Raw genomic sequence first — 71180 nt, forward strand, 5'->3', positions numbered from 1 at the left:
TGTGAAAGGGCACGGCAAGTTACTGCTGATAATGATTATTAAAGGCTGTGAAGAGGTTACTTTTTTTCAGGCCTGGACTGCTGAGATAGCACAGAATTCCTCCCTCCCTGTGTTCTCATCCAAGACTCCCCGAGGCTCCAGAGAGCTCAGTCGTCATCTCCAGACAACAAGATTCCTCTCCGCAAACTTCAGCAAGTCCTTCCGTTCTTCATCAGGGTGCCTTGACCTTCTAGAACTGGTCCCCTTCGAAGCCCCATTGCTGCCTTGCACCTGTTGAAATCGCACTTCTCTGAGTGGCCGAGCAGCTCTGCCCCTAGCGGAAGTTGGAAGCATAAAACTTTCATTCAGGAAGTCGGTTAGAGCCACTTCCACCTGCTCTTGCTGCCTTCTCTCACCCTGTCCTCTGCCTCCAGCAGCATCTTAGCTGTCAGTCCTGGGTGAGACCTGGGCCCCACGGCTGTTCCTGGTAGAGCAGTGTGGATACTGTGACTTGGGGGCTTGGAGAGGAGGAGTGGGACTTCTCAGTGGGGTAAGCCTTTGAGACTGGTCCAGCCTTCATTTAAAGAAGAGGCGGTGTATAAACCTGTGTGTTCATTCTCTCTCTCTCTCTCTCTCTCTCTCTCTCTCTCTCTCTCTCTCTCTCTCTCTCTCTCTCTCTCTCTCTCTCTCTCTGTCTGTCTCTGTCTCTCTCTCTGTCTCTCTCTCTCTCTCTCTGTGAGGCAATGTCCCTTTGAAGGTCTGTCACTATGTGTGGGGTGGGCAGAGTGATAAGCTGCTGGAAGAACCCCAGGTATGTATGGAGATAGTGTGAGCACTTTTGTCATTGGATTTGTGATTCAAATTTGTGTATCAAATGTGTGTGTGTGTGTGTGTGCGTGTGTGCGTGCGTGTTTCTAAGTGGATGTGTGACACAGTGGATGAGGTGAATGTGCCTACCTCTGCATGGGACAGTGATCCAGTGTGTGTCTGTGTGTTTGTATCAGAGTGGTACAAACCGCGTGCTTTTGTGTGTGTGTGTGTGTGTGTGTGTGCGCGCGCGCGCGCGCGCGCGCGTGCGTGCACTTGCCGGTGTTCTACCATTTCTAAGTGAGTGGAGCAGAACCCACAGAGTGTGTGAGTGTGGGTGTCTGGTGATTCAGTGTGTATTTGTATCAGCCACTGTGCGTCTGCCACCACGTCTGCATGTGAGTGTGGTGGCGTACTGCTGTGAGTGGCAATGCCCAGTGTGTTCATGTGTGCGTTTGGTGTGAGCACCATGGTGCGTGCCAGAGCCAGTAAGGCTGCAGTGCTAGGCTGGGCGGGTGCATCAGACTGCTGTCAGTGTCTTAGCTTGGCAGTAGCGAGTAACGCATGTGACCCGCGGTGTGAACGTTGTCTAGCAGGCCAGGACAGATCACGCCCCCCGCCCCTTAGCCCCGCTATGAAGCCGAGACCCTTCTTGGAAGCCTAACAGCGGGCTTACGCCGGAGCCTCTAGGACCCGGCGGAGGCTGGCCGCTGTCCCCGGGCCGCGCGAGTGAGCATGTGCAGACTGGGCGCCCGTTCGCCCGCTCCGCGCCCGCCGCTCGCTCCACTCCGCGCCCGCGGCTCAGCTCGGCGCCCGCCGGCTCCGCCACTGCTCAGCGCGGAAGTCCGCAACCTGGGAGAACTGTGCGGCGTGGGCCTGGGCGTGTTGGTGTGCTCGCTACGGGTGCCGGGGACGTGAGGGCGTCTGGGCTCCGGGCACTGCGGGGCTGCGGGCTCGGCGCCCCGGAAGGCGGGCGCCCCAGCCGGCCACGATCGCGGGGTGAGTCAGTATCCGGGGTCCCCCACCCAGGACCCTGGCGCAGGCTGCGAGCTGGATCTACCCAGTCGCGGGCACACAAGTTTGTGTAGACACGTCTGGGAGCGCGTGGGGCTGCACCTGCCGGGGCGCGGGGCGCACTGGCGGGGCGCCTTCCCCGGGCCGGCGCTCGGCGCGCCAGGACCGTGGCGGATGCGTGGGGAGCGCCTTGCCACGTCTGGTCCTGGCTGGGGGTGCACAGGCAGTTGCAGCAGCCGCGTCTCCGCCAGGAGCCGGTGTACACCGGGTCTGAGTCCCCGGCGGGACTGAGAGCAGGATTTGAGGTGCGCACTGCTTCCCTCCTAGGTGGAGATATTCGCCAGAATCTGCTCCCCCTCTCTCGTTCCGTTCCCAAGCCAGGCTTCCGGTCAGCGCAGGGTTTTCTCCAGTCTCTCGGTGAACTTGAACACAGGCAGAGACAAAACCGAAACGTATGTATTTTGTTGGGAAAATTACCCAGTCTCGCTCTTTACATCTTCCTAAGGTATGGATGGGGACTCGTGGCTTGATACTGTGTGTGGCATTTTTCGTTGCTAGTCAAAAGCGGCCCTGGCTGGGTCAGCTGCTTCAGGGTAGCCCGTCTAACAGCTTTCCTGGTGTCTGTGCTCCGCGGGTGGTACTCAGTCCTGCCAGCTAGCCGATGGGAGGTCAGAGTGGGAAGAGGCCCTATGCCTCATCTCCTTACTAGCAAATGGGCAGTTTTCAGCCCTACAGTCTTACCCTGGGACGCGGCCCTCACTCTACATCGCAGGCTACTTTCCAGACAGAATGGACACACTCGGGACACCACTGTACTTTTGTCACCTCATCTCTCCTGTTACCGGTACAGCATACTTCTGTTTAGGGGGACCCTCGTCAGCCTGTGTGGGGACACATAGTTGGGATCAGGATTCCATCAGGCACAGGGAATGAGGGTAGTAGGGGGTGAAAGTAGAGGAGTCTCGAGCTAGGTGACCCCGTTCTGTCTACGGTATCCCCTCTTGGTGGCTAGCCCACTTAATGGATACAAGAACTGGGGAGAGCTCCCTGGTGTAGGGGACAGCTTTCGTTTCTCCCAAGCATGCTCTCCCTCCACACAGTCTTAGCTGAAATCCCATAAAATGTCTGTGGGGAGAGGCTGCCACGTCGACGGGTTTAGTTATGTAGTGGTTAAAGGCGACCTGGCCAGTTGCTGGACTGGGAGAAGTAGGGCGACTGTCCCTTTATCTCCTTGTCTCCCTGACCTCGTGTTCCCCTCCATCCCGAAATCGTTGTCCCATAGAGCTTTGGAAGAAACTTATCTTGGGGTGAAGGAATCCCTCTTTTCAGAGGGCACTGAAGTCCTGGTATAGACAGTTCTGCACTGTGTCCTGACCAGAAGTGGAGAAGAACTTGGATTTAGACCTAAGAGAGGACCCCTGTCCCTTTCTCCTTTGTGCCTTCCCCAGCAGAGGGCACCTTCTGGATCAGTGGCCTGTTGCTAAATGTGGGTCTCAGTTCAACCAGTTCAGCCTGGAAACTGCAGCACAAGTAAGTGTCATGGGTAGTTCTTGTAAAGTCACTGACTAGAACCTCGGAACCCACAGCCTCCAGGCCCAGATTGAGACATGTGTGCAGGGCCTAGTGGGACAGATCCACTTCTCTTTGCAGACACTCCCAGCTTGTACTCCCATCTGCCTCCATCCTGGCCAGTTTTCCTGAGACCAGCTCTCTGTGAAGTCAAGACCAAGGACTTGGAAGCAGCTCAGCATTTAAACCTTGGGGATCTGTATTTACATGGCATGAATGGTAGCCATACTCACAGAGTAGGGTCCCGATATCTGATCCCAAGCTGATCTGGAGGTCAGCTCTGCTTATTTGGGGAACATGACCTAATCTTCCTCTGAACTTACTAATCTTGCTGTCTCCCTCTCATCCCCAGTTTCTGTGCATCTTAACTCTAATAACCACGATGTTGAGCTGTATCTGAAACACTATTTGTGTATCTCTGTATCTGTGTGCCTCTTTGTGGCACAGTGCATAGAAGGGTTCCCATCTGATACTAGGTAGATGAAGGCTATGGGACAGGGCGAGGGATGCCACACACTTGGAATCAGAAAGCTGGGGTTCTGTCTAGTGTTAGTTGTTTATCTCTCTTTGAATTAATTGACCCCCAATGTTTCACATTCTGCCTCTATGTAACAGGGATAATGACTTGTAAAATAATGTCATGAGCCTGTGAGAAGATCACTCATTCATTTCTTTATCTGCTTATTCATGTCACACACTTGTAACTCCAATGTGACATGTACAACTTTACTGTTCGTATGAACTCCAGTCATAAGTTCACTGAAGGTAATATACCTCATTTGCATGGAGTGGAATTTGACCTTATTAAGACTGGTTTTAACTATTTGTGACTGACAAATCATAATTGTCTATTTTAATGGGATACCATGTGACATTGGACCTATGTGTATACTATGAACTAATTAAGCTAATAAGCTATTATATTTTATACTTGTAAAGAAACCGTGTATGTGGGTGTGGAGTCTGTGTGTGTGTACACATCTGTGTGTGCAAGCACCTGCAGAGGCTAGAAGTCAATGTCCAGTGGTTTTCTCTATTGTTCTCCACAGTATTATTGTTGTTTGGGTTTTGTTTGGTTTGGTTGTTTTTGTTTGAGACAGGGTCTTGCTATCTAACTCCAGCTAGCTGTAACTCATTTTGCAGACCAGGCTAACCTCTGCCTCTCAAATGTTGAGATTAAAGGCGTGTACCATCACGTCTGGCCTCCACATTATTTTATAAGCCAAAGTGTCTCACTGAACCTAGAGCTTGCTGCTTCCACCCTTCTGTCTGGTCAGCAAGTCCCTGGAATCTGCCTATCTCCACCTCACCAACACTGGGGTTAAGAAGCACAGCCATTGCCTGGCTTCTGGCTTCTGCCTGGATGCTGAGGATCTGAACTCAGGATCTCACTGAGCTATCTCCCCAAGCCCCTAGAAACATTCTTATTTGAATTCTTTCTCTGGAGTGCTGAAGTTCAAAGAGTTTTGCCTCTTCAAAGATGCAGTCTTTACCCCATTCCTGCAAGGGCCCAGCAGGTTTGTGTTTTGTGGGTGCCTTACCTCCCTTTGCAGCCTCAGACCAGGAGTTCAGGACCCTGGAATGAGGGGGGTATTCCCAGAAGTGGGCAGAGATATTGACTGTACCTGGGAGTGACTTGCAGGCTGGGAGGGGATGTAGGGATATTGACAAACGGCCGCACTCCAAGTAGACCCAGATTGCAGCCACAGCTCACTGTATGTCCAGCTCTCTGTCGGTGCTATAGAGCCACTCTGCTCCGGGGGTGAGGAGGTTTTATGGAGAAAGTGTTATTGGGCTGAGCCTTAAGGGCAGGAAAGTATTTCAGGCCTGTGAGTTGGGCAGAGCATCCCTGGCTGTCTGAAGAACATGCACCATAAGGAGGCTTGAAACAGCTGATGCTGGCCAGGAACACTGTTTGGGACACTGGGTTCTGTAAGGAATAGTCGGAGGGAGGGGGCTGGGAGTGAACCAAGACAGGACACTGAGTGGCAGTGGAGGAGTTTGGATCAGTTCCTCCAAGCTCCTTCTGAAAGCTCTAGTATCGCTGATGCTGTACACTGGTATAACTGCTTTCTGAGGATGCTGGGAGGACAGAATCTCTGGGAGAAGGACGGAGTTCAGTTGACAGGCATTGAATAGGGCAGCAGAGGGTGGAGAATGGAAAATTAGAGGTGGGAGGACACTGGGGCCCAGCCCCATTTACAGCTTCACTGAGGTTCCCAAAGCACAGAGCCACTAGCTTCTGGCTGATCAGTGACCCGAGGCTCTGAGCAGCTGGGGTCCTCATCTTGACTGGGGAACAGCCTGTAGAACCCTGTGCTTTGCTTTGTCTTTACGATGATGCCCTATGTGCACACAGCTCAGAATCGCCCTCTTTTGGTGGCCACGGTGGCTAAGAGCCATGTGGGGGGCATTTGTTCTCCACTAATGCTTCTTCTCTCTAGCCAGAAGATAGACAGGAGGTGGAGTCACATGACTGAATCCCAGGGGCCAGCCTTGGTGGTTCTCTCCTCTCTGGTCTGTTCCCCTCCTGTTTTTGCTGCCACTGCTAGGACTCCAACCCCAACCTGGCCCACAGGTAGGTGCTATCTACCCTCTTCCAGGAGCCCAGTTTTCTGAGTACCCCTTGCTCTAGGAGTCTGCTTTTCTTCCCTAAGACTCCTTGAAGCCTCTGGGTTCAATTATTCTCCTCTCATTCCTGGGGAACCTCAGCTGCTCCTTCCCTAAGCCCTAAAATAATTCCATAATTGCACGGATGTATAGAGCACTGAGCCTCAAGTGGGGGTCCCTCACCCTAAGTACTCTGTGGGCTCTAGATAAGGAAAAGCAGCAGTGAAGCAAGCCGCAGAGGAGATGTTGGGGACTTCCAGAAAAGGGGGAAGGGTTCAAAGGCAGCTTTCCAGCCTGCCCATGCCAGTGCCTGTTAGGTTTGGCTCTAGAAAGTCCAGAGCAGGAGGCGTTTCTGCCTGGCATAGTTTTAGCCCTGTGAAGGAGACACACTCCATGTTAAAGAATACATCTTGCCACGTGCAGAACCAGAACTGAAGTGAGGAAAGGGGCAGGGAGCTTATTGGCCACATGTTCCAGGAGCAGATGTCCGGGTGTGAATACTGACTCAGATCTAGGCAGGTACGGGGACAGTTCTCAACTGACGGGAAGCAGGCCTTCTGCCTCTCATGAGGATCTCGGGGCCCATGAGATACATAGGTCATCTAATCTATTTATTCACACTGCAGGAGCTTAATAAATGGTGTCACTGAAAATTAAGCAGTTGCCAACAGCAGTTAGATCAACTTCAAGCAAGAGGAAGTTGTTGGGCCCGTCCTGGGAGGAGGAGGCCAGGACAGAAGGAGACAGTTTCCCAGGAGCACTTGCTGTGGGCTTGTCGTCCAGCAGCTCCTGTGAACCACTTTGGTATTCAGAGCCAGTGTGTGCCACAGTCTAGGGAACTAGAGATGGATCGACAACCATACCCACTTTCCCATTCACAGACAAGGAGCCTGAGGCTCTGCCCTGGGATTGGGTTGGCTCTAATAAAGGTCGGCTGGCCTTGGGGTACAACAGGTCAAGTGGCCTACTAGGTCCAGTACAGATGAAAACTGACCAGATTCCTGCCAGGTCTCAGCTGGCTCTGCTGTCTTACACCTCTAAGCTTGTCTGTGAACTCTATGCATGCTGCAAGTCTCCCAGTCCCAGCTCGGCCACTCTTGAGCTAACAGGTTCTTGCTGTTGCTACTCAACCAGCTGTTTGCTGGCATCTGGGGCTATGGAGACAGGCTAAGTCGATCTGTGACCTGGAGAGGCCTTATCAGCCTGACAGATGAGCGGGGCTGCACGCTAGCAATTGCAGCGGTAGAGTGTGGTGGATGGATCAAGACAGGGCAAGTTCAGGGTGCTTTGATTGTGTAGTACACTGCCCACCCTCATTCAGGGTTCTGGCCTGGGAATCAGCTTTGCCATTTTAAGACTTGAGAGTGAATGCCTGTTTCTGGGATCCTGGGCTGTGGAACTCTGACCTGCATGTGACTGTTGACACTACCTGCATTAGAGAGACGGCTCCAGGGACTGGTCCAGGGGACTCTAGGAGGATTTGCCAGGTCTTGGAGAGCGGGAGTGAGTTTGAAGTCTGGTGGGTTCATGCTGAAATCTCTCCCCTACCCCCTTCCCTACCTGTCTCATGTATCACATCCTATCTGTAGCATAATTGTGATGTCCCAGCACACCTGGGGGTGCACGAGTGGGGGCATCACCCACCTGTCTGTTCCATCACACCAGAAACTTTCTTCCCACAGCAGATGTTCCACCTTACGCCTGTTATTGTGGTTTTCAGGAGTTCACGCCAGTAGGACCCTAACTTTCTGCATCCAGAACCCTTCTGCAAACATTACCTGGGAACCTTCTTATAGCACACTAAAGGTCCAACGTTTAGGTGTTTAGGTGTTCTTGATAATCCATGTGCATCTTACACCTCAACTCTGTGGTGCTGAGACCTCTGCTTGCCCATATGTTGGTCATTATCTCTCCAGTTCAGACTTCCTCCCAGCTATGGGTGAGTGGAGTTTGAAGTTTGGCTGCTGTCAAACCCCTCAGGAGCAGACTTTTCCTGTCCACTTAGCCATCCTTTTATTCATAAGGAAAAGCAAAACAAAACAAAGAACAGTCTTCACTGGCAAAGACTACTGAGGTGTCAGTTTGTGTCAGGCTTCATGCTGGGGGACAGTGACAAAATGAATAGGGGATGGCGTCCACTAGGGTTGATCAGAGTCCTTTGGGGTGGTTGAAAAGTGCGGAGATAATGCCAATTGCATCAAAGTGATGTGTGCTGGGAGGGCTCGGCACAGGCTGTTGGGGACCTGGGGTTTGGTCAGTCTGTTTGCCTATCTATCTATCTATCTATCTATCTATCTATCTATCTATCTATCTATCTCTGTGGGTGGATGTGATCAGGTAAATCTTGGAGGAAGTGACCTTTATGCTAAGTCTGGGGGTCATACACACTATGATTGCAGGAAACCCTGCTGCAATCATATTGTATGTATGAGCCTGCATGATGGAGACCCTGAGACACGGAGATTGGGTCTCAAAGGGCTGGATCACAGGGAGACCTTGTGTGCCATGCTAAGGAGCTTGCAGTTGATCCCCCAAGCTCTGGGGAGCTATTGAAAAGAGGTTTTTAAGCAGGGGAACACCAGCCATGATCAGATTCGCGTGTTAAGGAGGCTCACCCAGGCAGCCTGTGCACTGTGGATTGGAGAAGCCCAGGCTGGGGGCAGACAGATCAGTCCGGATTTCATGGGATTTTCTCTGTGGTTTTACAAATCTGAAGCTGACAGGGGTGGGTCTGGCAACACACCAGCTTAGACAGAAAGGAAAGACTAGGAGACCATCTGCAAAGGTTTGCCCCACTCAGCTGGATTCCACTGTCATTTGCTGATGAGGACCTGTGTTCCCATACCTCTGTCATCTTGGAGGCTCTCAGAACTTAATCCGGAAGGCTCAGGCTGGTCTGAGCCCCTTTGGATGGTCTCCTGGGTCCCCAGCCTCCTTGCAGCCTGGAATGCTGGGCCCCAGAGCCAAAACATTGTCTTTCTTCCCACACCCAGCAGGCCGTGTCTGTGCACAGAACAGTCATTGAAGCGCTGCCCTCACCATGTTAGTTACGGCCAGCGGCTTAGTCATGCTTCCAGGGTCCTTTCTTCTGGGACAGGCCTGTCCTTGTGCTCCGAGCCCTTCTCACACAGCAGCTCAGCTCGTGGCAGCTGCAGGGCCCCCCACCAACCCTAATAGCCACTTTAGAGATGCCGCCAGTGAGAACAACAGCTTAACATGAACACTGTAGCCTGGGCAGGCTTAGCCAGTGGACTTTCCCTCCTCCACACCAGCTTTCCCAGCCTCTTGGCATTATCCTGTCCCTTGGCACCCTAACAAGGAGTTCACCAAAAATCCTCTCCCTCTCTTGGGCCTCTGTCTTAGTGAGGGTTAATGGCCAACCTCTGTAGAAACTGCTCCCAGAATACAGATGGCAGTGTCCGTGCATCCCAGGGAGCCAGGTCCCTGTGTGTATTTGTTGAGTACCTGCAGTGTACCCCTGCCTGTGTGGGGCACACCTGTGTTTTAGCAAAGCTGTGTTTCAGGCTGAGCTGGGTAGCAGTTTAGAAAACAAGTCTGGAGAGAGACTTTGGAGTGTTGGTTCCCATGCTCTCCAGCTGTGCGACTTCAGGAAATTGCAGTGCCTTTGTTTTTCTCATCTGTATAGTGGGGACATTTTCTAGCTCACTAGATTGGGGAGAGTCAAATGAGATGACTCATTGAGCTGAGTGTCTGGGGCTACTGAGGAGTCGATGGAAGCCGTGGTTGCTTGCCTTCCTCCTACTTTCTGCTGTTGTCATTACTGGACCTTCATGGTCACTGTCCAGAACAGTATTAACCTCATGTAACACATGAGGAAGCTGAAGCCCAGAGAGGTTCCACAACTTTCCCAGTGCCACACAGCTGGCCAGCAGAAGACCTGGGATCTGAACATTCTGTCTAGTGTTCCCGACACAAAGCTTACCCCTTTATTAAGTCAGCCATAGGGCTGGGGAATACCCTGGCCCGGGAAGGGGGCAGTGGACCCTATCATCTTAATATTATTTCTTCACTTTCCTAGGTTCCTGAGACTGACGAGGGCCAGGAGAACTGAGGGATGGGGGAGACGGTGACTCTTGGGCAGAAACTACCAACTCGGGGCTTGTGGCTGCTGGAGAAAAGCGATGGTGACATTTGAGACGCACAGGGACAGCAGCAGAGGAGTGTACTGACAGGTGTCCGGCGCCAGGATGCTGGGATGACACCTCTGGAGGCCCTGGCGTCCCTCCTGCCCAGGTGCTAGGAGCCGTCCCCAGGCTCCGGCTGGGAGCCCTGCTGCTCAAGGGCATGGCCAAACCTTTCTTCAGACTCCAGAAGTTTCTCCGCAGAACACAGTTCCTGCTGCTCTTCCTTACAGCCGCCTACCTGATGACCGGTAGTCTGCTGCTCTTGCAGAGGGCCAGAGTGGCCCTCCCGCAGGCCCTCCGGGCTCCTGGCAGCCTGCAGGCCTTGCCAGTGGCCACTGTGGCACTGGGTATGGGCCTTCTGGATGGCAGGGGCCTCCATGACCCCCACAGTAGCCCTGACCTAATACTTGATGTGGACACACTGAGGAGTCCTCTGGCCCGACTGCCACCTGGAATCCGCTGGCCCCGCAGGAACCGCAGTTCACTGCGGCGGCGCTGGCTCCACCACCTCACCAGTGACCCCCAGGGACCACCCACCCTGGGCCCTGAGGCCCCTGGACCAGTGAGCCGCAGCCAAGGTAGGTACTCTGCTGCTGCCAAGAATCCTACCCAGGCTTCCATGCATTGCCCCTCTTCTTGGCCCTGTTGCAACTAAGGGACGTGATACTGTCACCCAGAGCTCAGGCTTTGATCTTGACTCAGTACACCCTATTGGGTGACCTTGATTACATCATTTGTTTCTGGGTCCTCTCAGGTGGAGATAGAGTCATTGATTCTACTGTTATGTATTGGGGTGGCCTGGAACAGTATGTCATGGGTGTATGTCATGGGCCTCAGAGCCAGAGCAACTGCTGTCCTTGGGAAGTGGTGACCAGCACAGTCTCAGGTTGTCATACATCAGACAAAGCAGAATCTCCTGCTTTGGTTGCCACCAGAAATCCCCTTACCTACTCTCTAGACCAGTGGTTCTCAACCTTTCTACTCTGCAACTCTTTGGTAAAATTTCTCATATTGTGGTGACCCCCAACCATAAAATTATTTTCGTTGCTATTTCGTTCCTACAGTTTTGCTACTATTTCGAACTGTGATGTAAATATCTGATATTAGGATATCTGACATACAACCCTTGGGAGCGGGTCGTGACCCACAGGTTGAGAATTGCTGTTCTAGGCCATCCTGGTACACTCCTAAGCCAAGAGCCATTTGTCAAGGGTAGCTCATGAATTACTTGGCCTTCTAACTGGAAACTGTTATCACTTTAGTAAAAGTGGCTCGTCTCTACAGTGTTGCTGTTCTGTGAAGCCACTGTATCCGGAACTATTATTTCCCCAGTTCACAGGGAAGACATTGAGGCATGGGGATGTTTAGTAAATGGTCAAGGTTATTCTCGTAGTTTGGAGTTTTTAGTCCCAAAGCCAGAACTGAGATGTAAGTAGATCTGGGCAGGAAACCCTGTCTGGGGAGTGGCAGGGAGACCAGGAAAGAAGGCAGCCAGGAAAAGTGTACCATGGAGCGGGTGCAAGCTGATGGAGGCTGCTTGAGGTGGGAGGGGACGGGAGACAAAGCAAAACACATCCAGGGCAGCCTGGAGTGGCAGGCCTAGGAGTGGGCGATCACGGGGATCACCTTCAGACTGCTCTAAGTCCCACGACGGTCCACTGTGGCCTGGGGCTCTGACAGAGTTCTGTATATTCTCTGTACAGGGCCCAGGGAACATGCTGGGTGCCTGGGGAACATAGAGTAAGTGCTGAAGTTGTGCCTGAATGAAACTGAACTTGGTTAGCTCTGATCATCCTGTTGTCACCTTATTCGGTCCTGTGCCCCAAGTCACCAGGTTCTCCTGTCCCCAAAATAAAGTTCATGGATTGCTAAACATAGATTTTTAAGCATAGTCTGTAGAGTGCCTAGCATAAGTAATAAGCATAGTGCATAGAGTACTTAGCATAGAATATTAAGCATAGCACATAGAATATTAAACATAATGTACAGATTTCTTAGCCTAGAGTTTTAAGTGGAAGACTGTAGGAGGATATAAGGCAAGTGGGCGTCAAGCTTAGGGAATAAGAGAAAGTGTCAGGCCTAACTAACATTTGAGATGAAGGATGGATGGATGGATGGATGGATGGATGGATGGATGGAAGATGAATAGATTGATTCGTCCATTTTGAGTTGTTGAAACACAGGTCCCAGGCCATGGGATACTAGGCACACACTCCAATATTGACTCACACCCCAGCCTTGATTTATTCTGAGAATGAGAAGATTCCAAGGCATAAAAAGAGCCTAGCTTCTCTTCCTTGGAGAGATGACTCAGTGGGCCCGACTAAGTGAAGACTAGAAGGCTGAGGGCTCTTGTCTCTAGGGAAAGGTGTTTTTCAGACATCATCCAGCTGATGTTCGTCTCAGTGGGTTCTCTAGCATGGCCTGCAAGTAAGGGGAGACAGAGGAGCTAGTGGTGCAGCCCATTTTATACATGTGTGCCTTGTGTAGTCTCTCCAATGCACCAAGAAGCTGGGTCTCTAAGCAGGCATTACCAGGACAATTAATGTAGACTAAAGTACAGGTGACCAGGAGAAGGCCCCATGGGTTTTTTGAGAGGAAGTTTTGCAAAGTACATGCTTGCTGAAGACAGAGCTGAGTTCCTCTCTTGCTATTGCCACTTCATGGCTCTGTGACCTTCAACAAATTGACCTGAAGTCTTCTCTTCATTTCTTTCCATCCTCTTTTACTGAAGACCTAGTACATTAGTTCCCATATGTGTTTTGCCTTGGGCTCTTGAGTGCTCTGGAGTGGAGTCAGCTATATATTCAAATAATCACTGCACAAACTTACTGAAGGATGATGAAGGCATGGCTTGGAGCTTGAGGCAGAGCAGACATTTTATATCTGCTCTGCATATGAGGGAACTAAAGGGCCTGGTCATCTGGTTCTGGTCATGATATATCTAAGAGAACCATTTAGTTACCCCTAGAGACTCAGTAGTGATGAAAGCAAGAGATATCACAGTAAGATGTAAGCAAGACAGTAATCAACTGCTGTCCAACAATATGGTTTTGGGTGTGGAAAAAGATGGTATACCTCCTTATCTGTTGATAGTCCCTGTCCCTGATCTCCAGTGTGCCCCCATTACCAAACAGAGAAAGGGTTAGCTCTGACCACACCAGGGTACAATGGGGCATCCAAGGTCCAGTCCCAGGGCTTGGCAGTGAGAACTCAGAATGATCAATGAGCACCACCCCTCCATGGGTGATTAAATATTCTGAATCTTCTGTGGGACTTTAAAGATAAAATTGGTCCCCCTGCAGACTCTTATAAAGCAGTGTCTGAGGGAGGTGTGGTGATATGCTGGGAGTCTTCAGAGACTGCAGAGGAAGGCAGACCACTGGCCTGGGAGTCCCTGTTCCTTCCTCTGGTAGGACTCTCTGGCCCTGCATGGCCAAGCAGGTCTCCTTGGTCTAGAGAGTGGCCCACAGTGTAACCCTCGCCCAGCTGCTGGGGTGGCAGACAAAGCAAGCATCTCTTTGCAGCCTGGGCATCCCGCCATCCCCTGAAAGGGATCCTGCAAGCCACGGAAGCTGCAGGAGTCTCCATCAATCACTGAGCATTTCATTATACCTTGGACAACATCCATAATGGAATAAAATGTCAGTAAGTTTACTAGGGGAAAAATAGTAACTTCTCCATAGCCAGTTTGTTTTTTATTGATAGTAATTTTCAAAGACATTCCAATATCTCCAAAGCCATCGTTAATAGCCTCACGACTTGTCCATTCTGATGTGCAAATGAACAGATGCAGAGTCACAGGCGGTAATGCATCGTCTTCGTTTCAGCCCAAAGTAATAAATCCGCCTCAGGATCGTCCCAGCGCATCCCTGCGTCCCTCGAAAGTTCTTGCTTTTCTGCACATTCTTGCCTCTGTCAGGGATTTAGAAAAGCCATTTGTTATGTTAAGTGACAAAGGGCTCCTTTGCTCCCCCACAACCCAAAGGGGCCATCTGTGCCTCCAACCCTGGCTTCACCCCAAGATGGGGCTGCTGGGCGGAGGGGCAGTGGGTGGGGGGCTTCCTCTTCATGTGGTCACGGAGTCCAGCTGCTCAGTACCCAGCCACTTCTAGTTTTTTGCAGTCTGGCTGTGGAAACCATTGCCTTCCTCTTGTCTACTAATGTGCTAATTATTCCACTAATATTTACTGATCCATTGTCCCGCTAGGTCCCAGGTTAGACTATAGGATCAGAATAATAATAGACAGTATTTATTTGAGCATCTGCTATGTATGGAGCATCGCTTTGTGTAGCTGTCCATCTGTCATCTCGTTTAATATAATCTTCAAAGAGCCTACTGATGCAAGCGGCGCTCTCGCCACTTTAGCAGCGAAGAGTGTGAGTTCCAGGGAAGTCATTGAGAATTCTTCATTCTTCAGAATGAACTATTAAAAATAAAATAGTCACTCCTGGTTCCCTGGCACTCCGAGGTTTGTGTTAGACATTGGACACGTGTTATCTTGTGGAATTCTCACAACCAGCTTCTGGATTGGTACCACGTCCCAGTTTTGTAGATAGGGAACCTGCACCTTAGAGAGGGGGGTCACATCCCAGGTCACACAGGCCTGTCCTGGCAGAGCAGGAATTCAAGCCTCCACTGTCCCATTCTCAGAAACAGGGATGCGCCGTTCCAGCACCAGCAAGTCTTGACCGGGTGCCTCTCGAGCTTCGTGCTTCGTTTTCGGCGACAGAACTTGTGTTTGGAATGTTTAATCGAAAGCTGCGATGGACTTCTTTGCTGTGCCAACCAACACATTGGAAATCTCTCAGACACTGCTTTTCTTTTACTAAGTAGGCAAGCAGAGAATAATTCATGCCCGCTGCTCTGGCTGGGTGTTTTCTGCAGCCTATATGATGGATTCGGGAGTCCTGCGGCGAGAGAGAGAGAGAGAGAGAGAGAGAGAGAGAGAGAGAGAGAGAGAGAGAGAGAGAGAGGAGAGGGGGGGGGAGGGAGAGGAGAGAGGAGAGAGAGAGAGATTATAGGGCGAGAGAGAGAGAGAGAGAGAGAGAGAGGGAGAGGGAGAGAGGAGAGAGGGAGATATTACAGGGATCCGTACCAGGGAGTAGGTGCCTGTGGTTGGCATGCTGACTGTGGCGTGGCCACATGTGTTGATACCCAACCCTCCATGGAGGTGGTCTCAGGAGGCATGGAATTTACAAGAGGCCATACTGAAGAAGGTGGCTTTGGCTTCCTCTTTCTGGCATCTTCTGACCTGAGATTCCCTGGAGCCCTGGACAGTGAAAGTACAGCTTCATGCTGTCATGACTGTCTTCTGCTCTGGGAATTTAGGCCCCTGGAACTTAGAACCAGGTGTGGTCAGCTGGGCCACCTTTCTGTCCTGGGACTTCTCTGCTTTACCCTGAGGCTTTGGGACTATCAGTGTGTTTTGTTGGAGATGCGACCCACTGTTTCCAGTTAGGTGATAGCAGTGGCATTGTTCCTGACCCTGGTGAGTCACTTGGGGTAAAGATGCTGTCCCTACCCTCCAAGAGGCTTCCGGTTTAGATTTTTTAACAAGTTAATGACTGAGACTTGGCTGACTTTGCCTGTATTTTTAAGACAACATCTTTGAGTGCTGAGATCCTGTGGAGAGCTGGAGTGACAGGGGAAGGACCCTGACCTTAAGATAGGTGAGAGGCTCTGGCTAGGAGGGAGGAGGGAACTGGTCCAGAGCAAAAGTGGGCATGCATCCACCTGACAGCTCTGGAGACTAAGACATGGACAATTGAGATGACCCAGCAGAGTCTGAAGTCGCCTTTACTTTGGCAGCACTCACAGACTGATGAGCCCCTCCCTGCTTCAGCAAGGAATGGACATGAAACCTTTCCCCACAGTGCTCAGCAGAAGCTGCCATTCCTTGTGAAGGCCCATGACCTCCCTCTTCTCTGGCCAGCTCTATGAAGCCATGAGGCTTTTAGGAAACCTGACCCGTGTTTCTGGTGCACACCCCAGGTTATCTTTAAGAGGTCCTGAGCAGCAGAGCTTGCCACTCTCAGGCTGTGTGCAGCATCAGCACAGGTATCCTATCCAGTTCCCAACATAGCGCTTGTAGATGTGCCTCTCCAGTTTGGGGACCATGTGAGAGAGTGTTTGCAAATTCCCAAATGCCATTTCTTCAAAATACTGTGATGCATGTGACATTTACAAGCCTGGAGCTGTGCTTGCATTCTCCAAGTTTCTCTGCAAGTCTGGGAGACAGCTCCCTCCTGTCAGCGACGGGGCAGGGCTAGCAGCAGCTCCCACCTGTGTGTGCACGCTTGGATCTATTGTGTTACTACCCTATGGAGTCATCCCCAAGTGTGTCACTGACTGGGGAAGTGCTGAGGGTGTGACAGAGATCTCCACGATCACTTGGTTACATCCGTTCTACAGGGACACCTGTCTCAAACTTACAGACTGTTTCCATATGCTACCAACACACTGCAGATAGGTTGTTTTAAAGAGACCCCTGGTTATGATATGTCTTAGGTTAGCTAATTCCAGACTTTTCCTAGATCCTGTCCTCCCTCTGGCTCATGTGAATGTGGCAGGATGGTGTCTTGGGACCACAGTAGAGGCAAAGGAGCCTAGAAATGGAAGAGAGGGTGAGACCATTAAACCATCAATGTTTACAAGGACTCAACTGTATAAAAATGCCAACTGCCCTGATTTGACCATTGCACACATATGTTGTATCATTGCACTGTAACCCATCAGTATATACAATTAATACTAAGTGTGTGTGTGTGTGTGTGTGTGTGTGTGTGTGTGTAAAACTCATATCCAAGCACAGGGAAGAGGAGTGGTGGAGAAAGCTGCAGTCTGGCTCCAGTTTCCTGGCACTACCTTTAGGTGCACAGTAGGCTATTAACTGGGTGCATATCAGGCCATTAACTAAGCAAAGAAGCAGAAAGCTTCCCAGCTACCCACTTGGCTCTTGTGCTGGGAGAAGTTGAAGAACAGTTTTCATCCCCTCTACTTTCTACAGAACCTTGTGGGTCAGGCGGGGCTGGCCATCCCCACTTTTCCTCACTGGTTGCAGGCGGGCAGACTTTCCCATGACTGGAGGTGCTCCCTGACTCCTAGGCCTGATCTCTATTGTGCTCCCTCTTTGCAGGCACTTACCTGGGATGCTTCAGTGAGGAGGGCCAGGAAAGAACTCTGAAGGGGGCAGTGTTTTATGACTTGAGAAAGATGACCGTGTCACACTGCCAGGATGCCTGTGCTGAGCGGTGAGTGTTGAGCTGGGCTGTTGACCACACCAGAATAAGGTCAGAAGACAGGCTTGGAACCAAGGGACATCATGGTTGCTGGTTGACTGCCATGATGTCATTACACCCCCAATCATCAGATTCTAATCCCAGGAGAAAGTTTGTCAGCATATGACCAAGGTGCTGGGAAGTATCTGGAGACTTAGCTTCCATTCCTGCTGTGCTGGGGACTCTCCCTGTGACCCATGGGAGTTCTAGGAGTATCCTATGGAAGTGTGAGGGCCCACCAAAAACTCAGTTAATCAGGTCCCTGTCCTCAGTTTGTTCATCTGTTTTAAAAAGTCAAATAAAGGGATATCGAGGACCAGTTCAGCGGTTAGAGCAACCCTTTCTACTTGTGTGTACAACAAAATTTGCTTTTTCAGATACTGTCAGCTTTCTTATGGCCATCTGACATTTGTCATGTAGCCCCTACCATCAGTACAGTCACAGCTCACCGGTGTACATGTTCATGTCAGAAGACAGGAAGAGCAGCGTGAACACCCGGCATCTTGATCTGTTTCTATCACCTTAGATGTTTTTACACTTGTCTCTCTAAGTCAAGTCCCACCCTGTTCTTTTAGGCAGTCATGATTTACCCTCCATTTTATACCTAGAGAAAGCAAAGACAGGCCCTACCTTTTCCATGCTTGGAAATTAAGAGGAAGGTGAGGCTAGACATGAGGATGCCAATGTCTCATTCATATTTCAGTGAACGTCTCTTCATATTTAAGGAAACTGAGGCTCAGGGGTATCCAGTAACAGTGTCTACCATCTCACGAGCGACCAAATGGGACTTGGTCACTCTGGGGAGTTTGATTCTTTGCTTTTCACACCAGAAAGAGAATATGAACTCAGGGTTCACTTTGTAGAGCTGGGTCCCATTGAGATGCTCTGTGGGTTCTGTTTCTCCTATGTTGCTCTCTCTTGCTGTGGTGGGACCTGGGGGCAAGGAGAAGGAGAAGGGGCTGGGCAGCAGAACCCTGGAGTATCACCTGTTGCATGGGCTTCAGGCCAGTGCTGTGCTGATGCTGGGCACACCTTAATCTCCACCTGTGACCCTGTGATTAGGCAGCTCGGGGTCATCTTTTGCGTGTTTACACCACAGTAATTGGTAAACGCTGCTCACCAGATCTCTGCACATCTCCTGAGAACCGCATTCCCACGCATCCATCACTGATGGAATTCCTTGTAACTTGAGGCCATAGATGAAACTGAAGTTCAGTGTCAAAGCTGACAAGAAAGATCCATGGGGCTTAATAGTTTATTCCAAAGAAAGCATTATTCCCTGTACTTAGATGGCATTTAATTCTGGGTGGAACCTGATTTTCTAGGCCGGTGGTTCCCAATCTTCTTAATGCTGTGACCCTTTAATACAGTTCCTCATGTTGTGGTGACCCTCAGCCATAAACTTATTTCATTTCTACTTTATAACTGAAATTTTGCTAATGCTATGAATTGCAATGTAAGTATCTGATATGCAGTATATATATTTGACTCCCATGAAAGGGTCATTTGCCCTCACAAAGGAGTCAGGACCCACAGGTTGAGAACCACTGGCCATGCCCCTGCCTGCTCACCTAAACCTTATTGCAGATTCAAGTCCATCCCTAAGACTCAATTGTCATGACCTGACTCCCACCTTAACTATATTTTGGATTCCAGCCTTAGCTCTAGGCCCAGCTTGGACTGACTCACACTGTGTCCCTGCAGGTCCTATGTCTATGCCGGCTTGGAGGCTGGTGCAGAGTGCTACTGTGGGAACCGGCTGCCAGTCACACGCGTCAGCCTGAAGGAGTGTAACCAGGAGTGCAAGGGAGAGAAGGGCGCCTTTTGTGGGGCTGTTCGTCGGCTCTCCGTGTACAGTGTGGGGCTGCAGCAGTCGGGCTCCAGGAAGCGTGAGTGTGCCAGCCTCATCCGGAGCTTTATATGTCACCCATGTCCCACTCACCCTACCCACAGCCCATAGGCCAGAATTGGAGCCCCTTCCCTGTCACCTGCACCAGACTGGTTCCTGGCATGCTGCAGAGAGAGTAAGGGTCATCAAAAACTGTAACTGTCTAGGTTCATGACTGGGCACACTTTTCCTTGTCCCTGGCAGAAGAAGCTGAGTAGGAAGCCTGAGTTGATGATGTGGTCACAGATAGCTCAGTTCTCTTTGCAGGGTTCCAGTCTGTTCTCTAACTTCTTTGGATAGAGCTAGGTCTCTAGCCGTACGGTGGTGAACTTGAGGGGCTGAAACTGGTTTGAGGAGATAAAATAAGACTTGAGAATATGCATCTACAGCCCCGCATTTGTGTGTGTGTGTGTGTGTGTTTTGGGAGTTTAACTTATACCATCTACCTGGGCCTGCAAGCTCTAACATAAAAGTTGGTTCTGGAGCTTTTTGGAGGACCTTGGAGGAGCAAGAACAAAATCTCTCTCTGGAGAGCTATGCAAACAAACATAGGCATCAAGGGTCCTCAGATAAATTCTCATCAAAGATGAGCACACAGTTCAGAATTACACAGCTTGCAAAGAAATAGCCCAGCCCTGAGGACGATAGTAGGCCACAGCCACTGCACATAGGGCCCAAGTACAGGGAGACTGACTCCTTCCTGGCTGCTAGAGATGCTCAGGTGCTTCTTGCGTCGGACAGGTGTGCCTGGGAGCTGAGACGCCTAGATGGGGCAGTGGCTTGGAATGAAGACACTGACCATACAGATGAGCTCAAGGATTTGCTAGTGAGTCCATTAACTCAGCAGAAGCCCACTGACACTTAGTGTGTGCCAGATTTACCTTGTCTTCCCTTGGACACCTCCGTGACTTTCTGAGGACTGGACTGGCCGTGTTTGCTTCTTGTATCTTTTATTTCTTTGACCTTAGATGATTAGTCTGATCTCTGATCCCTTATCCTGATCCCTGGTCCCTTACTCCCGAGATCTAGCAGGATTAGGCCTGAGGTAGACTCTTGGCTACCCTACCAACTTCCAACAGATTTAGAGACAGCCAAGTTTTTTGTTTGTTTGGTTTGGTTTGATTTGATTTTGGGTTTTTTGTTGTTGTTGTTTGGTTTTGGGTTTTGTTGTTGTTGTTTTGCCTCTGCTTTCGATCGATCGGCTGAGGGACAGATTCATTCAGGACAACCTCTGATCTTGAGTGGGCCAGAGCTGCTGTCATGGTTCACGTTGGCCATGGTGTCAGTGCTGTCTCTGCAGCCAGCTGTGTGGCTGACCTTTGCATTCCGCTCCACTCTCCAGGAGCTATGCTAACAGGCTGTCATGGGTGATCAGGTGACCACCCTTTGTAAAGTGCAGCTTGCAGCTGCTAGGACACACGCATAAGTATGCCCTTGCCTTCGAGTTGGGATGAGGGTCAGTCCTGACCCTTCATCAGTGTCTTCCCTTGACAATGTTCGTCTGCCCTCCGTGGCCCCAGGGCTCTCATCTGGGGAATCCACAGTGAGGGCTATAGAACAGTCTACACTTAATGGCATTAGCCACAAACGGTCACATCAGCGATGTGCACAGACCATTTCTGTGACCACCCAAGCCACATGGGTCGCTTCCCTGTTGCCGGTTATGCTGAGCTCCGCCCCCCCCCCCCCCCCCCCGCACCAGGATTCTGTGCCGCATTCCGTTCATTCATTCACTCAGCGCCCATTTCTTGTTTTAGTGTTGAGGCTGCTTGCAGGGAGCCAAGGGAACCACACACAGCCTCCTTCTGGGAGCTCCGTTCTGGAGTCTCATGACTCCCCGTTGCCCCCCAACCCTGCCATGGCTTGGACTTCCTGAGATACTAGTTACTTTCCCTCTCCTGTGTTTTGCCTGCCTTAGTGGCCCTCCCTTCCCTTGTGCTCCTCAGTCCGTACCCTCGGCATCTGTCCCATGCCAGTGATTGAGCTCTGAGGCCTGAGCTAAGTCTTTGTTCTTTGTGGCCTGGCCTTGCCACGGGATGGCACAGAGTCTTGTGTGTGGTATTTGTCATTAGTTTGGGCTATTGTACCACAATCCTGTGCAGGTGGGGGGATGGGGGATGGGTAGGATACAGCTGTCAGGAGCTGGCACTGAGACATGCAATTCCTCCATAACAGTCCTCAGAGCTTGTCAGTGAGGAAGAGCCCTCGAGTCTATGACACAGGGCTAGTCACAGGCTGGACAGCTCAGGTCCTGAGTACTGGAAGCCAGCCATTTTCTCTGTAGCAGGTAGCCTTCTTGGCTCTGTATACTGATTCCCAGACCCCTGGTTCTGTGGTCAATCAAGATGGGCTTCCAGGTCCAGAACTTAGCATGACTTAACAGTTTATATGGAAAAATTCCTTCCCTGATGGAGCCTGGTGAGAGTTTGTGCTGCTGGTCAGATGTGGCAGGGAGAGCAAGCTTAAGTGAAGATGTCAAGCCTCAGGAGACCCAATATGAAGAAGAGTGTGGGATGCGAATCAGACGCCAGCTCAAGAAACTTATCCCCAAGCAGCTGGTGCTGGAACATTCCAGAAGGTTTGCTCAGTACCAAGGGAACCAAATAGTGAGCTGAGCTTATCCACCAGAAGGTTGAAGAACAACTTGGCAAGAAAACTCCTTTGTGACACAGGATTGAGAAGTATCCCTAGAACCCGGGCAGGAGTTCAAGACCAGAGTGAGGATACTTTGCTAGAAGGCCCAGGAGTGCCTTGTCTGCCCCAACACAGCAAGAGGCAACAGGCAGTCCAGATGTCCACTTATTTCTCCATACATATTCTCAGGAGTCATAGAACTTTCTAGACTACCAGCCTGCCAGATCACCTACTGTGAAAGCTAGCATGAAGTAAAATGCAAAATGAAGAAAAGAAAAACAGATACCCAGACCCCTTCACCTCTACCCCCACCCCCAAAGATTTGGCAGGAAAGGCGACCCCTTAACTCTGACCTTTGTCAAAGACCCTGGGTGACCATGGTTCCCATGGTGGATGTTTCTCAGGTGCTTGGCTCAAGCCCGTCTGGACCCTTTACTCTCTCTCTTGTGATAGCTGCCCTTCCTGAGTCTATTCGCATAGGCCTTAGGACCCAGAGCCAACCACAGATACCACTTCTTACCCAAACCCCATTTCCTTCCCTGCAGGACGGACTGCCACCTACCGAGGGTGCTTCCCGCTGCCAGAGAACGTCACCCACACCTTCTCCTCCTCCCTGACACAGGCCAACATGACTGTGGAGACATGCTCTGGATTTTGTTCCCAGAAAGTAAGAACTATTACCATTGTGTAGTGCGTCCAGTCATACAGTGTGCATGGCGGGCTTCAGAGCAGGGGCAGGGCCCATGCTGGGTCACACACATCCACTCTGACAGCCCAAGTGGCAGCCAAGGTGTCAAGGGCAGGTTCAGGCCATATAGCCAGTGTCTCACAGGGTGTGTTGGGTAGTTCACAGGTAACACTCTCTGTGATTTGAGGCTGCATAGGGAAGGCTGTAAGCTAGAAAGAATATGCCTACCTGTCTTTCTGCATGGAAGCTCTTGACACAAATGTCACATGTTAAATTGACCTTGTTTGGACTCAGAGATGCTGGCTCAATCCTTAGGGACAGCTGATGGATTTTCCATTTTCTGTGCTAAGGGCTGTGACTGGCTTCAGGGGTCATGTCACAAGCACTCCTGTGGTTCAGTGCAGGCTTTGGAGGGGAGTGGAACTCTGCTGGGGCTAAGCTGGGCAAGGCACCAAAGCCACTGTCCCCACACTGTGTCCTTTCTCAATGGCAGAAAGAGCTGTGGGCAAAGGCCAGTGGAGGTTGCAGAGTTCAAAGTCAGAAGTGTGTGAGGTGTGGTGGGGAGCTCCGTGTCCACAGAGCACAGAGGCATTAGGCTGAGACTCAGCCACCTCACACTGTGGTGGATGCTGCCTCTCTGCAAGTGACCCTAGGTGACAGTGGTCTGGGGGGTGGGGTCTGGGGCTGATGCAGTAGCCTCGAGGCTCTGTGGTATTGGACAGCGTAACAGAGCAGAGCTAAGGGGAGGAGAGGGCATTGCCTGTGATGATGGTGACAATGACCGTGAGCAGAAACTAACACTGATCACACATACGTGCAAAGTACTAATCATTTCAAGCACTTGTTAGCGCATTCAACCTTCCTGAGGCCTAAGGGGATGGCCGGGATGATGACCTGCATTTTGGCAAGTGAGAAAACTGAGGCAGCTAATGCAGAACAATCGAGCTGTCTGCCCATGCTCACATAGTACTGGTGGAGCTGGGACCTGACAGCGGCGTGGCCCATTGTGGGGATTGGATGGAGCAGGGGCAGCCTCAGGGAAGCGGTTGTGACATCCGTCCTCTGTCTCACCCAGACCCTACAGCCCCAGTAGGTGCTGCCCTCTTCCTGTTTCCTCAGCTCTCTGGAAATGCTTCGCTGGCTGGCAAGGTGGAGGAAGAACAAAGCTTTTATAGGCGTTTTCCTCTCGCCCGGGTGCCGTGCTGACGTACTTCCCCAGCTTTGCGTCACCAGCCTTTGCAAAGCCGCTGCCATCAAGGCCCATAAGTCACAGAGCAGTCACCCCGTTTGGTGACTCGCAGACATCTGGCCTGTGAAATCACATCTCTTCTCATCCTCATGGTGGGAACTGAATTCAGTGGGGGAGGTAATAAGGACTCCGAAACAACTGTCAGACCTGCCTGAAGTTTTGAGCCATTTCCCCCATAGGGCCCTCCAAACCCCAACTTCCTTCAGAATGTAGAATGCCACTGGTCTAGGGCAGGATAAAGGCAGACTTCCCAGCAGCTTTGGAGGGGCCAGGCCTTTGCAAAGAAAGGCTGCTTTAATCTCAGCAGGGGACCGCTCATATCCCTGGGGGCTGTAGGATTCAGCTCAGGTTTGCAGAGGGATAAGCCTGGACACAGGCACAGCCAGGGCTCCTGACTCCGCCATCTGTGCTTTCAGACACTGCAACCTCTTGTGACAGAGGGTAAGGGAGAGATGAGAAAAAGAGCGGCCGGGGGAGAAAAAGTGCAGTCACCACAGCTGCAGGCCTGGACCCCTCTGCTTAGCTTTGAGTAAGTGATGTGTTTCTGTAGAACACAGTAAAGAGATACCAAGGCGACTTGGCTCACTCCTGCCTCCTTCCCAACTAGCCTCCTCCCTGGAAGTCAGCTCATTACCCTGGCTTCCTGTGACCACGTTCAGAAACTGAGTATTCAGTTGGTTGCATCCTAGACAGGTCCATTACAAATCCCACAGCTACGGGTAACACAGGGCCTGCACTCCGCTGAACTGGCCCTGTCCTGCCAGACCATCCACATTAGAGATCACTCTGTATGGGTTTAGAAAGTGAACTCCAGTCTTTCCCAGCCTCACAGATGTCCTATAATTTATTTAATCAATCCCCTGCCATTCAACTTTTAGATTGTGTCTAGTCATTTGCTTTTACAAACAGTGCTGCAGTGGCTATGTTTAGGTCATTTTGTATGAGTGAGTCTGTAAGGAAAAGAAGAGAGAATAAAAAAACCACTGCAGGTTCAGGAGGTATCTTTGTTGTTCAATCTCTGCTGCCAGAGTGCCCTTGGCAAAGGTTGTACTAACTTTGCACCTCTTTGCAGAGATGAGGGAGTGAATATAGCCACTCCCGAAGGGTTCTCTTTCTTCTGGGAGGGGACCTCCTAGGAAAATGTCCCAGTATTCTGGATGTGCCCCCCCCTGGGGGGGGCAGTCTTCTAGAGCCCAGAGAGCTCTGCCTGGTGGTTGCAGACAATAATTTAAAGATGAGAAACTCCTTGCTATTTTCAGCTCTCCTTCGTATTTACTGGCACAAATCCACATCGCTCCAGTTTTACAGTGACGTGTGCCAGAAGATCCCCGCAGGCTCTTGGTATCATAAGCCGTTTGGCACCTTAGCACCTTGTCTGACTCCCCTGCAGATGCATCTCGGGGGTGAGTTGCTGGCTTAGTTCTAGCATTTGCAGCAGCACAGCTCATCAGAGTATCAAGTGTGGGAATCATTTCACTCCTCTCTTGTCCCAGCCCTGTCGGATGGAGCAGGAGGGGACATTTCCTTGAGTCCTATTGTTGAGAGCTGCAGGGGTTTGCAACTGTGAAAAGAGTCACCCTTTACAGTGATCAAATTGAAAGTGACTTTTAGCAAAGTACATTTAGCAGGATTTGGCTGAATTGCCTAGGCTAATGTTTACCGTGCTAAAATCGTGTGTTGGGTGCCTGCAGAGCCCAGCGATGGGTGAGGCTCTGCAAGGTAGGGTTTAATGGCTGGGGAGGAGCCAAGATGCTTGGCTGAGTAAGGCTAGTGGCTGGAAGAGAGGTAGGTAAAGGGGAGGAGGAGCTGGAACACCTAGGGCAGTGTGAGCAGATGGATAAGGGGAATGGACATTGATGGTCATTGGGTGGTAACCACTATGTGAAGACAGCAACGTTGCAAGAAGAGGCACTGGGAGTCGGGGTGAAGGGCAGGGTGGGAGAAAGTTACAAAGAGCCTTGGGAGTCTGCCTTAGTGTTGAGTGGGCCGTAGTTTTCTTTTTTGTTTTGTTTTACTTGTCCCCAACAGGAAACAGGAAGCGACTGATGATGTAGTTGGGGAGGGAGGTACTGTGAGCAGCAGGACACTCCATCTGTAGGCAGGATGCTCTGGACCACAGGGAGCAGTGGGGCTCATGGGGGAAGAGCTTGAGCTGAGAGCTGCTACAGGAGCCAAATCCTCTTGAGAGGATGGGGGACCCACCTGGGAGGAAGGTGACAAAGTCTGTGTGGGTGGAGAGTGGCTCTGGCTGGTAGAGTTCTCCATAAATCCTCCTAGGAGGCAACATTCTGCAGGGTCAGCCTCAGAGATGCTTGGCAAAGCTGCCACGGAAGTCTACCTGTGATCTGGCCTAAGGGATTACAGCTGTGGCCAGAGCAGAGCCAGTAGAATATCGTCGATGCATCAGAGTGCGCCTCTGGTCCCCAGGCTGCCAGCCTGTCTCCCTTGTCTTCCCCTTACTCACTGGTATAATGGGACTCAAGGCCTCAGCTTGCAGATTTCTGGGTTTGACTTTGCCCCTCAACAAGGTCTCAGCCTTGGACTGGACCTTGAAGGTTGGAGAATTCATTGTTTCAGGAACTCCGCATTGTAGGATATTTTAGCAAGGACCCCAGATTCTACCCATGGGTTGCCAACAGGAACTCTCCCCTCAGGGGTCACAACTCAAACTTCAGACATTGGCCAAGATCTGTGGAGGTGAGATCCACAGTCCTGGAGAGCCGACTTGAATATGTTGCCCTGCCCTGCCTTTCCCGTGGCACTGAATTCCACTTTCTACATGAAGGGCTGGGGTGGGGAATGCACTGGAAGCTGGCCTGCTCATGGCCTCTGCAGGGAGTGGATTCCTTCCTGACTTCCTTCCTGTACAGAGGGAGTGCGTGGTGGGGCAACAGCGAAAGAATGCTTGGCTGTACTTTCCTGTCCCCAGTCCAAGTACTTCCTCCCCTAGAAAGGCCAGTGGCACGGCAGGACTGACCAGCACCAGCCTCATCACATCTTCACTGGGCCAGAAAATCGGCTCAGATGCCACATGCAGTGGGAATGGCCAGACCCATACTGCAATACAGACATCGAAAATGTGTCCAGACATGGGGAGGGGAGGGGAGGGGGCTGGGTGGTGCTCCCAGCAGGGTGTTCCGTGGGGCAGAGCTAAGCCTGAGGGTGTGAGCCTAGGGCAGCAGATGTGAGAGGTGGTGCTTAGAAGCAGGAGATAGAGCACCCCTTCCCTGCAGCACTTCTGAGCTACCCATTGGAGCTTCTTAGTGGGCTCAGAGAGAAGGATCTCTAGTTCGGACTAGTTAGATAACAGATTTAAGAAGCTCCGGGAAGGTAACTGAGAAATAAAGAACATCTGGGAGCAAAAACCAGCCTCTAATGATCTGTTTTCACTAGCATATGTTAATTATATATAATGATGGATTCCACTCTGGCATTTTCACGGTACATATAGTGTATTTTTATCGTGGGCACCCATCCCATCACCTTCTCCTGTTTCCCTCCTCTTTCTGTTGACCCCTTTTCTCTAGTCCCACCCAGTGTCCTGTGTGTTTTCACATCTTTATTAATGTTGATGGGAATTTCATTAGGGCTGTTTACAGAATCCTGGGTGAAAGGTTGTTTACAATAGCATAGGCTCCTTACCGGTGGCTATGCCACAGGAGGAAAATGTATTTTTTAAGATTATGTGAGCCAGATATGTACAGTGATAGCAGTGCCTGCAGCAGCCAGAAGAGGGCATCAGATCCCCTGCTAGACAGTTGTGAGCCACCCAACATGGAAGCTGGGAACTGAACTTGGGGCCTCCAGGACAGCCACAAGGGCTTAAACCACTCAACCATCTCTCTAGCTGCCCCTCCCACCAAAAAAAAATGCATTTTAAAAGCCCTCTAAAATGGTCTTGTCTAATTTCTGATTTTTTGGAGATAAAAGGAAGCTTGCTCCTTTCAGTCACCCTCGAGATCCTGATGCCTCCTTTCTTCCATGCAAGGTGGGAAGCAGCCGGGGTGGCGGGTTAGATACTTCCATTGCGCTGGCTCCATCTATGGTGATTAATTTAAAGACTGATATTTGTGTGCAAGAGCACAGACTGTTGTGGGAGTGGGAGTTCTAAAATGGGAATCCGTGAAGTCTGACACTGTCTGCAAGCAGGTTAATAAGGTGTGACTGTCCCCCCACCCCCACCCCCGTCATATTGCCTCTGGAACTAGAAGGGGAAGCATTACCCTGAGCCTGTGTTTTCCTCCAGTTTACCTGCTCTGACTAAATCCCCCTGAGCCCCAATAGATGGGAGAGTCCCACCCCAGGGAGACCCCCAGCAACCATCTTTGCCTATGGTGAAGTCTGTGGGAGTCAGAGATCAGTGATCCTTGACATAGCAGGGTTTTCTTTCGTTGGGCCGTGTATGTGCTTTCTGGGAGCAGCTCAGGACCAATGTTTAGACCAGACACGGTGGCACACACCTGCTGTCCTAGCGCTCAGGAGGCACAGGGACTGGATGACCGTGAGTTTGAAGCTAGCCTGGGCTGCACAGTAAGACTTGATCTCAAAAAAGCAAGGTCCGTGGATGGGGATCCCTGAGCTCTTGTTTTGCTTTGTAAGACCTTGGTTGCATCCCTAGGACAGCATATAGCAGAGTCGTTTAAAAGCCCACACGGAACCTGCGATATTGAACTGTGCGTGTACTCATTGTTTTAGGGGGTTGCAAAGGTAGAAAGGTAGCTGTTACAGAAAATTTGAAGGTGCAAAAATAGAAGTAAAACTTACCTATAAGTTTAATGCATCAGAAAAAAATAAGAGCTAAAAATATAGCAGCCTTTTGACCTTATCCTAGGTATGTGTGCAAGAGCTTTGTTTTCTAATATAAACATTGGGCCGTTGCATCTTACATTCATCCTCTTCTTTAAAATGACCTGAACATTTCTGTTGCCATGTTGTGATTTTTGTAGATGTATGGCTTTCCACCCTCCCCTCCTCTTCCCTCTCCTCCCTCCCCTCTCTTTTCCTTTCCTTTCCTTTCCTTTCCTTTCCTTTCCTTTCCTTTCCCTCCCCTCTGTCTGCTTCCCTTCTTTCTCTTTCTCATTTCTCCCCCTCTCTTGCTCCATTCTCTCCTTTTTTATGCATATGTATGTGTGTATATGCACGCAAGTGTGGATGTGTACGTGTTCACACACACGGGCAAGCACACATGTGCAAGAGCTCACAGGTCCATATGCATGTGGTGGTCAGAGGACAACCTTGGGTATCGTCCCTCAGAAGTCATCCACTTTGGGTTTTATTTAGGCAAGGGTCTCTCACTAGCCTGAGCTCAATAAGTAGACTGGGTTGCTGGCCTACAAGCCCCAGAGATCAACCTGACTCTACCTCCTCAGTTCTGGAATCCCAAGTGTGCACCACTACATCTGCCCTTTTTATGTGGATTCTGGAACTCAGGCCCCCGTGCTTGTAAGGCAAGCACTTCACTAATGGACCTATCTCAGGCCTACTTCCTTATTTCTTTTGTACTCTTTGCTTTCTTTTCTAGCCTGTGAGCACATTCATAATTATTTCCTTGAGCTGCGTTAATAAGGGAGCTAAGGATCTGTGGTTTTATATGTACACATGGAAGTACATAACAAACTTTGGATATGTTTTTCTGATTGTTTCTTGTCTTTCTCAAGTTGGTCCTGAGAAGGGCTTGAACTTGTGATTGTTCGAGTCCTAGTCCCTGCCTGCTATTTTTCATTTGTGATGCTGGCTGGTCCTGTCACTTCCATCCTCCACCTTTTGTGCTGCATGGAAGGAGACTGCCTACAAGAAAGTGGCATGGATCCAGTGATGTCACGACTTACGTTTTGTGTTTCCCGAGTAGCTCATTGTCCAGGCCATGATTGTTTCTCTGAGTCCTCTGAGTCCTTCACTGGTGGGACATGTTTGAGAAGCTGAATCAGGAGGAGCTGGCTCTTGCCCTGATGGTTGGATGCCAGGTCCCTGGGCTGTTGGTGGTTGGGTGTGTCTTTGCCAGTTCTTCTCTCTTACAGTGTTTGGCTTTCATAGAAGATATTCTCTGGGAAGTTGGTCTAGTTTGCCTATTACCCGTGGACTTGGATCTTCTCAAAGCCACGACAAGCCTACTGATACCCATAGGTTTCCCCAAGCCATCATGTTTGGACTTTTCTTGTACCCGTGGAATGGATGTTTAGCGTGAGCTCTGGCATCTTGAGGCTGCATGTGTGGAAAGGGCCTGCATGGAGAGCTTTACACTGAGTGGGTGCTGGTGGTCTTGCAGGTGGAGCCTCTAGCACCATTCTTTGAGCCACACCCACATGCCCACCATCCTAGCTGTTGGGTACTTTCTGGAAGGCACTTGGAGCTCGTTTCACCCCTAGATCCCACTCCCATGAATGGAGATATCCACAGCCACAGCCCAGACCTTTGCTTGTGGCTCCCTGTGAGACACAGAGCCCTACCCTCTGTATCAAGACCTGGCCCTTGCCTGATGCCTTCTCCGGGGTCAGGCTCAGTCCCATCCTGCCCAAGTCTCCATCCCAGGCAGGTGCAGGATCAAGATTATGCTGTGCATCCATCCTGCCCCAGGACGCTGACCTAACTGCCTCTCCTCCCTCTCTGCTGGATCCCAACAACCCCACTCCATGCTCAGGCTCTCTGCTTACTTTTTCTGCATGGCTTTTTTCAGCTTGTTCCCTACCGCCCCCCCTTTCCTTCTGTCTTTTTTTCCTCGCTGAAGGTTGGAGTGGGGGCAGGGGCATGGGAGAACTGAAAGTTGGAAGAGAGATAAGATTCATCAATATTTAATTTTTATGGAAATCGTGTCCTCGAAATCCCACGGGACTGAAAATTGTTCTGTGTTTTCAGGATCCAATGATGTCGTTGAGGCGGTTATGTTGTAAATAAAACTGTATTACTATGTGCAGCTCTCCCATCGCTCTGCAAACACTCGGAAACTTGGCAGTTTAATCCACTCAGGGAGGCAGAAGGGTTTGGGCCACTGGTGGGGGCAGTGACATGCTCATGAAGTGGGCAGCCCTGGGATATGAGAATGAAAGGCTCGACCTCAGCAGCATCAGTGCCACTGGGGAGAGCTAGGAGCCCTCCAGCCTCAGCAGAGCACGGGATAGGGACACCGTTGGCCTCAGCAGGGATCCCAAGATAGCAGGGCCCTAGGCATGGGATGGCTGACTCAGAGATAGTCGCTTTCTCCTCCCTTACAGCCTTTGATGCTCTTGACCTTAGCTAGCAGGAATATGGCATGGTTCATTGTCAACAGGTTTTGATGGTGCTGGAATCTAAAAAGGATGTTCATTCATTCATTCATTCATTCATTCATCTGTTCATTCATCAAACACTTACTAAAAATCTGTCACACATTAGAAGGCTGTTGTAGACCCTGAGAATGTGGCGACACACAGGACACAGAAATCCCTTCCCTGTTTACATCCTTGTGAGCGGGGCAAGACAACAAACCAGGAGAAGAAATAAAATCTAGGGTATGCTGTGCCACCGGTGGTGAGTGCAGTGGTGAAGAGAAAGGCAGGAAAGTCCGTGGGAGTTTACCCAGGAGACAGTCATCCTTAGATGTCTCAAAGCCGCTCTGTTCACAGTGGCTGGAAACAGCTCGGACGGCCGTCAAAAAGTGAGTTGGTCAGCACACGGTCCAGCCACATGGGGAATTCTATGAACAAGCTGCCGATGTGTGAAGTGGTGGGGATGGATTAAACAAATGGTTTTCTGAATGAAAGAAGCCACGCTCACAAAAACACATACTCTGCGATTCTATTTATGTGACACTCTAGAATGGGTACTGCTCATTCGCAGCGATCGAAAGCAGGATGGCGGTGGCTTAGGTTGAGGCAGGGAGAGATGTAGGAGAAAGGACAGTGGGACCTCTCAGTGGATCGAAGTGCTGCCTGCCTTGATGTGTGTTTGTCAGAGCTGACCAAGCGCTAGATGTGGGGTCAGAGCACTCCATTAGGAACTTAACAAGCAGTATGCACACACAGCGGAGGAGGACGTGGGAGAGCACTCAGTTTGGAAAGGGGTGGACAGAGGAGGCCTCACTGAGATGGGGGCTGGAAGAAAGCGAGAGTGGTGTGTGGGGAGGAACATTCCAGGCCACTAAAATAACAGGTGCAAAGGCCCTGGGTTGGGAGCCTGGCTCCGTAGCCAAGGAACGAAAGAGCCGGTGTCTTAGCTGACTCAGGCTGCTGCCTCAGCACCACAGACTGGGCAGATTAAACAGTGGGTATTAATCTTCACATAGCTCTGGAGGCTAAAGCTGGAATCATAACTTGGAGGAACCAGCAGCCTTAGTTTCTCATAAAGCCTCTCTCCTTGACCTGTATCTCCCAGGGTTGTTGGATGCTTACATTAGCCTGCTCTTCCTGTGAAAACACCGGTCACAATGAAGGGCCATCCCAACCGAATGACTTCATTTTGATTAACTCTATGGAGACTTTGTTTCTAAATAAGGTCCACTCTGAAACTCTACCATCACAGGCTGTGCAGGAATGAGCAAGACACCGCCAAGCCACTGTGTGTTCCCTATGGGTAACACAGGGGCCTGGAAGCCCCCGCTGGGGTGAAGGTTCTACTGAAGGACAAGGGAGGACGCTGGTATGGTGAAGGAAGGGGGTGAAATTGCAGGGGCTATACACCACTTTTTACCAGTTCACATCCACAGGGACTGACTTCTAGGAATGTCCCTGGTCAGGCTACCAGAGGGGCTTATTTGTAAAACAGTATGGGGCCTCTGTATGGAATCTACTTAAAGACACAGTGGGGCCTGTCAGTCCCTTGTGTCAGTGAGCACAGCACCATCCTAACATGAAGAGGGATGGGGAGGTGGGGGACAGGGATTTCTGGGCTTAGAGGAGAGGCGCCACAGTGCTGTGGGAGTCAGTGATTAGCATTTCCTCCTGACTGTGTCCCCCAGGCTCCGCTTCACCTCCCCTGGCTGCGACACTATCTCTTGTCTAACATGAGTGCATAGCTCCTCGGCTTTACCAAGCCATGCACAGAAAACGCTATTGATTTTCCTTATTTATTTATGAGATTTCTTGCTGTGGGCAAAAAATAAAAAGGTTTGTGCAGTGGCTCCCTTTGCAACAAACACCATCCTCCACCCACTGCCTTCATCTATCATACAGGCTCTGGGCCTAAGAGGCCTGCTGTGCCCCTTGGGAGACATGGGGGTGGGACTGAATGTCCCACCTACTGCCCAGCACGTAGTGGGTGCTCACAGACATGTGTTGGGGAGGTGACTGAATGCATTTCTTGAATGAACTGTGGCAAACACTTAGAAGGAAACCAAATATGTTCCATTCCTATGTGAAATGCCTACTGGATGTCAGGAATAACCACTGGGGCCCAGCTTATCTAGCCATCAGCCTACAGGGTGTATTTTATTGTCTTTTATCAATGGTGAGAGTCTGAGTGGTTGAGCATCTTGCCCATTGTTGTACACATGAACCAGATTTCACATCCAGGCCTTCAGGATTCTCTTTCTGCTGTATGATGTGGACACTCCAAAGCAGAACAAAAGCCCACTTGAAAGCTGGCTGAGCCCTCAGAAATAGGTGTGTCCAGTCTCTGTCTGATGGGGACTTTCCATTTTCAGAAAGGTTCCATCCATCATCTGAGCATGTCAGGAAGGAACAAGATTTGAGTTTCTCCACTCTTCAGTCTTTGGAGAAAAGACTATAGTATCTGTCCCCATTCTGCTGTGAGACCTCTCTAGGCCAAGGGTTGGCTTTTGTCCATTTCCGGGGGAGTGTAACTAGCCTAGGGTCTGTTGTCTAACGCGTCCGGAGCTGCCCGTGTCAGCAGAGCTGGCTTCCTGTCCCCACAGCGTCACTTATGTGACTGTCTTCCCTGATGTCCTCACTCTACCACTCCTGCCAGATGCCGGTCACAGCCTGGACCCTGTTCCAGGACCTGCCCAGCTTTCTGGGCTTTGCTCGCCTGTGCCCAGATGCTCATGCAGTGTGGTGACAGTTGTCACCCGTTCACTCTGAGCTCCTGCAGGGCAGAAGTCATATCTCACTTCTGTGACTACCTCCGGTTTGGACACAGAGCCTGGTGGTCATCCCTGCTGAGCCTGTGTGAGTGGCAGCACCTCCACAGAATGCAGCTAACACCCGAATCACAGGTACAAGCCACTCCCTCCCTGACCTCACGCTCCTCCTCTTCTTCCCTACAGGAGTTTCCTCTGGCCGTCCTCCGGGGCTGGGACTGCTATTGTACCTACCCTACCCCCCAGTTCAGCCTGCGGGATGCCGTGGATGGAGCATCGTGCAGCCAGGCCCCTGAGGCTCAGGGGCTACCTGGCTACTGTGAGGTTTACCAGACGCCTGTACAAGGTGAGCTCTGCGTACCCTCCTGGACTGTGGCGTTGGTCTGGAGCAGTGGTTCTCAGCCTTCCTAATGCTGTGACCCTTAAATACAGCTGTGGTGATCCCTAACCATGACATTATTTTCATTGCTGCTTCATAACTGTAATTTTGCAACTGTTATAAATTTTAATGTAAATATTTGATGTTTCTGGCAGTCTTAGGTGACACCTAGGAGAGGGTCGTTTTAACCACAAAGGGTTGAGAACTGCTGGTCTGGGCCCAAAGAACTCCCAAAGCTAGAAAGACTAGGTATGCCTGACTGTGAAGTCACAGGGTACAGGATATGTAGAGTTCCCTATATCTCTTCTTAGTGAATAAGGAAGAGGAAAGATTGGGTGAGGCCAGGCTTCTTTTGAAAATATGAGCTATTGGGGATGGTAGTATAAGAGGCAGAGAGGAAGAGCAATGAAAAGGGGAATAATGCAAGACTCAGAGGCATAGGAAGGGCACTTAGGTCTCAGAAGCCTCCATGTGCTTGCAGTCCCCTAGGGTGAGCATCATCACAGTTGGGCTCTGCTGATCCCAGGGACTGATAGGGAAGACTAGCTCATAAAGAGAAGCATCCCTGCTGTTGTCCAGTGCCTCCAGGGATTGCCCCCTAGTGACTTGTACATCTTCCAGCAGCCCTGGGGAGAGACCATAAGAAGCACAGCTGTTGGCCTGAGATCAGCCCAGCTTCCGTTCATTCCACTGCAGTGGCATGGCTGGGTCCATAGTTCTGTCCATTTCCCCTAGCAGAATCTGGAGTTCTCTGTGTTATGCCAAGAGACTTTGACTGTCCCAAAGAGCTAGAGTGAGGTGAGTGTCCCCAGAACACCCAATTCCCAGCCATCAGGGATGGAAGGCTTTATCATATCACCAGCCACTCAAGGTACAGGTGACAAATTGCTTAATCACCAGTCCCTTCCTGTCCAGAGGACTTCAGTAACAGCTCTGAGATCACAGTGCAGGTGAGTGACTCCATGGTGACTTCTGGGCTTTCAGACACCCGGTGCACAGACAGGAGGTTCCTGCCCAACAAGTCTAAAGTGTTTGTGGCTCTATCAAGCTTCCCTGGAGCTGGGAACACATGGGCAAGACACCTGATCGAGCACGCCACCGGCTTCTACACAGGAAGCTACTACTTCGATGGAACCCTGTACAACAAGGGTGAGCCAGGGGTGCTGGGGAGAAGAGGCAGCCCCTACGGTCCCCCACAGACCAGCCCTCCTCAGCCCCTACAGCCCCTCACAGACCAGCCCTCCTCAGCCCCTATGGTCCCCCACAGACCAGCCCTCCTCAGCCCCTACGGCCCCTCACAGACCAGCCCTCCTCAGCCCCTACGGCCCCTCACAGACCAGCCCTCCTCAGCCCCTACGGTCCCTCACCCCCTCACCAACCAGCCCTCCTCAGAGCACTGGAATTTCCCCATCGCTCCCCAGACAGTAAGGGATTGAGGGTGAAAGTTAATCTGCCCATTCCTCTTTTTTTCCTGCCAAATGGTAACTCTTCAAAACAAAAATGGTCCAGAAATGCTCAAGAACTTTATGATTTCTAATCTTTCCCCTGTAAAACTAAGCGGTCTCATTACGCTGAGTAAATTATCTTAACCGGCTCAAGTTTGTGAGCTACTCAAGAACGCAGACCCTCAGACAAGTCAAGTGGCGTCTAAATTTGGCAAAATGTATTTCTCAGTTGTCACGGGGTACAGTGTTTGCTCTGGGCTTCTGTACCAGAGTTTGGATTGCAAAAAGAGCTGATACAGTCAGAAACCAAAAAACCTAGTGTGCTTGGCAGCAAGTTCTTAAAGTGGTTGTGCATGTGTAGGTACCCTAGCCCATCTTCCCTGAGAGGCTAAGGGCACCTACAGATGCGGGAGACAGTTGCCAGATAAGCACATGGCCCTGCTTTCTCTCACTGACCTCTGTGCCCAGGCTGTAGTGACCTACAGTATTTGCCTAGGAGGCCTGTACCAGCTGCCTGGATTCACATATACATAAGTGGCCAAAGAGTGGAATGCCAGCTTCAGGGCTGCCAAGAGGCACCTGGGCTGTGGGCTCTCAGGCATGACCTAGCATTCATTTGGCTATAGTTTGAATCTTCCTCTTAATGGCGTCCTAGTCTGTTTGATAAAAATCAATCAAGGCAAATGCTTCTTGTGTTTGACCCATGACATTAGCAAGCTTTGGTAGGTAACCTCCAGTTCTAGGTTTGAGAGTTAACTTTTTCCAGGTACCAGGAAAACGCTGATGCCACCGTAGATATGGATGCTTTGCAACCACTACCGAAGGGAGGCATCTGTGTTTTCAAAACCCCAAAATAAGTTTATGGAGGGGAGCCTGTTCTCTGAGCTGGGTATCCTGACCTATGGTCCAGGGGCTCTGGGCATCATCCAGAAAGCCACTTTGTGGGTTCTCCTGCTCTGCTCCCTTAAGCCCCTGTGCTCCACACTTGGACCATATCATCTTCTGGTCCACAGTCTTAAAGTTGGGGTCTGCTCTTGTTTATTGATTGCTGTCATATTTATTCTTCCTGTTGCTGTGACAAAATAACGCAGACGCAAGCAACTCAAGGAAGGGCAGGTTTATTTGGATCACAGTTTGAGATGGAGTCCATTGGGGAAGTCAGGGAGCAGAAGACTGGGGTGGCTGTGTCTGCAGTCAGGGAAAAGAAAAGCAATGGAGGCTTATACTCAGCCAGCTTCCTCCTCTTCTGTGGTACAGGACCTGGTTCAGGGCAAGGGTGTCACTTTCCTTTGGGGTAGGTCTGGCTCCTTCAATTAACCCAATCAAGATTGTCCCCCATGGACATGGACAGTGCCATATCCTTCACGTGTGTGCCCAGAGCCTTGTCTCCTAGCTGAGTCCAGTCTTATCAAATTATATCACTAGCCACCAACTGATCCAAAATCCAACACAAGGAGCTACGAGAGCTTTGTGGAATCCTGTGACTCTGGGGACCAATGAGTCAAGTCTGATCTTTCCTTTCAGTCAGCTGTCACTGAGATTCTAAGTGCACAGTGCTTCACCAAGGATCCAAGGGAGGGTGTGGGTAGCAGAGATAATTGGTCTGGGGGACAACCCTCCATTCATGAGAGTAGGGTTCTGAGTCCTCAAATGTCGTGCCAGACTTGTCCTGGATCCTGTAGTAGAGAATCTTTACTCGTGTGATAGTCCAGGGACCTGTGACAGGCTATGGCATAAGGTCATAGGGAGGCTCCTACTGTTTACAGTCACTGGCCCATGATGGCTGTCTTGTCTCTCCTGGAGAGGTGGCTAGAAGATAGGGGCTTCACAGGAACACTCAAGGGCTCAGAGACAAAGCTCTAGCACAGTTGTCAGGATGCTGTGTGACACTGTGTAGGTCACATACCCACTCTGAGCCTCTGTCTTCGTCTGGGCCAAAATTCTTTATAATGCTCCTCTGGAATTATCTCCCTGGAAAGTCCGACGTGTGTATCTAAAATCAGACCCTGGGGACTGCAGGAGGTAATTTGCCTCATGCCGTTGTGAGCATCCTCTTCCCTACTGGTAGACACCTCCTGTGCACACTTTCCCTGAGACAACAGTCACTCCTGTGAAGGCCTCTCCTGACCCCATTCATAGAACCCCCAGTACCTTCTCATTAGTCCTTGTGTTATTGTGGAAGTGGGATCACCCCAAGTGAGTGTGAGGATACCTTCCTCCACAGAGGTCCTCTGATTCCTCCTGAGCAGGGTTCAAGGGTGAGAAAGACCATTGGCGGAGCCGGCGCACCATCTGTGTGAAGACACATGAGAGTGGCCGGAGGGAGATCGAGATGTTTGACTCCGCCATTCTCCTGATCCGGAACCCCTACAGATCTCTAGTTGCCGAATTTAATAGGAAATGCGCTGGACACCTGGGCTATGCCCCTGACCGCAACTGGAAGAGCAAAGGTGAGGGACTGATGGCCTGGGCAGGGGACTGACAGGTGTACCAGGGTGGTGCAAGATCAGAATACATGTTCCTGGCTGTGGGAAGGCCTGGTCGCACTCATTTCTCCCAATCTTCCCCAAGCTTGCTCTGTCCACACAGTATGGCACTTTATATGACTGTCATGCCGATGGCAAGCCAAAATCCTCCTCTATCCACCCCCAGTGGTGGGTGGTGAGGTTACATAGACCTAGGGGTTGCATAGAGCTGAGACAGCCCTAGGCGCACATGTCCCTGTCTGCCTCTCAGCCTGAATCAGGAGGCCATGTTCACCTGTCATTCAGAAGTGGGAAGGGAGTGTGCACACCTGGTCTGTGTCCAGGGTTTAGCATGATCGTCCTTCCTAAGCTTCCCCCACCAACTTTTCTGTGGTTTGTCCAAGTAACTCTCCAGATGAGCCCAGAGAGTAACTTGATTTGTCTGGGGTACCTGGGTGATGGTGGGCAGGGCTGGGTCTTAATCCTGCTTCCGAGTCAGCTTGGGCAACCAAATGGGGTCTTAAATAACTGTTCTTTATTCTTCATGTCCAGTGAGGCCCTTCTCCCAGGTTTCAGACAGTACTCCACGGCCATGTGGCAGAGACCCTCTTTTTGTAGGGACACTCATCCCATCTCAAGGCCCACACTCTCATGACCTCATCTAAACTAGATTGTCTTCCAAAAGCCTCTTTTATACACACTATCATACTCAGGTCTAGGAACATCAATATAAGTTACAGACATTCAGTCATAACACCCTCGTTTCCTGATGTGGCACAGACGCTCTCTTTATGAAGTGATCCTCTTGACCTCAGATCCATTTGCCAGGCCCTGGCTGAAGATCCTGCCCTTGAAGAACTGTGGTCTGGTCTTTGCCCCTCTACTCATAGATTGAAGCCTAGTCCCCATTATGATGATATTTGATGGAGGTGCACATCTGGAGGTGACGATGCCGGTTAAGTCACAAGCAAAGCTCTACCCAGGGAAGCATGGGTGGAGATGCTACAGGGCCAGCGCCAGCTGAACCTGTGCTTCCAGGGCTGACCGGTGACTCGATGTTTTCAGTCATTTCCATCCGTAGTGCCTCCTGCCTAGGCCAGACCCCTGCAGCCATCCTCTGCTTTTGGGCATGCAGGGACAGTGGCAAGAGATCACCCTGCAATACTCATGCTGACTCCTCCACTGGCTCTTACAAGCCTTAGAACCCTGAGCAAGCTTCAGCCTTTTCCCAAGAGATCAGTTTGTTTGTTTGTCTGTTTGTTTTTTCACCTTCAAGACCAGGATTGTCTCATCTCATAGGATTATTTTGAAGATGACAGAAAGCAAGCCATAGTATTCCAGGCATATCAGTAGCTTAACTATGGAAACTTTTAGACAATATGGAAATATTTTAGACAAAATATTATTCAGCTTAGACTGTTCTGGAAATTTCTGTGTACCCCAGGCTGGCTTTGACTCCTAATTCTCTATTTCAGCCTCTGGAATACTAGGGTTCTAGGTGTGTAGTAAATCTGCTGCCCATGATTGGAAACTCTTACTTGAGACCATCTTTGTTTTCACACTCTTCGCACTCCAAAAATAATTTCTTTATATTTTTTTTAAAAAGGGCATCTCATGGTATCGATCTGCAAAAGCTTTGAATCTTCCCCCTTCTCTGTGTCTCCATCCTGCATCCTGCCTCCCAGCGATGTCACAGGTTCAAATTGGCACACATACTTTACACACCACATTCTCTTAGCATGACGGACAGAGCTACTCAGCACCCTCACCTTCCTGGGGCCCAGAAGCTGATGGCATACATTAACCACTTGCCATTCACAGAGCCGTGGTCCCCAACCTTCCCAATGCTGTGACCTTTTGATACAGTTCCTCGTGTTGTGGTTACCCCCAACCATAAACTTATTTTCATTACTACTTCATAACTGTAATGTTGTTACCATTATGAATCATAATGTAAATCTCCATGTTTTCCGGTAGTCTTAGGCAATCCCTGTGAAAGGGCCATTCAATCCCCCCAAAAGGGGTCGTGACCCACACGTTGAGAACCCCTGCCCTAGAGAATGCATGCAGGTTGGTCCAGATGGCAAGCAGTAGAACCCTGAGTGTCGCCCTCTCCTTAAAATTTGATATGCCCAGTGGCCTGGGACAAGTTCAAGATGCTTATGAGGTCTTCTGCACAGAGACAGATTGCTTGGGCTTCCTCTTGATTTTGACCCTTTTTTTCTTGCTATAGCATCGTGCCCTGAGGCCCCCAGGCCCAACCACACTCCTTGTCCAGGATAGTCCCAAAGGTCAAAGAACTCACAGCACACAGGAGAGGGCCAGCTTTCGCTTGGTACATGGCAGGCTATATCTGTCTTAAATTGGTACCCAAGATCACTGTCTTTCAGGCAGACCTACGCCTCTGCCAAGTTGAACTTGACAGGAACCCTTCATTCACACTGGACACCCAAGTGGGTCAGCCTCTGGTTGAGAGGTCAAAAACAGGCAGCATCTTCTCGACAGGCCCTTCAGAGCCAGCAGCCGCAGGAGGCAACCCTGACTTCATTACTTCTCTCCCTGTTTCAGAGTGGCCGGACTTTGTGAATAGCTACGCCTCCTGGTGGTCCTCACATGTCCTAGACTGGCTCAAGTATGGGAAGCGGCTGCTGGTCGTGCACTACGAAGAGCTGAGGCGCAGTCTGGTGCCCACGCTGCGGGAGATGGTGGCCTTCCTCAACGTCTCTGTGAGCGAGGAACGGCTTCTCTGTGTGGAGAACAACAAAGAGGGCAGCTTCAGGCGGCGTGGCCGGCGCCCTCATGACCCGGAGCCCTTCACCCCGGAGATGAAGGACCTGATCAATGGCTATATCCGGACAGTGGACCAGGCTTTGCGTGACCACAACTGGGCTGGCCTGCCCAGGGAGTATGTGCCCAGATGATAGGCCCACCCTGGCTACCTGGTCCTGCTGAGATGCAGCTGCACTAATGGGCTGAACACTGCTCTAGTGCACTGATCTGTGGACCCCTGGGCTGCATGGCTGCTGGCGCACAGTCAGCAAGGTGTTCTCGCGGGTGCAACTTTATGAACAGGGGATCCACCAAGCCTGCCCAGACAGATGCGCATCGCAGGACACTCCTTGCCAGACACTTGCACATCCTCAGACACACTTAGACATCATCCGCCACTCACAGTGCCCATCTTAATGTGCCTAAGCCATTTGAGTAGGGTGGACCAGACACTCCCAGCTTTGCACACACAGCCAGATGTGGACACATACGTACAGGTGCCAGGGTGTATGCTTACAGAGACTGACTGTCTGCCTCTTATAGACACATGTGCACACACTCAAGGCTTTGGGAGGCCTTTGGCTTCCTGGGTCCAGCTGGGCACAAACTGGACTTTTGGGGCCTTTGGCTCTGGAATACCGTACTGGGCTGGCGGCATTGCTCCGGGCAGTACAGTGGGGACTGGGGGGATGGAGGTACACAGACAGAGTGTTGCTGATGGGTACTGTGTGACCCTGGCTGCGTGTCTGACATCCCATAAATGTGTGTGCTGTGACATCCTGGCACTGCAAACCACTGTGTCTCTGCCTCTCTCTTCTCTATGGATGGGGACTGGCAACACTGGCAGTATGGGGCCCGCTGCTGCTCCCACCTCCACCCCTGCAAGCATACATGTGCTGACCTTAGAACAGCCACTGCTATTCAACACAGCGCTCTTACCCTCTTTTAGCTAACAACACCACAGCATCCAAGAGTAGTCTACTTGCTTCTCCACCCAAATGTTTTGGGAAGCTGCAGCTTCAAACCCTGTCCATAAGGAGTGAGGGCCAGAGGCTGGGATGGTGGCTTGGCCTACAGGGGACCTCCAGACTCAAGGGAGACCACATGCCAGCAGGAGGGGTTTGTGGTGAGAAAAAGAGGCCCTAGGTGATATGTCATCTCAGGGACCACTAGGAGCAGTTAACCCTCACATTAGCAAGCCCATGCCCTGTGGAAGTCACATAGAAAATTCTATACAAGCCAAGTATAGAGACATCCACCTTCCTTCTCAGCACTTTGAAGGTGAAAGCAGTAGACTCAGGCCCTCAGGCTCATCATCAGCTTCGTATCGTGAATCTGAAGCTAGCCTGGGCTACACAAAAGAGCCAGGTGATCCTTGAAGAGGCTCGACAAAGCCTCTGCCCGCCCCCTGTGGCAGAGCCCTCCCTGATACCACATTCACTCTGACTCTGCCTGTCCCTGCTATCATGACACTGTCTCTACCACACTTCTGGCTTTATTTCTGTAGGTAACCTTGTTCCCCATCCTTGGTCCGTGTCTTCATCAAAAGACAGTAAGATAGAGATATAGTCTTCCTTAGTCATCCCCACGCTGCCCTCTGTGCTACTCACAGGGAGATGATGAGTGTGACCCCCTTCCTGCCAGTCTCACCAGTGTGGGATTGTTTCAGTGGGTGTGGGAAGCCAGTCACAGAGGAAAGTATGTGTTATGTGATCTCAGAAGGGCTAAGTAAGCTACATCCCCAGGATCTTCAGGGAATGCTTCATGGCAGTCTAGAGGTGGTTTTAAATGAGAATGGCCCCTGCTAGGAAAGGAAGGACAGCATGTGTTCATGTGCGGAGATTTGGAGGTCCCTCTACCTCTGTAGTAGGAGGAGGGACGCAGAAATGAACTTGGCTCTCATAGCCTTTTAGCGTTCAGCCTAGCCTGCCAGCCTGAGACCAGAATAACTGCTTATGCTCACAAGCCTTGTTAGGTCACCTTTGCTGCGTGTCTTGTCCTCAGAAATGGATGTAGTTTGGGAGCAATGAACAAGAGAGGGAGTAAGAGGTGGGGATTGATGGGCCCTGGCAGGGGTGAAGAACAGGTTGGGCCTAAACTCCATAGGGCTTCTCCATGAGAGGTAACCCTGGCAAGGCATAGGGTCTTGCCCTTGGAATGCCCTCGGGGAGACATCCCTCAACCCAAGCAAAGCTTATAGAAGGAGAAGCAGTGTGGACATTTGAGAAGATGGTCATGGAAAGGTTCCAACCTGCTCCCTGGCTAGGTAGGTGTTCTTATCTGGGAATACAGGGTGATAGTGCGTACCACAGAACGCCTCCCCTAGCTGCATATCTGCTCCTAAGCTTACAAGTCCTTCTTGTAGAGTCTGTCCTTTTTTAATCACACCCTGTCTACTGCCTACAAGTCCTCTTCCCACACCCATATCGTTTTATTTTGTTTTGTAACCCACTAAGTTTAATTGGGGCCATCTGTGAAACCACAGGTTTGAAACTATTTGTTGGGGCATGGAGAGCTCATCAGTGAGGACACAACATCATCAGTGAGGACACAACATCATCAGTGAGGACACAGCATCATCAGTGAAGACACAGCATCAGTGAGGACACAACATCAGTGAGGAAGACAGTATCTGCCCCATGCCCAGAATCCATCAGTATCCCATTGTTCAGCAGTGAGGACTAGAGCCATTTACTCACTTGCTTTCCTGGACTTGCTCAGTTACCTCCCTTTTACAGCCCAGGACCACCTGCCTATGGGTAGCATCACCCACCATGACCTGAGCACTCTCACATCAATTACCAATCAAGAAAATGCCCATAAATGTGGCTGGCTATAAGCTAATCTTATGGGGAAAACTCAATTAAAGTTCCCTGTTCCCAGGAGGTTCAAGTTGACAATGAGAGCTATATCTATGACAAAGTCTTTCTCCCAGCACCCCGGCCAGTAGTTTGCCTTGCACCTTTCAGTCCTGTGAAAGCTGGCCGTCAGGGAAGAGGATGCCAGCTCAGCTACAGCTTTGTATTTCTGTGTATTGCACACAAAATGTGTGATCTCTTTAGCAATTGTGTCTTATCAACTAGTTCTGGTAGCCATTCAAGAAGAATGACGCCCGTTGTTTTGGTTTCCCATGACTCTGGGGCCTCCATGGCTGCCCTGCTTAGTTTTTTGTCAACTTGACACAAACTCAAGTCACTTTAGAAAAGAGGGTCAGAATTGAGAAAATGCCCAATCCTATCTTCCTGCGGGCAACTCTGCGGTGCATTGTCTTGATGAATAGTTGTCGTTAGTGGAGTCAGGCCATCGGGAGCGGTGCCATCCCTGGGTAGAGGGTCCTAAATAGTTTAATAAGGCAGGCTGAGGAGGCCATGAGGATCAAGACAATAAGGAACACTTCTCTGCAGCTTCTGCTTCAGTTCCGACCTCCTGGTTGTTGCTCTGGGTTCTTGTCCTCACTTCCCTAAGGGATGGACTTAATAAGCTGTAAGGTGAAGTAACCCTGTCCTCCCCAAGTTGCTTTTGGTCATGGTGTTTTGTTACATCCATAGAAACCCTAACTAAGAAGACAGTGGCCAACAACTCAGGGAGGTGTCCCATACCTGACACTAGAATTTTTGTTTAAGAATCCCTGGCTATTGGGCTCAGCATTATTCAGTCATGCAGGCAATCGCCCTTCAAACTAACTTCAGATGCCCATGTCTCGCTGGAGTAACATAAGCAATACAAGAAGACAGTCTGTCCCCAATAAGAATTGCCAGTTCCATCGTAAGCGCCCCTCATGAGAACAATTTAGGGGGAAAAAGCAAGACAAAGAGTTCAAAAGAACTATTATAAACATGTTCAAAAACTTCAAATAGGACACAGACAGACACCAGAATGAACTCAGAGAGAATGGGAATAAAGCCTCTGAAGTGTGGAAAGAGAATAAACAGCTGAATGAAATTTAGGATATGAAAGTAGAATTCAATGAATAGGTAGAAATTCTAAAGAAAACCCAAACTGAAATTGGGAAACTGGAAATGAAAAAGTCAATAAATCAAATAAGAAACTCAATTGATCACATGGAAGGCAGAGTTTGGGGGTTTGAATACAGGGTAGAGGAATGAATTACTCAAAGGAAATAATAGCTTTTTGAAATCACATAAATGGAGCATGCAGGATATTTAAGGCACTATGCAAAGACCAAATCTAAGGAACCTATTCTTGGCCCTCTCTTAGGATCACTCAGTTCAGCATAAACCTGGGAAGGCTGGAGTCTCCACCAATCTATTCAGGCTTGGGATATCTCCACCACTCAATCTGAAGGAACAATTGAGGCAGTTCCCTAGGAGAATCCATGATATCTTGAAGGGAAGCCAGGAAAAATTGGCGTCCCAAAGTCTCAAATATACAGCAGACATGATGTCAGACTTTGGAGAGCAAAGAGCTAGAGTCTTCCTGAGATGATCCGTGGCCTCCTGCTGGTCACCCAGTAGATCCCCAAAGGAAAGCTTAGAGGGTCAAAGTGTGGAGGGAGACCTGGCAGGGTCTGCAGCCAAGATGATGCCCTGGTCTTCCCCTGCCATCCCAGGAGTTTGGGAGAATAGCAGTTCCATAGAGTTTATCTGGGAAGTTGGGGGTGATACGTTCACAGCTGCCAGGTACCCAAAGGCCTCGCTTCCTGTCAGCTGGAGCACTACCAATTCATATGGCTCACTGTGTTGCGTGAATAAATGAGTGCAAAGGCCCTGTGGTGGCGGCTGACCTTCCACAGGTCAACCCAATCAGCTTCATTAGAAGGGGGCAACTGCCCACCCTTTTAGAGAAGTTCATTCGACTCATCCATGACTCTCAGCTGCTCACTAAAGAGGATGCTCCTATGTCCACTAGCCAAATCATAAAAGCCAATCTGTCTGGAAAGCAGGCATGTGACAACTGCATCGGGACCCAATTAGAAGAGAACAGCAAAGCCCTAACCGTCTACAGATTCCAACTCCAGTAGCAAGGCTGTGAAGTGGCACAAACCTGTGTTTAAAACATGCAATTTTCATGGATTTTATCTCCTGTTGTGGATCAATTTGGAAAAACCAAAATATATAATTTTAAAGAACTAAAACACATTCTGATAATCTCAGTGATGTGTAAATGAGAGAGAAGAATAGACAGGCTCCCAGGCCCTGGGAAGAAAACTGCTTAATTATGTGAACATCTTATAATGAAGCTTCTTGCAGCTAAAATTAGATTTTGAGTGCATGAATATGCGAGCGTGTTTGCACATCAGAATGCAGTTTTTCCTCTTAAAAGTAGCAAGAGCTCCCTGGTTCTCATGGCGGCCCCAAGAGCAGGGAGGCAGGGAGGAAGAACTGAAGGTTCTTCTTGAGGCTACAAAAATCCTTAGGGCCAAGCTTTCTTTTAGACTCAGGAAATGGGGATGTTAGAATCCAGTGTATCCAAAGCAGCCCATGGAGAGTTAGGGAGGAGCTGATTGCTCTGATTGCGTGTTGATTGCCACTGGTATGGGGTGTGTTGAGCTGAACAAGGATGAGTAGAGGGGTTTTTGAGTCATGGGGAGTGTGATGACCAGGTTGATTTGTTGTCAGTCTCTCACCCAAAAAAATGAGAGGTGTGGTGGCTGTTGGTTCCATTGCCAATGCCTGTTCCCCCAGCTTCTGTCATCATAGCCCCTCATTTATTCTGGATTTTCATGTACTGTGAGTCTCACCATCATCAGGTAGAACCCTTGGCCTCTCCTTACATCAATAACACAGTTCACCTCTATGGCTACAGTGACTGGTTCTTGCGCAACCATGTGAGCCAAGTTCCTAGACTTTCCTGGGAACATTGGGTAACACTTATAAGCCCCAACTAGATGTGTAAGAGGAGACAGGTAACGCTGGGTCTCCAGATTGGCCAAATGACTTGAGACCACCGTGAAGTCACTCTCACTTTGGTAAGGAAGAAAGCTTCTGGGATTTGAAAGGTCACTTTCTTCAGTGTGAGACTGGATGTGAGAGACTTAGTAAGAAGCTGTGCCAAGACAAGTGTGTAAGTCAGTCCATGAAGGTGACCTGGATGTCCTTAGGAAAGAATTCCTACTGGACACTTGAGCTACACTGTCCATTGTCTCAGTCCACTCAGTCCTCTGATGTTGTTACTACTTGATTACTGTCTCTGCTTGGCAAAAAAGAAGACCAAGGTAACAGCTATAACAACTGTAAAGGCTTTGCCCTGTTGTGTTTCTCATAATGCATTCGTGGAGAAAATCTGTCTGTGGTGTTGGGAGACATTCTTGATAATGGACTCAGACTGCAGGTGATTGTTATTCAAGCAATAACAGATCCACTGCATGTGCTGTAAACTGCCTCCTGAAGGAAGACAGATACGATGGTTAATATTGAGCGTCAAGTAGACATGATCCAGAATCACCTAGGAGACAAACTTTAGGGCGTGTCTAGGAGGAAGGTTCTAGATTGGGTTTGTTGGGCGGGAAGACCCAGGCTGACTGTGAGCAGTACTGTTCCACGGGCTGGGACCTCAGACGGAGTGAAGAGGAAAAGGCAAGCTGAGCACCAGCACTGGTCTGTCTTTGCTTCCTGGCTGCTGATGTCGTGTGTCCAGCTGTCTCATCCTTTAGCTGCTGTGCCTTCAGTGATGGACTGTGTCTTCAAACTGTGAACCAAAGTACATGCTTCCTTCCTTCCTTCAAGTTCTTGTCACAGGTGTATTGTCACAGCAAACAGAAACCTAATGTACCAGGTGTGGTGAACCATCCAGCTTTGGTTTTTCTCCAAATGAAATATTGGATAGAACAGGAGTAGCATCATTGGGGGGAGGGGTAAAGCCAGTAGAGTCCTCTCTTCTGCCCTGTCCCTGTAACCCCATTGTGGACTAGAAATTGGAGGGACAAAAGAAGTGATTCTTGTCTCTTCCTTGTAGCTCTTCTTGGAAAGTCTGAATGGCCTAGAGTGAACGTCCTGAACACCAGGGTGGAGGTCTTTGTGATGTGTAGAGAAAGGCAAGGATCTCAGGAGGTTAATGTGAGTGTGCTTGTCCATAGTTACCACTTTGTGGTTGAAACTAGATTTCCCTCCATACACAAATATAAAAAAAATTCAATAACTCAATGGAAATTAAATGTGCTTGTCAGCTCATTTGGAAGTGATACTGTTTATTTCACTGCTAATCCTTTGCCAAGAGACTTAACAGTGGGTGCTCGAGTTCCCTCCTTAAGGCCATCGATCAAGCATCCTTAGTACTTGGAAAGCTGCTCAGAGGAAGTATGCTGGGCCACCTCCAGACACACGCTAGATGTGTGTCCTTCCTTCCAAAGTGGGAGTGAACCACTGTATCATCTGGGGATGGCAGCTCTGCCTGCTGGAGGAAGAGTAATCAAATGAGCTAATGCCAAAGCACCAGTGACTGTTGGAATAAAGCATGTGCTTCCTTGGCCTACTACCAGATCGCTCATCTATTATTTTATATAAATACATATATATGTATATATGAGAAAGAGATACCTGCTGATCAGTTTATTGTCAGTTCTAAAATATCAGGCCTTTGAAACTGTCCGACATCCTAAGAGCTTCACACAGATGCTGACTTGGACCAAGAAGACCTGGGCTCCCATCTGGGAGGATAATTTGCTTGTTACATGGCCTTGGGCAAGTATGTCCTCTCTCTGAATCTCAATATCGTCTTTTAAGAACAATTAAAGCTTAAGAATTATCTAAAGCCTCATCTAGCTTGTGGATTCTAAAATTTGGCTTAATTCATCCACATAATCATGTGAAAAAAATGAGTCGTCTTGTACCCCACTCAAAGCACAGGGCCTCACCAATGACGTCATAGCAGATGGACTTGCACTCACTTGGTTTCTCAAGTTTGATCACATTCCCTCAAATGGACAGTGTCTAATAGTCATTTTATGGTAACGATAATAGTAACGATAACTTTTCTTTATCTCTCCCATTCTTTATTTTTTTATTCGCTTCTTTTAATTCAATGAAAATGTTCTCCAACACTTCTCATTCTCTTGGAAAGCTGTATTTATATATTGCCATCATTAGAATTTTAAGCTGCTGGAGCCAAGGACAACGTGTATTTTGTACTTACCTTTGCAACCTCTGCCACTAGCAGAGAACCTGGTTTGCACAGCAGCCCGGGAAACTGTAAGGAGAATATAAAGAGGAACTAATGGAAACCTAAGATCACCTAGGTTTTTGGAGTTTCCTATGAAAATAGTATTGTCCTGGGAAACACAGCTGTGCCTTTGCCATTTGGGAGATGCTGAGGAAGACAGCTGGTGGAGTGTTGCTACCAGGGGTTTGTTAAATAGTTCAGAGACTGGTCTGGGTTGAAACTGCCCAGAGTGGCAGGTGTGAGGAGGAGAGAAACATGGCACACACCAAATTCTGTCGAAGTGCTGTTTTGAGTCACCACATTAGTTTGTGGCCAACCATCTGTTCCTAACTCTTGGAGAACAGGATACAAACTGGCAAAATCTCTGACCATGGATGCTCAGAAAGACAGTCTAACAACGGGCTCCACACCTTGGTTCTACACCAGAGCCTGTGCTGGTCTTCTTTGCCTCAGAACAGGTGGAGAGTGGCAGCCTCCCCACCTCTCGTGTCTCTATAGTTCTTCACCTAAAACCAGCCACTAAGTTTACAGCAGAACTTCTTTCTTTTGATAGAAGGCTCCCTTTTGGGGTTGGGAATGTAGTTCAGTTGGTAAAAACGTTTGCATAAATCCCTGGGTTTAATCCCTAACACCACAGAGGCAGTGAGCAAGCTACTAGTCACCGTCCTCTGTAACCAGGTCTTGGAAATGGCACCACATCACTGATCATTACTGTACCCATGAGAAGCAAGTCACCCAACCCAGTCCAGGAGTGCAGAAGAGCACAAACCTCCAAAGACAGTAAATCTCAGGACCTACCCTGAAGTCGTGACATCCTGAGACTTCTTGCACCTGGGCCTCACCTCACCCTTATACGTGCTTCAGCATCCTCAGCTGAATTTCTCCGGACAAGTAATCCTGCTGGGCTCCTGCCTTCGTTGTTGTTGGAGATGAGGATGATTTTTCTAGCATCTCGTCCCTTCCAAACACAGTCATCACTGTTTTTAATCAGAGAGACAGACAGAGAGAGAGAGAGAGAGAGAGAGAGAGAGAGAGAGAGAGAGAGAGCACATACATAGGCATTACATGCCATAGAGCATGTGTAAGATCAGAAGACAGCTTCAGATATCGGCTTTCATCTTCTGCTTTGTTTCAGACAGAACCTCTCCACGTTTGCTGCTGTGGAGGCCAGGCTAGCCTCCCTGCCAATTCCTGCCTCCCATCTCACTGCCAAGAGTGCTAGGATTACATATGCTGCTGTATGCCTGTCCTTACAAAGTTTCTGGGGCTCTAAACTCAGGTTCCCATGCTTGCACAGCAAGTAACCATAACCCCAGCCCTGCCATCACTTCTTTCATGGTCTCCGCCTCCACCTGTCATGCAAGCAGCAAGAATCACTCTGGTTAGACACCCTAGTGGATGGCCCATGCTCCCGGCCCACCATGAAACCTATTCTTAACGGAATACATTAGTTCGCTATATGCCAAGTTCCCCCCATACCATGGCCACATTAACCTCCATCAGATAATTAAGGGCTTGGCTTACCATGAGAGACCTCAGATGTCACCTTTTTGCCACCCGATACATCTTTAAATGACACAGACTGTAATGAGATGTTCAGATATAGAAAACTGAATGACTCCTTGCTTTCATGTGACATTTATTCAGCCAGAGTGATCGGACTCCACCACTACATTACTTCCAATTTCTACCTGACCTTGGGTGGTGGAGGGTAATCTTTAAGGAAAACTATCCATTTAATCTCCCCTGCCTTATTAGCATTTAATTGCTCTGACAAATTTTTAAATGTACTAAGGATGTTAAGATTATAATTCAATTTTCCTCTCAAACAGCCCAGTAGCCAGGAGCAGTGGGGCCATCTCTGGCACAGCTGAGTTCTCTTAAGGGTGGCATCCTGGGCCTGGTGCTGCCTTCTGCTCCTCTGAGTACCCAGAATGATGATATTTATACTCACTCCACAGGTATCATCAGGACCTCCTCCATGTGCCACCCCCCTTCTCAGTGGCCTGAACTTGACTCTGCAGTTCAGAGCAGTGAGCTACATAAAGATCCATGTGATTTTGTATAGGACCAGGAAAAGGACAATCTGTGCTTGGGATGCCAGAGAGCAAATCTTCTAACTGAATAAATATCTTGGCCCAGAGATGCCATATGCAAATTTATGTGTATTTCAATTGCTGAAGAACAATAGATGGAAATGAGCCAGTGACATCATGTGTTAGCCCATCCAGCTGTGCTGGTGTGGCTAGGCTTACACATGGCTACCTTACTGTCCTACTCCTAGCTAAGTCAGGGCCAGCATCTATGCCCGCACTGGCTCCTGTTCTTTCCTTTACACCCGGTGGAGGGTCCTTATCTCAGATAGCCCTGTCCTGACAGCGCAGCATAGCTTAGCAATATGGAAGGGGTCCCATTCCTCATATCAATTTCTGCCCCGGTTTGCTTTCTATAGCCCTGATGAACACCACCACCAAAAGGAACTTGGGAAAGAAAGGGTTTATTTGACTTACACACCCCAATCACAGTCCATTATTGAGGAAATTCAGGATGGAAACTTGAGCGTGAACAGAAGCAGGAACTGTAGAGGGATGCTGCTAAGTGGCTTGATTTCAAAGTCATGGTCAGCTTACTTCTTACAGCCCAAGAGGTGGCCCCACCCTCAGTGAGCTGAGCCTTCCTAATCAATAAAACATCCCACAGGGGTGCCCACAGGCTGATCTGATAGAGGCAGTTTCTCTGCTGAGCTTTCCTCTTCCCAGATGACATTTTGTGTGAAGTTGAGAAAAACTAGCCAATACGGACCCCATCACCAACTCTGAAACTCTTTTAAAAAGTACAGTTGCCCAGTGAGTTAGCCTCTCATTTTCTCAGAGATGCCTCCTGTTGATTCCTCTTGCTTGCCCTGACCTCCTCAATCAATGAACCATCTTTTGTCAAAGTCACCAGCCCTGGGAGGTAGACAATGAAACTTCAATGAATGGGAAAATTCCCCCCTTGGATCCCCAAAGACTTGGGTTTTAGAACCAACTTTAGCACTAATTGGCAGTGAACCTTTAGAAGACACTCTCCCCTCCCTTAGGACTGTCACTGTCATAACCATTTATGAGCAGACACTGGATTTGACCTTGTGATTTGTCTCCCTGGACAGAGCCTTTTGGACCATTGGAGCCCTAGCACCTAGCTGAAGTGATTGGAATCTAGTTTTGCTGACTTGAGCTTAGACCTGAGAGACCCTGGCCTGTTTCCTGGCTGTGTGAAATGAACACATGGGAATGTGGGTCCATGAAGCCTGTCACATGGTCATTCTGAGGTCTCTGCAGGATAAATGGTGTCACTGTGTTGAGAGAAGGAGGCATTGCACATAATCCTAAAATGATGATCTAAATACAAGACAAACACTGTCACCTCACCAAGTCAGTTCTCTCATTTATCCATGCCATTCTCTTGTCCCTTTTCATGTTGATTTAGTTCGAACCAGATGAGCTAAAATGGCCCAGAGAGGCACAGATGTTTTGTTTTGTTTTGTTTTGTAACAAGGTCAAAGTCTGATGATCAGGCTGCTCTTGGTAATATCTTCCTGCCTCAGCCTCCCAAGTGCTGGGATTATAGGCTTGAGTCTGCCTATTCATAGCTTCCAATTCTTTTCATTTAGCGTCCTTTTATTGATATTTCTCATTTTCAGTGACCTTTTAAAATCATTTCCCCAAATCTGTCTTTTTCCCACTCTTCTATGAGCCTCTCCCAAGAGAATGGGCATAATAACATCCACTTCGTTCTCTGCATTCATATAAACTCAGATAACACAAGTGGTCCTGTCTGCATCTACCTCCACCTACAAATACTGACAGAACTTAGGGGGACATATGGCCATACGATGGATGCCCTGATCTTTTCTTTTCTGCTGAATCACATGCTCTGCTCATTCCTTTAGTATGCAACATGACCTGCAGATGAGATTTCTCAGATGGGTGGCTCCACCCCACTGGCACGAGGAGAAACATTTTCAAACTTTGATCCCTATTTATTTTTGTCTGAACTCTTTAAAATTTCTGGTTTATGTTTGTTCATCATGCATACAAGATAATACATACAAGTAACTATCTGTATTTTGGAGGTGTGCACTCTCATTAGATAACATCAAAAGTACTGGCTTGAGACCACTAATCTGCAGAATCGGGGAACAATTTGGTCGCCCACCTCCCTTCGGTCTGAGTGCATATCCAGGCTGATTCTTTTATTTTTATTTATTTATTTATTTATTTATTTATTTATTTTGGTTTTTCGAGACAAGGTTTCTCTGTGGTTTTGGAGCCTGTCCTGGAACTAGCTCTTGTAGACCAGGCTGGTCTCGAACTCACAGAGATCCGCCTGCCTCTGCCTCCCAAGTGCTGGGATTAAAGGCGTGCGCCACCACCGCCCGGCTCTCCAGGCTGATTCTTGATGTGGAAACAAGATTCGTTACAATTGAGGCCACAGCCAGCCCCACTCCACAGGGTGTTTTTTTGCTGGAGTCCCCAAAGTATAAACTGGGGATTCAAAGAGCATGTGTTATTTTCATATTAATCAATGTGTGGCCTGTTCTCTGACAGGTCTGTAACAATTCATATCTCTGCTATCAGTGGAGATATGGATTCCATTGGCATTCATAGCCCCACACAGACCTCACAGTTCTTACTCTTTTGACCTTGGCCTGTCCAATGGGAGGGTGGTGAAGCGAATCCTATTTGAGTCTTTAAAAGCATCCTCACGTGTGAGGATGGGTACTGGACAACATGACCTTCAAAACCCTTCCAGCTTTCATGTAGATGATTTCACCAGCTGCTCTTGGGGTCACCCGTTAGCAGTGTATACTCAGTCTCCCCTCTACCAGCTGTTGTGAGTCCCAGAGACATCTTGGGGAAAATAGACAGGAAATAACAGACCAGAGGCTGGAATAAAAGTTGAATCTGGTCCAGGAGATGGTTTGGTCAAAACTATTCAGCCTATGAAAACCACCGAGGCTAGATCTGTGATTTCACCCAGAACAAATACTAAAAAGCAGGGCGTCATCTTTCTAGTGGCAAGTGTATTCATAGGAAATATTTTAAGATCAATGGCTGCAAAAGATGTGGTTTTCCTCAGAGATTCACTTTTCAAATGGCTCTGTATTAAAAGTGCTATCTTAATAAATATTCATGGAGAGAGTGCGGTTGATGTGTTTTTTTACCATTTATAGCTCATACTTCAAAGGTCCAAGAGAGGGAAAAGACACATGATACATTTCTTGGCCTCTTAGGGGAAGTGCGAAAAGGTGACTGAGCTTTGCTCGCTTCTGGCTGCAAGCTCCTGGCAGGGGGCTGCACTCTCTGCTTCCACTCTCCTGTAGCAGCGCATCCTGCACCAGCCAAGCTCTGCTCAGAGCACAGTTGGGGGAGAAAGAGGACATAGGGGTTAGAAGGCACGTGTGAGCAGTCTTTGTAATAACTGCCGCTAAGCGAGGATTTGTGGTGTGCCCAGCATTCACACGGATGCTTCCTAAGCCTTCCTTCATTGAGTCCTTCCTGTAGCTCTGTGAAACTTTCTCTTTGACAGATGAGGAAATCAGGCTTCAGAAAGGTGAAGCTGTTTGTCCTCGGTGTTCACACAACGAGTCAGACGACAGGAAAACAACTGAAACTCGGCCCCATGTGACTGCCACTCCCACTGTGATTCACCTCAGTGCCTCAGTTTCTTAAATGTGACTTCCGCCTCAGAGCTGCCGTTCCATGCCCTGCCAGAGCTGGAGAAACAGGAGAAATCTTGAGTGATGCTAAATTCTTTCTTTCTCACAGTCCTTGGTAAGCTCAGGTTGGCTACCTGCTCTGGACATGAGGGTCCCACAGTTCCTGGAAGGTCAACCTTTTTGACCCTTGCCAGATAGCAGCCCACCTCGCTGAAGAACTGAAAAGCTGGCCTCTTAATCCTGAAAATATTTCTCAGTACTGAGTAAATGTACTTTTTTTTTATATATAATAACAGCTTTCACCATTGGCAGTAGCCAGAATCCCTTGCTTAAGATGTTAGAACCACTTCCATGGCCTGCAGAATAAGACACAGAGGCCCACTTGGTGTGGCACTGGAGACTTTCTGTAACATGCACACAAGCCTAATGACTCTAACTCCCCGTGTATGCTTCAGTCCATCTCGTTAGTCAGTGTAGACGGCAGTTCTTCCATCTGCTCAGGGTGTCTTTTTTCCCCTCTTGGACCATTCAAGTCTTAAGCATCCTTCATAGCCTGAACTGATTGGACCTGCCTCCCCCGGGGGGCCTCTTCTCTCTCAGACAGAATTGAAGGGTCTCTCCTGTGGTATCCCCACAGTCTCATTTCCATCCTGCTGCCTCTTCCTCTTTATCTGCCTTGGCAACTAGACTGTGAATTCCTCATGGGCAGGACCCATGCTGTTCACCCCCATTGTCACTCAGTCACAGTGACAACATCTACGGCAATAATAACAGATGGCATTTATGGAGAGTTAGGATGTGACTATCCTTGGTCCTCAGCACAATCCCAGGAGGCAGATATTATACTGACTTTGATTTAACTGGTAAGGAATGGAGTTCCCTGTGGTCCCATTGAAAATGGCAGCTCTCATAGTAACCGCTGACTTTGGTGCTAACTGTTAACTGTTTGATGAATCAGACATATGTCAGCAATCAAGTAAGGAATAGGACAAAAGTCACCAGCTAGAAAAGCTGTCTATCCACTCACTACAGGAAGACATTTTCTAGAATCCAAACAATGAAAGCAAGCCTTCTCTTTGGTTAGTAACATTCCATGGAGGCACTTACCGTCACAGCCACTCCATTGAGTGTCATTTTAAAAGCATGTCAAGGAATATGAATACCCTCGGGAGGATGGATTATAGAGTTGTGTCCAGCTCCAGCAGTGGTGGATGACCAGGGCTTCTTCAGGTTGTGCTACACTATCTCCAGCGCAAACTTCACCCAAGACTGCTACACGATGCCATAGTATAGAACAGTCAGGAAGCCAATGGGATGCAGAGGACCAGAGAAAAGGTGGATGGTGGGTAGCAGGGACCATGGGCACTGGTGAAAGTAAGGGCATTGATGCAAGAACTGGGGAGATAAAACCATGGCAACAATCTGTAAAACTATAAGTCACACAGAACACTATGTCAGACACACTTAGATTATGAAGTAAACACAGGACCTGGGGCTTATGCAGAGGCAACACAAAGACAAAAGCCAAGTATCTGATATTCAGGGGAGGACCTCAGGGGCGTCCCTATGTGTCCTCTTCCCCACTTGCTCTGCACTGGGAGAATTCTGGTGACATAGCAATAAGGAAACACTGAGGCTGAAAACAGCATAAACACACACACCTTCACATACACATTTATATATGCATGCAAACACCTTTAGTCTCACATACAAGCTTACAAGTTCACACATATGCACATTCACATATAAGTGCTGACATGCATACACATACAGAGATAGATACAATTTCTGCCTCACTTAGACATGTACTCACACACACATATTTACATATGAGTCACCTCTGCACATGCACACACACACACACACACACACACACATTCATGGGTGCCTGCACACATACCCTTACACACACAGATGCGGGGATCTAATCACTTCAAAGCAAAAATAGCGGGTAAATATCATTTCTAGAATGAAATCAGCATGCTCCCAAGGTCAGCGAGACCCTCTGAGAGGATGCCAATTAGCGACTCCATCCCCTTATTCTCCATAGTTTGCTGGCCTTGTAGTGGTGAGAAAGTGTCTCTTGAATCCATCAGACTCTCACACACACACAGAGAGAGGCACACACACACACACACACACACACACTTCATGTAGAGAATCTAATTTTCATTAGTAATATAGAAACCATTTCTTTATTTCATGTGTTTCTGGAAACACATGAAAGCATCCTTTTGCTGTTGCTGTTGTTCTGAACATGAGAGCCTGCAGACTAGCTCCCAGGGTGTTCAACAATCCAGTCTGTTTCCAGAAGAGCTAAGAAGCAGTGGCAGTGGGCCTGAAGTCTGTGCCACAATCTCAAGGGACAGTCCAATCTGGTCCATGTAGCCTTTAAGCACCTTTCATTCGTTCTCTGCCAGCCTTGGTCCTTCATTCCTATAGTTAACGTTTATCATCCCTACCCTTGCCTTGGCCAGGGGTTCCAGGTCTCCTGCAAGGACTTCCAGAGCCTCAGGCCTATCAATAGAGAGTCTGTGGCTTCGGGCTGTTTGCTAATTGAAATGAAAGCCAGGGATAAGAGCTTTCAGGTGTGCTGCTCCTCTGGCTTGAGAACAGTGTGGTTGCGAGTGCTGGACCTGGCCCAGGTACCAGGCTCTGATTCAGGATAATGTGAACCACCTGCTCCAGTGCCCTTGCTGCACCCCACATTCCCTGTCTTTGAAAGTCTTTGATGACGAGAGCGAGGCTGAGCGATTATGGAAGAGTGCTTTTCGTGATGCGTTTATGGGTGTATTCTGAAGGAAGCAAACATATGCCTATTAAGCATGGGGAGAATTATCAGCGAATGTTTTTAAATGACCAATAAAAATGAAATTATCATTGCTCATTGTTTTTATGGATCATAATGTCTTTTTTTTTCTTACGGAAACATCTAACAAACTCTCTTCCTAGACGAGGCCGCTAATTATGTAGTTAGCACACAGTAATCCATGCAAGTGGGTTCTCGCCTGTCATAATTTATCTTCATAAATGTAATTGGCCCAATGAAAGAGACCACAAAATAATGCTGCAAAGAGTTGGATTCAAAAAACATGGATTCTCCCTTCTGTTTTCCAAAAATACAAGCTTGGGATAGAAGTGTTCACCACCACCCCCCCTCCCACTGACCATCTACCCCAATTTGTAGGTCAAGTATTTACCAGTTCATTAAAACCAGGATCAATTTGAATCACTGGCTGAATTCTGGGGTTAAATCAAAATTTGGAACAAATCCCAACCACATGACCTGGAAATCCATCCAGTGAGTGAGCAGGTAAGGAGCAGGCAGAGAAGATAGCTCGGGCTGACAGTAAACAGTGCTCCCGAAGAAGCAGAGATGAGCTACCAGTCCAGAGGAAGGAGCTGCTTCCTGGTGGGAAATCAGAGGCACTTTCTGTACAAAGCAGCCTTGAGCTGAACCTTGTGTGGTGAGAGGGATGGGGCTAGTGGGGAGGGAGGCAGCCACTTTAAGAGATAGGCTCACTTAGACTAACATGGGAGTAACTTCAGTGTGAGGCAGGCAGATGAGAGATGGAGAGGAAGGACAGGACTGAAGTCCTGACCAGGAAGCAGAAAGCACAGATTCAATTTGTATCTCAAGATCATACTGAGTGCTGGCGGTGGTGGCACACGCCTTTAATCCCAGCACTCGGGAGGCAGAGGCAGGCGGATCTCTGTGAGTTCGAGGCCAGCCTGGTCTACAAGAGCTAGTTCCCAAAAGCTACGAAAAAAAAAAGATCATACTGAGCTTCTTCTCTACACAGGGAAGAAAGAAGTGTGGAAACATGGAAGCATCAGCACAGCACACCAGCTTGCCAGACCCTGGCTGGGTCTTTGGGAGAGACCTCGACGAATCAGGCACAAAGCCACCCTGAAACTGAAGGAAGTGAAGATGGCACCGAAGCCACTGCTGTCTGAACTCGTGTCAGTGCTGAAATTCAGGCTGGGGGTAGTGTCACTGTTTCCATGTGGCAGTCGGTCCAGATGAGGTCACTCTGTCCCATCCCACAGCAGGCACAGATACGGGCCAGGAGGTAGGATCCAAGAGCACGGGGGTATTTCAGAAAGAGACTGACTGATAGTATCACAGATACAATTAGAACCAAAGTGTGATGAGTGTCCATGAAGAAAATCTTTGTTGGATAGCATGAGCTGGGATTGGGGCTGGGGCAGGAGCATTAGCATGAGGGGTGAGCTGGCCTGGGGTACATGGAGTCTCAAAGCTGGAGTGGGTATCTCAACAGTGCCCAATACCCACACCTCTGCTCTCGCTCTCATCAGCAAACCTAGTGACTCAGGAAATTGTGTCTCTGAATGTTTTAATGAATACATCCCATGCTTCTGAGGCAGTTTTACATTGAAGGTTTAGACTGGGCCTGCTCAGAGGAAGTCTTAACCTTTCATGTTAAGAGCCCTAACTCAGTAAACCTGTAACCTAGATGGAGCTTCCTCACTTCCCCTCCATCCCCATCCTTAGCTCCTCTTTATCTCTCTGCCATCTCGCTTTTCTACACCCTACTCTTTATCTCTGGGGGTTCCTTTGTGGTAGATTCCAACTCATCTGTGTATGTGTGTGTGTACATGTGCATGCATGTGTGTGTGTGCGTGCACGTGCATGTGTGTGTGTGTGTGTGTGTGTGTGTGTGTGCAGGCCAGTGGTCCATGTTTGGTGTCTTCTTCAATCACTCTCCACTTTATTTTTTGAGACGAATTCTCTCACTGAATCTGAAGCTCATAGTTTTTGCTAGACTTGCAGATCAGCAAGTCCCAGAAATCCTCCAGTCATCTTTCAGGACTACAAGTACATGGTGTTCCACTGGCTCTAGAGAGATCAGAGTCAGGTCTTTGTGTTTGGATGACAAGCTCTTTTCCGAGTGAGACATCTCCCCAGCCTCTTCTCTGTCATGTAGACTTTTACTTGGCACACTCAGTCCACCGCCTAGCAATCTACAGAATGGTTTTTTCTGACTTGACTTTCACAGAGTCTGTACAGTTTGTTTATATGAATGAGGAGCTGGCAAATACAATGCAATCCAAGGTGTGGAATGTCTGGACACAGCTGAGCTTTCTCGGACCATGCTTTAATGATCTACTAGAAACTACCCGCCAGTGAGACTCTGCCACTCACACTAGACCCTAGAAGAAATTCACAGCATAGGCCTGGACCTGCTCTGGACCTGGAGCCAAGGCAGCCAAGCAATAACGTGAAGCAGATGCGCCTAACCGAGCCCAGCTACACCAGGCCACATCTCCATCAAACGGTAGACCTACTATTCTTATAGAATACACTTATTTTATTTACATCACTGAGTTTGGGAGATGTTTGTTATGCAGCATTACCAACACTTCTACTAACTAATACAACTGAACTACTTCAGGTGTTTAAACCCTCACTCTTTTGAGTCCAAATGCCAACTCAGACTGATAGATAACTGTAAACAAACAAGGATCACATTCCCTTCAGGGTTTTAAACTATCTCCTCCAGAAGCTTCTGGTCTTCCTTCCTTCCTTCATTTACTCGTATGTTTTATGAAGAGCACTTGGGCTAAGACTTAGCAAAGGCACCAGGACACATGAGGTATGGCTGTAAACTGAGATGAGGCATATCCTATCTTGTTAAATGAGAACAAAAGATGTGTGCTCAAATAATTACATCCCAAGACACCTTCCATAGTTCTTATCCCAAAGCAAACCAAGTATGGATGAAATAATCATTCTTGCAACTGCCCTTGTTTATAGTCAAAAGCAATTATCTGTGAATATGTTAAAAAAAATCTATAGTAATTACGAGCTTGCCTTTTCCTCTTTCACAGATCATATGAGCCAGCAAAGAAGTGGATTTAAAGGCAGTTTTATCGTATGCCAATATCCAATGCATTTTCCTGTAATAAAAGTGTGCTTTGGGCACCATCCTGGAAGGTGCAAGGGAAACGATTGACTCGGGGATCACTCAGCCTTTCATCCTCTGTGTCAGTCACGCCCAGCACGCACACTTACAACTTCCTGAAGACACTCCCGCAGGGAGTATGGGTGTGCTCAACTCAGCATGGCCAGGCTGGTAATCAACAAAAATGAGTCCAAGACGCCCAAGTCCCCGATGCCTTGGGCCTAGAGGGATATTGTGCCAGGACAGAGGTCTTTCTGACCTCTATTCTATATTGAGATGGGGACATACAGGAATAGATTCTCCTTAGGATGTCAAGAGGGACTCAATCATCCTCCTGACTAGGACACCCAGTGATGCAAATGCAGACAGACGAGCAAAATGATGAAAACATAGTCCTACCCTCAGGTTTCTTATGGACCCATGAGAGTCACAGGCAAGGATGCTATCCCCAGATACTCTAATTAATGGCTATATAAACTTTTTTGTTTTAAAAAAAGAACCTAAACCTATTTGCCCCACTAGTCCCTCAATCACAAAAGTGCATCAGCTGTAGCTATAGCATGGGCTTGCTGTAAGGATCAAAGAAGTTAATTGATGCTACGCAGATATAGCTAGTTGATACCCAACACCCATGGATTTCACTGTGGTGGTACTACACCTTGGGAAAATGTTCTTTCCAGACTCCCTTGCTGCAATGAGCAGCCATGTGTCCACATCTCAGTTCTGGCCAACAGGAGGCAGGTGGGACTCTTGGTGAGGGAATCGCCTCTCGAATGGAGGACAGGCTTCGGGAGAAGCTTCTGTCTTCTCTCCAGAACCAAATCCCCAGCCGTGATACTTTCTACAGTCACCAAACTTACATCTTCCTTTGCACCCGGTGGAATGCTTGGGACTTATAATCACAGATTATCGGTTAACAGGAGAGATGCAAAGCCCTGTTTCCACATTGGACCCATTCTATGCCTTTCCCTCAGGGCCTCAGTGTCCCTGCCTACATTAGGACAGAGGACTTAGAGCCATTATATCTCTTAGCATCCCTGCTGCAGTTAGTTTCTGAGGCTTCCGACCCAGGTGCCCCCACCCTATCCAGCCCAGCACCAGCACCACCACCCTACCCAGCCCAGCATGGGCCTCCTGGAGAGAGGCAGCCTGTCATTCAGAGAACTCTCTTTCTCCAAAATCTAATATCCCCTCATCTCCCATTATGAGTTCAGTTATGGGAGCCTTCATAGCAGGTGTCATTAAATAGACATTAAGACCCAACAGGGCATGTTTTACGGGACCATTACCATATGCCTGATGTTTGCCGTGACAAATGGAGACCCAGTCAACCACTCCATGTGATAATGGGCCGGGAAACACCCCCTGGGGTGAGTTAATGTGATTAGAAGATGTAGCTCTCTTTGTTTAATACCATCCCCTGGAAGGAGATGGCTTCCTCTCTGCTGATGCACCTTAAAGTCGGCTTTCACCCTCCTCTTCCTGGGGCCAGCAGTTTCGAGGGACAAGTGAGAGACCATGGAGATAGCATGACCACATTGATCATATCACGTGTGTCCAAAAGCACAGACTGGCCTTCTACTGAAATTTGAATTGTGATTCTAGGACCAAGGGCTATGGTGTCTCCGTTTCCCTCATGATGATTGCACTTTGAAAGCCAGAAACAGAGTAGCAAAACTGAGAGAATTGCCTTTGTCCAGGTTCTCCGCTGTTAGACCTTGCTCAGTCTGGGTACATTTATGAGAATTGAGACATTAACATTGTTACAATATGCCTAGTGAATCTTTTATTTGGAGCCCCTATTCATGCCCTTCTGCTCTGTGATCAGATTCAGGATATGGCCATTATTGTATTTACAATGGGTCATTGTGCATCCAGACTATTCAACATCAAGTTCATAGCACCTGGAGTTTGCAACCTCTTCTTAGCCCAGGCTTTGTATGACCTGCCAAGGGCTCTGACAATTAACCTTGACCCATGAAGAGAGTTCCACTAGGTCCCCAAGCTGTGGGACCTTCTTGATTTTCAAATTCCTGGGTATCATTATTATTAATTATTATTTTTACTCCTAGTAGCCTCTTTATCTGGCGTGCCGAACCAAAAGGGACACGAAAGGAAAGCACCGATTTCTAATGACTCTGAAGGTTCCAAATCAAATCAGGGCATATTTGATGATGGCCCGCAGATAAAATACAAAGTGTATGACCGATGACGGTGGGAGCCAGTGTGACTAATGTAATTTAGAAGGACATTTTTGCCAAGGCGGAAGGCGGTGCTGAGAGATTTACATCGACAGGACAAAAGTTCCCGAAAGCTGCGGTTCTCCCGCGGCCTGAGACGATGTTATTTGCTGTTGGCAGCCACGCCGGGTTGGAAAAAGAAAGACCACCCTTGCAGATTGTCACTTCATTTGAGTCCTCCATGGCTTCCGTCCAAAGTGCTGCACTCCAAAATGCTCCCCTCTGAGGAGGCAGCCTTTAAGACCGTTCCGCTGCTCTCCACCATGCCTTTCTCCTTGGATTCTTCCAGTTGCCAGAACCCTAAGGGAGGCAGCAATGAGTGAGGTTCCAGTCATGAGAAGTCTGTGGGCACTTGGCCACCACCTACCTCTCTCTGTGAGGCTCCCTTCTCTCTACCGGGAGGGTACTACTCACCCCTGGGGATGAAAGCAGTTTTGCTCTTTTGTTTGCTTAGTGCCTTTAACCTGGTGGTGGTAGTGGCTTGAATGAGGATGACCACCTGTAGGTTCAGATATTTGAATACTTGGTCCCCAGTTGGTGGAACTATTTGGGAAGGTGTGGCTATCAGGAAGTGTGGCCTTGTGGGAGGAAGCGTGATCACTGGGGGTGGGCTGTGGGACTTCAAAAGCCCACACCATTCCCAGTTAGTTCTCTCTATCTCGTACTTGTGGATAATGATGTAAACTCTCAGCTACTGCGCTAGCACCACACCTGCCTGCCTGCTGCCATGCTCCCTGTCACGTAGCAGACATGGACTCTAACACTCAGAAACTAGAAGCCCCCAATAAGCTCTTCTGTAAGTTGCCTTGGTCATGGTATCTTATCACAGCCACAGAAAAGCAACTAAGACATGCTCTCCTGGTTGCCAGGGTCTCTGTCCTCTGAACTGGCCTCATGGTTTCAGGTTCCAGGTTTGCCTTACTGAAAGGAAGAAGAAACAATAAGCCTCTATTTGACCAGCAGCTGGTACATAGGATGTACATCTCAAAGAACCAAAGGCCTGGGCAAGAATGCTGTGAGCCTGCATATAGGAAGATGCCTCTACCACCTTCACACAAACAACAGCAACAGCAAATGCAGGCATCACTACCATTGAAGTATTTATTTCAAGACTGCATAAATTATGTAGTCTCAGGATAATACTATGAGAGAGGTGTTATTTCTATTTTACAAAAAATGTATCTAAGAAAGGTAGGACAATCAGCCTAAAACCAAATCACCGGGTTCACTCCGCACGGTTACACACAGAAGCCCCATCTAAGTGAACAGCAGGGCATTGTAGACAAACACTAAGGATAGCATATGATGGGCATGGAGTTTCCAGACCTCCCAGGCTTGTCTTAGAGTAACCAGGGCTTCCTAACCCACCCAGACACTATAACCAGGTTTCCTGTAGAAATAAGAATGACTGCCCTTCTATGCACACAAAAGTGTGGGCCACCAAGTCCTGACCATATGCTGGTGGTTACTTCCATGGTGAGCCTGGATTTCTGATTTCATTCTCATCCTCAACGCCTACTCATTGGCTAAGTCACCTAGGATGTGTCCCAAGAGGCACTTTCCCAGCCTCACTTCCCCTCTCCTACTCTGAAAGCAATATGATGTAGTCACCTAGGTCCCGACAATGTAGTGTCCCAGGGACCTAAGCATGCTGTTGAATAATGTGGAGTTTGCATTCAGGACAGCCTGGAGCTGAACTCCATATCTCTCTCACATCAGGAGGGGCCTCTTTCCAGCCCTGCATGATGCAGGACCTTCCACGAGCACCTGCCTGCTGACAGGACTCTTGCAAGTCCCGCTCTGCTGCCATCAGCTGACCTAGTTTCATTCCTATTCCCTTGAAATAGCCTTATCCCAGTTCACTCCGTGTCGTCTGACAAATGTGTTTCTTTATTAGGGTGAACCAGGCCCTCGGAGGTGGCAGAGTGGGTCATGGGCTAGCAAGGTTGCCATGGAAATTATTCGCTTGTCATTGAATTATTCATTTGTGTAGCCCGTCTAGAATGCCCCCCTCGGGGTCACAGCTGGCAGACAGACACACAGATGGAGAAACCTGGGGAGGATAATCTTACATCCGCAGCTCTGCCTGAGAGGTGCTTTATACAGGGACAGAGATCCAGAGCTCCGTCCACCCCAGGAAGAGTGGCCTTTGGTGAGAGTGTGCAGGCTGACTCCCAAAGGCCAGGGTTCAAGCCCCTTCTTCCTCTGTTTGCTCCTCTGGAAAGCTGGAGGAGAAGAGCACCTCCCCAAGTCATTCCGGCATTGCAGACTTCCACACAGAAAGCAAGCCCGGAAGAACTTGTGCTGGTACTGTGCTTGGACATCTTAGGAAACACCCAGCTCAGAAAGTCCCTGGCATTACAGGGAGCCAGATGACATCTTCTCACGTGAGTCACAAATCCATTCCCTGAGCACACGCTCCCCGCTACCACCCTGCAGTCACAGCCCATGCTTAGAATCTGAGTAGGTATTAAAGGCCTAGGTCCAGTGCACAGGAAGAATGTACTGTGCTCCTTTGGCTCTTCTGGGATTAGGAGCTTTGATACTGTACCACTAACAGCCTGACAGCGCTGGTCATCTTTACTAAAAATCACACCACCACCCACGCATGCTGGCCTGGCCTTCAAATAGACATTCAGTGGTGAAAGAAAGGAAAAATGACCAATGCTATTTATGTTTTTATCAGAGTGGTGGTTTTATTTTTTCTTTTTTCTATTCCGACCTGAAACTAGTTTTCAAGTGGCCACCTCAACAAGTGTGTAAAGATATAAATGGAGAGATGCTATTACAGAAGTATCGGACGTTGCCTTGAGCCCATCAGGGGAGCACAGACTATGGACACTGTAGTTCCTATCTAATAATTCACTATCTAGATGGCAAATAAAGCAAACTAGACATAAACTTAGTGATGGGCCAAAATGCAAGAACACAGGATGAGTACAAAGAGCTATAAAACAGAAAGTGAAATAAAATTCCACTTAAACAACGCCCATAAACAGGCATACACATCCCTGGTGACCAGGGTTAGCCTACAGCTGCAGATCTAAGAAATGCCTGTCTAAATCCCAACCTACACATTGAGAAACCCCAATCTCTGTGGATTGCTGAAGGACCATTGCTGACAAGGTCAGAGCAGGTTCTCTGTTCCCTCCTGCCCCAGCCCATTCTCCCCTTCTGCTGAATGTCCTCAAAGTCAGGGCTATCTTACTGTCTTCTGTGCCTCTGTTGAGTCAACCCTTTCTTTAATGCTTCCCTGCACACTCATAAGTCTGGGTGTGTCAGGGATGCTGTGAAAGGCTCCTGAGAGCCTGCTGCAGACTTTCATAGCAACAAAGCAAGCACCTTGTAGTTCAGGCATGAGGTGGCCCTGTAGAAGTACCTTGGCCACTCCGTCATGCAAGGCACAGCCTGCTGCTGGGCTGGGGCTTCGCGTTCGTTTTCTATTTTCAGCTCTATTGCTCTCCTTCCTGCTCTTGATTGGCCCTGAGAGCTCCAAGCTCTTCTCTCTTTATGAAGCAGAGCAATTCAGTTCTTCTCCTCCCTCATCCCAGCTCCACATCTAGGCTACCCTTGCACGTGTCCAAAGCCATCCTGAGGCTCCAGGTCAACTCCTGACAGCCACTCCCTGCACAGAACCTGCCCTCCTTAGAAAGCAGTTGGTAAATAGCAATGTGGTCCATAGACACACATACACACATGAACACACACACATGCACACATTCATACACAATCAGCCTAGAATAAAGTCACCCAAATGATAGCAGTTTCTGTTCCTCAGAAATAATCCTTTTGTTTCTTTATAATTTGCCTTTTCTTCTCTCTGTCTCTGTCTCTCTCTGTCTCTTTCTGTCTCTCTCTGTCTCTGTCTCTCTGTCTCTGTCTCTGTCTCTCTCTCTGTGTGTGTGTGTGTGTGTGTGTGTGTGTGTGTGTGATGTTATTTGAACTCTCTGACATGGGTACAGGCTAGGTTTCTGGTCCAAGCAGAGAAAAGACAATATCGTCTGTGGTGCAGATACCCAGGTCGAGTGCATGCAGTCACTGAGACCCCTGCTCCTGAGTTGACCCATCTCAGCACATCTCCCTACCCACCCTATGGTGCCACAGTGGCAGGCAGCCAACACTGCAGCCAGGAAAGCCTTCCCAGACATTCTGCTCATGGGCATTTGAGGATAGCTATAGAGAGACACCCTCCACAGAGAGCCAGGACTACAGTGACCTCCACTCTACTCCCTTTAGTAGGAACTGTTAAACTGAGTCACATGTTGAATGGCTAATCTGCCAGAGGCAGGGCTCAGCATCCTTTGGCATCTGGTAAAGGAAGCCTCAGTCCCAGAGTGAATGAATATCTGAATGTTAGCGCAGCAGGAAAGGAGGAGCACTGGGGGCCTGGGGAGAACTCCAAGCCCCAAATCTTAGCCTCAAAAGACACATGTGGTGTTGTCACAGTGTCCTGTCATGGCTTGTCACCATGACTCTGATGTAAAAATGACAGGAATTGAGAGGTGCTTTTGTTGCCCAGAAAATTATACAAGAGCACATGAACCCATGGCCCAGAAAAGCATGTGCAAGTCCCGTGATCAGTTTCCAACTCCCCTCTGCACTGCCCCTCACCCGGCATGGTTTTCTACCCACCGACTATCTGAGGCCCATATTAAGTCATCTAGCAGAAACAGAATTTTAGCTGTGACCCTCATCTGAACCTGGCACTGAGTCATCCATTTTGAACATGTAAACCCAGCTCTCACAGAATGACTCTTGCCCTTTCTCAGATCTCCTTTCTGGGGAGCCCTCCGCATAGTGGGCTCCGTGTTGTGTGCTTTCTTACATCATAGGTCATCAAGCCACAACGCAAGGGCTGCAAAGTAAGTGGGATGGCCCTTATCCTACAGATGAAGAAACCATATCCCACTGAGATTCACGGCAGCAAATATTAAGAGGCCCCAAACTCCATTTGTCAGCTATTGTGCCCGTAATGTCACATAGCAAAAGACTTACAAATTCGAGAAATGGCAGCAAACCATCCCTCATTGGCAGATGGGGCCCCTGTGGTTTTGGTGCCAGGCAAATGTTGGTCCATTTCTGGAGTCTCTTCATTCCTCCTGGGTGGTGATCATGAACTCATTCCCCAGAGCAGATGAGAAACAGAAAGATTCTATCCAAGACAGACAACTCAGTAACAGTGTTGGACAGGACCCACATCAATGGAAAGGAAGTCAACTTTAGCCTCTTCTACTGGGAAGTCTGATAAGGTTGCACAGAAAGGGACCAAATGCTCCATTTAACTACCAGGACCAAAATGAGAGGAATGGGATGTGTCATACATACCTAGCTAGAGGAAACACCAGGACCCAAACCGATCCTCTGCCACCAAAATGCACCGTCACCTTGCTTCCACACAGAGCTGTGTGGACCAAACTCTAGGCTCATGGTCTTGATGTGGGCAGAGAAACCTGCTCATTTGCTCTACGAAGACTGCTGTCAGCCTCCCTTGAAGGCTGAGGAACCAGAGAGGAAAACCACACCTTGTCACCAAAAGCCATTCCTGCTTCCTGCCCACGAAGGGGAGGAGATTACTTCGGGAGACACATTGCCCCACATCTGGGACAGGGTGGTTTGAAATATGGCATTCATGTTTCCCACAGTATTTTATTCAGGGTACCCCAAGTTCTCATGTGTGAACTCCAAACCCTGGTACATTAGTAGGGACATTACTGCTGTTATGTATCTACTTTCCATATCTGGGGTTCAAGATGATCTGAACAGACACACCAACTGTAGGGAATGGCCTGAGTATGGAATCCGATGTTCTGAGTTCCTGTCTCATGCTTTTTCTCATCCCTGGGCCTCTATTTCTCTGTTTGTAAAATGGGCTTTGTCCATCATTTCCATCCAAGGAAAGATCCCAGCCAGGAAGATCCCAGTCCCCAGACACTGGCATGCCAATGATGGTTCTAGGCTCTATTCTGCTATGATCAAGCTCCACGTTCACTAATCCAAACCCTCACCGTCCAGAGTTTCAGTGTCCTACCCATTGATGAGGTGGAGTAATTAGGAGTGGTGGGTACGGGGAAGGGCCGGGTTAACTCAGAGCTGTCAGCTTCCAGGGCTTTCCCAGTGACTCTATATTAATCTTGGATTGAAGAGTTCTCAACGAAGCCAGTGTACACATGTGTGTGTGCATGCATGCGTGTTCACGTGTGTGCGTGTGTGTGTGTGTGTGTGTGTGTGTGTGTGCTTGAAAGGCCTGGAGGTAGACCAACAGTCACAACAACAGCCTGGACTACACTATGAACAGAGGTCCTTAGGCCCCTAGAGCCCTCAATCAGAACTACACTGAGCAGGATCTCCAGGCTGTTTGTGCACAGCTGACAACTTGAGATGCCCTGATATTGTAGGCACTGTAGCCGTACTTTTCCACTAGCGACTTTTTCTGTCTTTTTTTCTACACACTTCTCCTAGCTGCCTTCATTCCCAGTAGCCCACACCAGTGCCTCGTTGCCCGAAGGCTGCCCTAGGGCTGCTGGAGGCCCCTTTGCATGTGGCACAGAGAGCCTGAGGGCCTAGAAACTTACATCCCCTCAGGGGCAGCCCTTCACCCAGGGTTTCCCAAACTTCCACAGTTCACTGAAGCTTCTGTGTCACAGTCATTTCACACAGAACTTATTCCTAGGCCAAAAGGTTGGACAATAAACAAAAAAGCAAAAGGTCAGATTATCTGTTGCATCTACTGGGTAGCATGGGTCAAACAGCTTTAACAATATTTATATTTATATGTAACAGTACATAAAAGTGAAGACGGAAAACAGCAAATCAAGTTTTCCCATAACTAACCACACGTACACACTGGGATGCATGCACCTGTTGGTCACTGCCTAAACACTCCCAGGCTTGAAGTCTGACTGGGCACCAATGCCCTCATTCCCTGCTCCGACTGATTTTCACTAGGTCTAGGCTTTTGATCCCAGCTGCTGCTTCACACTCAGCTTCACAGAGGTTTGACGTCATTCGAGGGAATGTAGGACAATCTGATGCTTAAACTGAGCTGTCTTGAGAGTGGGTGTCTGGCAGCTGATGCTGTGTTTTCCTCTGAAAATTCAAATATACAACAGCAGCTTGGGTCATTTGGCTCCAGGGCTTGGAAGGCACGTTCCAACCTGTAATTGACGTTGCCTATATCTCAACATCCAGCTTCTGCACCCAGTCCAAACCAGAATGATTCCGTGCAAGACCAGAGACTTTCAAAGCTGCCCTCTGAGCCTCAGCTATAAGCAGATTAGGACGGAGCTATTACCTTGTCGCTTTCACATATGTTCTTTTCCCATCCTGGTCTCCATTCTCCACCCACTTCTGGGTTATTATAGTAATGCGATGAGTGTCTCTTGGTCTCCTTGGGGGTACCCAGACTAAGAAAAAGGTACCCTGAGAGGAACTCTGGAACTAGCACAAGGTGATGTTCTCATTCATGGGAGAATGTGGCTGCCTCCACCTAGAAGAGTTAAAGTGGAGAGAAAACTGAGAACCAAGTCCAGAAAGGGAGTGGAATTTCCAGCACTGGTAACCAGCTAGAAAAGAAACGGTGAAAGAACTGTGTCTGTCACCCCTGTTTAGTGATGTCACAGGTGTCCTTGGGAGTAAAGATCCAGGGTTGGGCAAGCAGTGAGTTCCCATTCCCACATAGCAAGTACAACCTCTGAAATCCCAATTGTAAAAGAGAACGAGAGTGAAAGTCACGCGGGCAAATTTCTCCACCCACTTTAAAAAAGGTTTTGTTTAAATGTGTGCTTGATGTGCTGTTCCCAGCTTCATTAACCCCCTAATAATTATACTAATTATGCCATGATCTCTGCATGGGGATGTTTGGAAGCCCCACTCCCGCTCAGCTTCAAATGGCAGACAGCGCGTTCCCGAGCCAGTGTGTTGCTGCTACTCCCTGAAATGTTTTACACAAACACAGGCAGCACCTGTTGGATGTCATTGCGACTGGGGGCGGCTCAGCTTGAGCAGCCTGTACTGGCTCAGAGCGGGGCCACACTCTGCTGAGTCTTAGGTTCTATAGAGGAGCAGATGGGGGCGGGGAGGGGACTAGGGCTGCCGTGCTCCCAGAGCCCACGGAGGTGGACAGGAGCTGGACTTTGATACTTTCATGCCCAACTGTTCTTCTATTCCTCCCCACAACCAGGAGCCATGGGAAAGGCCACTCATTTTACAGGCAGGAAATCCTCACCTTCTCTGGACAGACATACTTTCAAGGTGCTGTCATGGA

The 71180-nt window shown here is 49.0% G+C and overlaps 1 protein-coding gene across 7 annotated transcripts; it reads left to right on the forward strand.

Annotated features, from left to right (window-relative positions):
- The first annotated feature begins 406 nt into the window (after positions 1–406).
- Positions 407–41708, forward strand: Wscd1 (WSC domain containing 1). Of its 7 annotated transcripts, XM_057774721.1 has the most exons (11): positions 1337–1785; positions 2128–2252; positions 3252–3330; positions 10019–10702; positions 17264–17378; positions 19110–19294; positions 22473–22594; positions 34060–34219; positions 35237–35401; positions 37947–38147; positions 40731–41708. In XM_057774721.1, the coding sequence occupies exons 4-11, from the start codon at positions 10285–10287 to the stop codon at positions 41081–41083; spliced, it is 1719 nt and encodes a 572-aa protein (XP_057630704.1). In that variant the 5' UTR covers positions 1337–1785; positions 2128–2252; positions 3252–3330; positions 10019–10284; the 3' UTR covers positions 41084–41708. The 7 variants fall into 7 exon arrangements, with proteins under 7 accessions (XP_057630708.1, XP_057630705.1, XP_057630704.1 ...); XM_057774722.1 differs by lacking the exons at positions 1337–1785; positions 3252–3330 and adding an exon at positions 448–529; XM_057774720.1 differs by lacking the exon at positions 3252–3330.
- The last annotated feature ends 29472 nt before the right edge of the window (positions 41709–71180 follow it).

The sequence above is a fragment of the Chionomys nivalis genome, chromosome 7 (assembly GCF_950005125.1).
Source record: "Chionomys nivalis chromosome 7, mChiNiv1.1, whole genome shotgun sequence".
Taxonomy (NCBI): Eukaryota; Metazoa; Chordata; class Mammalia; order Rodentia; family Cricetidae; genus Chionomys; species Chionomys nivalis.

What these genes read in the sequence shown, in the direction of transcription:
- Wscd1 (XM_057774725.1), top strand. Translation starts at nt 10,285, where the DNA reads ATGGCCAAACCTTTCTTCAGACTCCAGAAGTTTCTCCGCAGAACACAG. An exon ending in GCAGTCGGGCTCCAGGAAGC is followed by an intron (nt 19,295 to 22,472) that starts GTGAGTGTGCCA and finishes CCTTCCCTGCAG; the next exon opens with GACGGACTGCCACCTACCGA. An exon ending in TGGAACCCTGTACAACAAGG is followed by an intron (nt 35,402 to 37,946) that starts GTGAGCCAGGGG and finishes CCTCCTGAGCAG; the next exon opens with GGTTCAAGGGTGAGAAAGAC.